The sequence below is a fragment of the Sciurus vulgaris genome (assembly GCF_902686455.1).
Source record: "Sciurus vulgaris genome assembly, chromosome: 11".
NCBI lineage: Eukaryota > Metazoa > Chordata > Mammalia > Rodentia > Sciuridae > Sciurus > Sciurus vulgaris.
Genome location: NC_136472.1, coordinates 126,339,510 through 126,411,598, shown reverse-complemented (window position 1 = coordinate 126,411,598; position 72,089 = coordinate 126,339,510). Strand labels below are relative to the sequence as shown.

Here is a 72,089-nt window from a genome sequence, read left to right as displayed (position 1 = left end):
AAACCAAAGGAATGAACAATCGATTCAGCGAAATAATATCAGAAAATTTCCCAAATCTGAAGAATGAAATGGAAAATCAAGTTCAAGAGGCTTATAGGACTCCAAATACACAAAATTACAACAGACCCACACCAAGGCACATTACAATGAAAATACCTAACATACAAAATAAAGACAGAATTTTAAAGGCTGTGAGAGAAAAGAACCAAATTACATTCAGGGGGAAACCAATACGCATATCAGCAGATTTTTCAATCCAGACCCTAAAAGCTAGAAGGTCCTGGAACAACATTTTTCAAGCCCTGAAAGAAAATGGATGCCAACCAAGAATCTTATACCCAGCAAAACTTACCTTCAAATTTGACGATGAAATAAAATCCTTCCATGATAAACAAAAGCTAAAAGAATTTACAAAAAGAAAGCCAGCATTACAGAACATTCTCAGCAAAATATTTCATGAGGAAGAGATGAAAAACAAAGAAACAAATCAGCAAAGGGAGGAATTATCCTAAAGGAATTGTCAAATAAAGGAGGAACCAAGTAGTGTCAAATAAAAAAATATATAAAATTTTAAAAATGAACCATATGACCGGGAAACCAAATCATACCTCAATAATAACCCTGAATGTTAATGGCCTGAATTCATCAATCAAAAGACATAGACTGGCAGATTGGATTAAAAAGAAGGATTCAACAATATGTTAACTACAAGAGACTCACCTCATAGAAAAAGATACCCATAGACTAAAGGTGAAAGGATGGGGAAAAACATACCATGCACATGGACTCAGCAAAAAAGCTGGAGTATCCATCCTCATTTCAGATAATGTGGACTTCAAGCCAAAGTTAGTCAGAAGGGATAAAGAAGGACATTTCATACTGCTTAAGGGAAGCACAAATCAGCAAGATGTAACAATCATAAACATCTATGCCCCAAACAGTGGCTCATCCATGTATGTCAAACAAATCCTTCTCAATTTCAGAAACCAAATAGACCATAACACAATAATACTAGGTGATTTTAACACGCCTCTCTCACCACTGGACAGATCTTCCAGACAAAAATTAAACAAAGAAACAATAGATCTCAATAACACATTAAATAATTTAGACTTAATGGACATTTATAGAATATACCATCCAACCAAGAGCGAATACACTTTCTTCTCAGCAGCACATGGATCCTTCTCTAAAATAGACCATATATTATGCCACAAAGCTAATGTTAGCAAATACAAGAAGATAGAGACACTACCTTGTGTTCTATCAGATCATAATGGATTGAAGTTAGAAATAAATGAAAGAGTAAAACACAGAAACTATTCCAACATCTGGAGATTAAACAATATGCTATTATATGATGAATGGATAACAGAAGATATTAGGAAGGAAATTAAAAAATTCTTAGAGGTAAATGAGAACAAAGAAACATCATATCAAAATCTCTGGGACACTATGAAAGCAGTACTTAGAGGGAAATTTATTTCATGGAGCACACTGAATAAAAGAAGTAAAACTCAACAAATAAACGACCTAACACTACAGCTCAAAGCCCTAGAAAAAGAAGAACAGACCAGCACCAAAAGTAGTAGAAGACAGGAAATAGTTAAACTCAGAGCTGAAATCAATGAAATTGAAACAAAAGAAACAATACAAAAAATTGACAAAATAGTTGGTTCTTCGAAAAAATAAACAAAATTGATAAACCTTTAGCCACACTAACAAAGAGAAGACGAGAGAAAACTCAAATCACTAAAATTCGGAATGAACAAGGAAATATCACAACAGACAGGATTGAAATACAAAACATAATTAGAAGCTATTTTGAAAATCTATACTCCAACAAAATAGAAAATTTCAAAGACATCAACAGGTTTCTAGAGACATATGAATTGCCTAAACTGAACGAGGAGGACATACACAATTTAAATAGACCAATTTCAAGTACTGAAATAGAAGAAGTCATCAAAAGTCTACCAACAACGAAAAGTCCAGGACCAGATGGGTTCTCAGCCGAGTTCTACAAAACCTTTAAAGAAGAGCTCATTCCAATACTTCTCAAAGTATTCCATAAATTCGAAGAGGAGGGAACCCTCCCAAACTCATTCTATGAAGCCAGTATCACACTGATACCTAAACCAGACAGAGACACATCAAGGAAAGAAAATTTCAGACCAATATCCTTAATGAACATCGACACAAAAATTCACAACAAAATTTTAGCAAATCGCATACAAAAACATGTTAAAAAGATAGTGCACCATGATTAAGTGGGTTTCATCCCAGGGATGCAAGGTTGGTTCAGCATCCGGAAATCAGTAAATGTCATTCACCATATCAATAGACTTAAAGTCAAGAATCACATGATTATTTCAATAGATGCAGAAAAAGCATTTGATAAAATACAGTACCCTTTCATGCTCAAAACACTAGAAAAAATAGGGATAGTGGGGACATTCCTTAACATTGTAAAGGCCATTTATGCTAAGCCCATGGCTAATATCATTCTAAATGGTGAAAAACTGAAAGCATTCCCCCTAAAAACTGGAACAAGGCAGGGATGCCCTCTTTCACCACTTCTATTCAACATCGTTCTTGACACTCTAGCCAGAGCAATTAGACAAACCAAAGAAATTAAAGGGATATGAATTGGAAAAGAAGAACTCAAACTATCCCTGTTCGCTGATGACATGATTAAATATTTAGAGGAACCTGGGAATTCCACCAGAAAACTCTTAGAACTCATAAGTGAATTCAGTAAAGTAGCAGGTTACAAGATCAATGCTCATAAATCCAATGCATTTTTATACATACGTGATGAATCTTCAGAAAGAGAAATTAGGAAAACTACCCCATTCACAATAGCCTCCAAAAAAATAAAATACTTGGGAATCAATCTCACAAAAGAGGTGAAAGACCTCTACAATGAGAACTACAGAACACTAAAGAAAGAAATTAAAGAACACCTTAGAAGATGGAAAGATCTCTCATGTTCTTGGATAGGAAGAATTAATATTGTCAAAATGGCCATACTACCTAAAGTGGATACAAATTCAATGCAATTCCAATTAAAATCCCAATGACGTACCTTACAGAAATAGAGCAAGCAATTATGAAATTCATCTGGAAGAATAAGAAACCCAGAATAGCTAAAGCAATCCTTAGCAGGAAGAGTGAAACAGGGGGTATTGCAATATCAGATCTTCAACTCTACTACAAAGCAATAGTAACAAAAACAGCATGGTATTGGTACCAAAATAGAAAGGTAGATCAATGGTACAGAATAGAGGACACAGACACAAACCCAAATAAATACAATTTTCTCATACTAGACAAAGGTGCCAAAAATATGCAATGGAGAAAAGATAGCCTCTTCAACAAATGGTGCTGGGAGAATTGGAAATCCGTATGCAACAGAATGAAACTAAACCCATATCTCTCACCATGCACGAAACTAAACTCAAAATGGATTAAGGACCTCGGAATCAGACCAGAGACCCTGCAGATTATAGAAGAAAAACTAGGTCCAGATCTTCAACATGTCAGCTTAGGATCAGACTTCCTTAACAGGACTCCCATAGCACAAGAAATAAAAGCAAGAGTCAATAACTGGGATAGATTCAAACTAAAAAGCTTTCTCTCAGCAAAGGAAACTATCAGCAATGTGAAGAAAGAGCCTACAGAGTGGGAGAATATCTTTGCCAATCATACTTCAGATAGATCACTAATCTCCAGAATCTATAAAGAACTCAAAAAACTCTACACCAAGAATACAAATAATCCAATCGACAAATGGGCTAAGGAAATGAATAGACACTTCACAGAAGAAGATCTACAAGCAATCAACAAACATATGGAAAAATGTTCAACATCTCTAGTAATAAGAGAAATGCAAATCAAAACCACCCTAAGATTCCATTTCACCCCAATTAGAATGGCGATTATCAAGAATACAAGCAACAACAGGTGTTGGCGAGGATGTGGGGAGAAAGGTACACTCATACATTGCTGGTGGGACTGCAAATTAGTGCAGCCACTCTGGAAAGCAGTGTGGAGATTCCTTAGAAAACTTGGAATGGAACCACCATTTGACCCAGCTATCCCACTCCTAGGCCTATACCCAAAGGACTTAAAATCAGCATACTACAGAGATACAGCCACATCAATGTTCATAGCTGCTCAATTCACAATAGCCAGACTGTGGAACCAACCTAGATGTCCTTCAATTGATGAATGGATAAAGAAACTGTGGCATATATATACAATGGAATATTACTCAGCCATAAAGAATGATAAAATTATGGCATTTGCAGGCAAATGGATGAAATTGGAGAATATCATGCTAAGTGAGATAAGCCAATCTCAAAAAGCCAAAGGAGGAATCATATCGCTAATAAGTGGATGATGACACATAATGTGGGGAGGGAAGGGTTAGTGTTAGGGTTAGAGTTAGGGTTAGGGAGGGGGGCAAGTATGGAGGAAGGAAGGACTGTATAGAGGGAAAAGAGGGGTGGAAGGGATGGGGGTAAGGGAAAAAATAACAGAATGAATCAAACAACATTACTCTATGTAAATTTATGATTACACAAATGGTATGCCTTTAAGCCATGTACAAACAGAGAAGCAACATGTATCCCATTTGTTTACAATAAAAAGAAATACATTATAAAAAAAAATGTTCGACATCTTTAGCAATGAGAGAAATGCAAATTGAAACTACACTAAGATTTCATCTCACCCCAGTCAGAATGGCAATTACCAAGCACACAAGCAACAATAAATGTTGGCAAGGATATGGGAAAAAAGGAACCCTCATATACTGCTGGTGGGGATACAAATTGATACAACCATTATGGAAAGCAATATGAATATCCCTCAGAAAACTTGGAATGGAACCACCATTTGACCCAATTCTCAGTTTGTAACTGAAGGACTTAAAATCAGCATATTACTGTGATGCAGCCAAATTAATGTTTACAGCAGCTAAATTCAAATAGTTAAACTATGGAACCAACCTAGGTGCCCTTCAATAGTTGAATGGATTTTTTAAAAATGTGGACAAATACTCAGTCATAAATTAGAATTAAATTATGGAATTTGCAGGTAAATGGATGGAACTGGAGAATATCATGCTAAGTGAAATAAGTCACTCCCCAAAATCCAAAAGCTGGATGTTTTCTCTGATATGCAGATACTAATTCACAATAGGGGGTGCTAAAGAAGAATAGAGTTACTTTAGATCAGGTAGAGAGGAGTGAAGGAAGGGGAGGGGACATGGGGGTAGGAAGGATAGTAGAATGATTCAGACATCAGTACCCCATATACATATATAACTATACAACTGGTGGGATTCCACATCATAAGAATGAGAAATTATACTCCATTGTATATGATGTATCAAAATGCATTCTACTGTCATATATAACTAATTAAAACAAATTTTAAAAATTTTCAAAAATATGTTTATACACACACACACACACACACACACACACACACACACACATACACACAAAGAGTTAGGAGCTACATCTATGAAAATAGCCAAATCCAATAAAGAAAAGGGACAAAGATACTCCAATATTTAAGGGTGTGAATTTAAATTATATCTTATTTACAAATATTCTGAATATATTTAGAAAATATTCTGAATATATTTAGAAAAAATACATTGAATCCACTGGTATATTTAATGACCTTTTTTTTCAAGGCAGAAAAACCTTGGATGATCTATGGGTTATTATGAAAAGTTTTAATAGGTACACAAGCCAAGTGGTATACTTCTGCTTCTTTCAGTTAAAGAGCCCCTCCTGGGCATACCACTGGGACACACCAGCCTACTGTCTCTATACTTTGCCAATGTTCTGCCCCAAAATAGGCTTCAGGGATTCTGAAGAGGCCACAATAAACATCCATTTTAGGTTAGCTTCTGGAAATTTGGGGTAAGAGACAGAAGGCTCCCTGACTTCCTTTTCTAAATCATCACCTATTGGATAAACCTTTCCCACTTTCTTCCCAGTCCTTCCAAAAGTCCTACCCAAACAACTCCCTAACCAATAGAAGGGCTGAAGTCTCTGGTGGAAACAAATGCTTCCGTGTGGCTCCTTCAGTGAACTCTATTTTTTAGTGGCTAAATGTAGCAAAAAATCTTCAAGAACATCTCAACTTCCTCAGCATTTTCTAGAGTTTTGGGGGTTGAGTTAAACCGTGTTGACTTAATCTCAATGGGTTTGAGAAGCATGTAAATTGGGCCTGGAACTAAAGGTCAGTCACTTTGGGTCTGTTCTTGACAGCTTTCCAACAAGTCAATCTCTTTGGGCCTCAGGTTCTTTGTTATAAAATGATCAAACTGCAAATGATGAAATAATAAAGTTACATACAACATTCTGGATAAGTGTCTCATTCATTATAACATTCATACCCACCACAATGCTAAGAGATATGTACATTTTCTGCATTTTACAGATGAGTTCTAAAACTCTCATCTCATCCTAATACTTTTGGACTCTAATTAAGTTTCATACTCATTTAGATTCTTATTTTTCTGCAAAGTTACTTGAATTTATTTTTAAAGGAATTTATTCATAGGCAACTCTCAAGTGAAGAGACATAATCACCCAAGGAATTCAGGGAGCAAGTTTGCTAATTTAGATGTTACACCTGTTTCTGATTACACTGACGATCTCTCCATTCCTCTTAAACGCACTGGTTGTTCATTTCTCTACCACCACAAACTCAATTCATTTGCTCCCTTCAAGGAGACTTGATTTCAGATGCTCTGCATGCCCATCTCATGATTTTATCAGACAGAAATGGATAGTGATGACATCCAAGCAAGAGAGTTATTCTCTCTGTTTGTGAAGTCCCATTTGTACAGATTTTTTAAAAATACATTGAATTAGCTGGTATACTTAATGGGTTTTTTTCAAGACAAAGACACCTTAGAGGGTTTATGTGTTGTTATGCAAAGTTTTAATAGGTGCACAAGTTACGTGGCATACATTCAGTGGGTCTTCTAAACCCACAGAGATCTGTGAAGTCCACTCAACATACTCAACTCAGGTACTGTATGTTGAATGACTGTGTTCCCTCCAAAATTCACATTAGAACTTAAACCCCAGTGTGATAGCATTAAAAGGGGGGAGGTATATAGGAAGTGATTTAACCAGGGTTCTTTGTCCTTCTGCTTTTTGCCATGTGAGGATGCCATATCAGAAGCAGAGACAAGTCCTTCACCAGACAATGAACCCACTAGCACCTTGATATTAAGCCTCCCAGTCTCCAAAACTGTAAGCACTGAAATTATGCTATTTGTAAATTAGCCAGTCTAAGGTATTTTGCTATAGTAGCCTGAATGGACTGAGACTACAGATATTTATGTTGGCCTATCTCAGAATCATGGAAAGCTGTCTCACATCTGAGTCAAGTGAAATTGACTGGAGCCTTTAATTGGGAGTTGGTTATGGATGGCCTGCTTTGACACTCTGGAATTTCCAGCAGGTGCAAAATGGGGAATGAGCAAAGTCTAAATTAAATGAGAAAAGCCCCAGAGATAAAGTTGAGTTGACTCAACATTTTTATTTTAAAACACCTGCAATTTGAAATAATTAGAAGCCATGTCCAACCCAAGTTCTGTAGGAGTCTTGGGAACCTAAGGCTGCTGAAGGGGTGATCACAGTTCTGAAAAACTTATTATCGGGAAAGTCACAATACAAAAGGCTTCCAGTCATCTCCAACTGTGGTTTCTCCAAAAATCCCTGCGAGGTATAAGACCATCTGGCTTTGCAGAAGTAAAAACCATCATGATGTCTGAAAGACACTGGGGTAGTTAGGTGAAAAGTGAAAATATGGTCAATCAATTCATTTCTTCTCTCAGTGTAATATAAAACAAAGCTTCATTTATGCAGGTATAGCCCTGCTTTGGGGAATCAGGAGCCTTGACTCTCAGCTAGTTCTGTCACTTACTAGCTGTGATTTTTGGGGACTATCAATCACCCATCTCTCTGGTTTCAGTTTCTATACCTATAAAATAAGTGTTGCAACAGGTTGAAATTCTTTCAGCTGTAGCAAAACTATGATTCTATAAAATACACCATTTGTTATGTTGTCAAGGAGACAGCCTGAAGCTCAATTATCTTACTCACTCCCCCAAAGGACTGACCCTGAGGCCAAGTTCTCCTTGTTTGGAAGTCTTTGCAGTTCAGGTGAGGGAAGCTGTAAAAGAAGTTGTGAAGAAAGTAGACATGCGGGCCTGGGCTTTGGCATCTTGGCCCCAGGATACTCTGGGCAAAATGTATATGCTCTTCTAAAAGGAGAGAAGTGAGGTCCCTGAGCTTGGAGGATAAATGAATTCTGCAATCTGTATACAGAATGAATGAAGTGCTCTGTGGCTAAATTTCCAACAAGAATTGTTTTTAAATCTTTTAAACAGATTACATGAAATTTTTTTCCAGGAGTTATTCAGGCATTAACAGTTGTAAGGGAATTAATTTCCGGATTCCCAACTTAGATGTATATTCTTTCTCCTTAAGAATATACCTATCTCTGTAATTCACATGCCTCAACTCTTCCTCAATCCCTCACCCCACCAGCCAACTATCTTCTGTTGTTTTTTTTTTTTTTTGTTGTTGTTGTTGTTTTTGTTTCTTTTTTCTTTTTTTACAAGAGGTCTGTCACATACTCTGAATGTTTCCAGAGTTCTCTCACTGTGAACACACCTCTCTTGAAGGGGAGACTCCTGACAAGGATATAAGGAAAATATCCTTAGAAGATACTGAAGGTGGAGGCACCAGACTTCATCCAGGTGACAAGTTCATATGAAGGCTGCCGATGCCTTGTATAGAATCTGGATGATTGTCACAAGGATGCAAGAGCATGTGGATAGGTGCAAAAATGAAGCCAGATTTTTTCTAACAGAAATTGTGTGATTTGCCTGATTCACCTGAAGAGGCTCTGCTATTTGGTTATGTGGTGAATACTGTCCATAAAGAGTTACATCTGACGAAATATTTTGACAAATATATATTAAAGCACATGACAAAATAATAGCCACTATTTAAAAATATCATGCTTGTAAAAGTGTGTTGAAATTAATATTTCCTCTTTCCCAATCTTTTCCAGAATATATCTGGGTAAACAAGAAGTCTAAGTAAAAGAGGACATGAATAATTATCATCCTCACCAGCCTTCATGAAAACTTTTCTGGCATTGTTTCCCAGAATTGAGAAGGCAACTCTATGACCAGAAAACAAATTCTTTGGAAATTCAATTGGTTTTCAATATGTCACCTTTATCAAAATCACAGAAAGATCTTTTGATTGTAGATTACTAATCCTTTTGCCAAATAACTCAGACGGAGTTCTAAGAATTGAATGACTTTGACATTCCAATTTCCCTCCATTCCTATTTATTTATATAAACAAAATTTCTCAAAACTTACAACTATAAAAATGAAAAATAGCAATGAATTTGATGCCAAATCCTACTTTATTCTACCAGTAAATAATCATCCATGTATAATGAAAGTTTTTTTTTAAAATACAGGAAGAGTAACATCTAATCGAATAATCTTTTTTCATTAAAATGTTCCTTTAATATATTAGGCTGTTTTGATCAATTAAGTACTGCTACTAAACTGTAAAAATAACTCTTCATGAGAAATTTTTGAAACAATGAGTCTTACAGTCAGAGCAAACTTCAGAGACAATTTTCAACCTATACACATATTTATGTTGCAGAGATGTTATGAAAGAGTGGGCAATAACAGACTTAAGCCAAAACTTTATGAATGTTTGTATGTATGTATGCATACATACACACACATATGTTTGAATAAAATTATGCCTGGGAAATAGCATGGAAATGCAAATTCAAGATCATTATAAAGGTATATCAAATATTTAAGAATTATCTTGAAGTATGAGCAAAAACATTTGAAGACCATCTCTCTAGTTGTACATCTGTTACTGAATATTTACTGGTCTGAGGATATAGATACTTTATTCAAACTTTTAAGCTCCAGATGGGGTAGCTGAGTCCCAGAGAGATTACATGGCTGGCCTAAGGTCACACAGTGATACAACCATATAGGAAGTTCATGCCAGGCTAGTTTTCAGACCTCAAGTCCTTTGCACATGCTATCTATACTTCACTTCTTTGTCAGAGTAATTCTTATCTTTTAATCACTTACTCTTACCATCCCCATTCCCATCAACCCCCAAGCTTATGTCAAATATCATTCCAGTAAGTCCCTAACATCTGTTCTTTAACAAATTCCTTAAAGCACATTGTCATTGTCTTGTCTCTAGCCCTTAGTTGGTAGGACTCATGAGGCAGAAACTGCTAGCATGCTGCTCACTGCTGTTCCTGTGCCTAGTGTAAAAAAGGGGCCATGACAGAGGCATAGAGGTATTCGGGTGGCACCAACCCTCCAGGCTGTCAGTGTCCTCATTACTCCCTTGGAGTCTCCCAGCCACCAGGTCTATCTCAACTTGGACCTGGTGCAATCCTGAGCACACTCACTCATCTGGAGTCCTTAGGAGAATCAGCAAGACTCTGAAAAAAGACTAAAAATTCTAAAAAAAATTTGGGAAAATTAATGCCCTTAATTACTTGTTTTGCTTTCATTTTTATTCACTTTTCATTTTGTTTATTTTTCTTCTATACAGATCAGTGGGTAACCTTTAGCTGAGTGGTTAACCTTTGAGAATGGAAACGACATACTTTCTCTCACCTGTGCTAAACAATTCTGGGACCAATTACACTTTCCTGCTTTATTGATAACCACTACTATGTCTAGGAAAAAAAATATCTTAGCAATTTTCTCTGGGGTATATTTGTTGAAGATTGTATCCCAATAAAAGAGCTTGCTTGTTAAGGTTAATTGCTTATTTATTAAGACTCATTTCAAGACTTCTCTTCATGTCAAGCATATTACACCACCCTGCACATAATAGATGCTTCACAAACATTTATGAAATAAATTCAATTCCTTTCTTTTTTGCCTCTTCTTTTAAAATATTTTCAAAAATCATAATCTCCTTTTTAGGCCAAAGTTAAATGTCATTTTCTTAGTAAAGCCTGTTGGTCAACTACCCAACGTTGGTATTGATCACTCCCGTCCCTATGTCCTCACAGCATGTTACACTTAAGACATAATAGCCCCCAGTTAAACCATATGAAATTGGTTTTTGATAGGCCAAAGTGGTTGAATGTCTGCAGTGCCACATGATTTAGTCTAACAGTTTAGACTTTTATCTCGTTAGCTAATATGTGAATTTCTAAGAACCACAGCTGTTCATCTCCAGTATCTGAAACATCCAGTACAGAGCCTGGTACACAGCAAATGCTTAATAAATGTTGGTTATAAGAACGCCTGACTGACTCACCACTCTTCTGGCTTATGCTGCTGTCCAAAGTGACCTTTATCCATGGGACTCTCCCAAAATATGGCCACTCCCAGATGACAAAATGCCTTTATGGGCTAAATTATTTTTTTCCTGCTTCCAATTGGACACCTTCACCCGGAGTGAGAGAATTCATTCCCAGCTTACAGAAACCACAAGCCATGGAAAGCTGAGGTTATGGTTTGCTGAGAAAAATAGCATCAAGATGGATGAGATCAGTCTAATGGCTGCAGTAGTGTCTGCCAAGAGTACTGTGAAATTCCACGAAACACCCCCACCTTCCTCCACCCACCCAGACAGCCAGACCCCTCTAGTGTCCATCTATTCCTTCCGTGGCCAGATGTTCAAAGGGGAACCTAAATAATCACACACACTAACGATCTTGCACTACATAATTGGTTTGCCCACCTACCTGTGATGACAGTTGAGGCCTTGACAAGTGTTGCTGGCACAAGCTCCCCACAAACAGTTCTCAATCACAGGAGGGACAACAGGTGTCACTGAACTAGCCCTGGCATTTTAGTTCTTCAAAACCTGAAACTAGTTGTCTGGCAATGAAACTTGCCCTATAGTACTTAACGTATTAATCACTCATTATTGCTGCAAGGCCCAACGAACCTCTTCCAGTTGGTCCCAGCTGAGGAAAATTTGTTCTAGAAGCCCTCGCATAAAACTCAGACAGATGAGAATTCTCCAGAAATAGAGCATGAGAATTGTTCAATCTCTTATTAGTTAGACTGTGTAGCAGTGTAGTTCATTTCAACTCAACCAATAATAAAAAGAATGGAAGTTTTATCACCTAACAGAAAGAAGGGGCTCAAGGAATTTCAGTTCAACACCTCATTTTACAACTGAGGACAATAAAAGCCAGAAAATGAAGTCTCGCCTACAGTCACATATTATGTTAGTTGGAGAGTCAAAACTGGAATGCTGATTTCCTTGCCACTTTGTGTCCTCTGCATTTTGGCTGGGCTGTGATATTTGGATAAAATCTATTTGTGTTCTTCCCAGAATGAATTGCAGTAGTTCTGTAGCTTGTCTGCTTGCACAGCCAAAACAAAATACCACAGACGGGTAGTTTAAACATCAGACATTTATTCTCACAGTTCTGGAGGCTAGAAGTTCAAGATCATGGTGGTGGCAGATTCAGTTTCTGGTAAGGACCTACTTATTGGCTTGCCAATGGTCATCTTCTCACTGTGTCCTCATATGATGGAGAGTCAGCAAGTTGTCTGGTGTCTCTTCTTATAAGAGCACTAATCCCATCTTGAGGACCCCTTCCTCATGATCTAATTATCTCACAACAGCCCATATCCAAATGCCATCACATTCGAGGTTAAGACTTCAACATGCAAACTTCAGGGGGACACAAACATTCAGGTCATATACCTAATGTTCTGTCCTAAGTCAGTCACTCGGATTTCATTTCTTGGTCTTTATAGGAAATGTATATATTCATTCTTCTGAAAGTAAAGAAGTCTTTACTCATTGCAAAAGAGCCATAGTATCGCACTTTCCATAAGTTAAATGCATTAATAATTTACAATAGTCATAAAATGCTTTATTTGAGGTAGTCTCTCTGTTTTGCCCACAACATGACTAATTCCAGAGACTAGGTCTTTGGAATTACCCATTGTGGGTAAGCATCCCAAATTATGTTAGAACCACAGTGTCCATAAATTTTTCTTCCCAAGGTACTGTTCAGCATTTCCAGGGGAATTCCGAGAAAATGAACTGATGTTCCCTTCTATCCTCCTACTCTTCTCATCATCTGACAGTATCAGAGGCCATTCCTGACTCAATGTACCATTAGAATGAATTTCCCCAAATGTACTTCACACATGGTTAATCAGAGTTCTCCAGAAAACAAGAACCAATAGGATGTGTACGTGTGGAGAGAGAGAGTAGAAAGGAATTGACTTGTGCAATCATGGAGGTTGGCAAGTCTAACATCCACTGGGTGGGCAAGTCAGCTAGAGATTCAGGCCAAGCTGATGTTGTGGTTCAAGCTCAAAAGTTGTCTGCTGGCAGAATATCTTCTTACTTGTGGGAAGTCAATCTTTTATTCTAACCAGGTATCTTAGTTCAGGCTGCTGTAACAAAATACCAGAAATGGGGTGATTTAAACAGCCAACATATACTTCTCACAGTTCTAGAAGATGGAAAGTAAGAGAGCAGGGTGTCAGCATGATCAGATTCTGGTGGGGACCTCTTTCTGACTCACAAATGGCTACCTTCTTGCTGTATCCTTAAATGGCAAAAAGAAAAAGTTCTGGATCTTCCATTTCTTATGGGGCAAAACACCATCATGCAAGATCCACCTCATGACTTTATCTAAACCTAATTAATTCCCATAGGACCCACCTTCCAATATTATCACACTGGGGATGGAGATCCAACATATGAATTTTGGGAAAATAAAAAACATTCAGTTTATAATGCCAGGCCTTCAGTGGATTGGATGAAACAGACACTCACATTTTGTAGAGTAATTTAAATGTCAATCTTTCCTAAAAACACTCTCACAGAAACATTCAAACTAATGTTTGACCAAATATATGAACACATTGGCCCAACCAAATTGACACAAAATTAACCACCACAGTCCACCCCTTGTCAACCTGGTACCCATATGTATCTATTTAAGCCTTATTTACTCTCCAAATGCAAAAAATAACTAGATCACACTTCCACTTAACATGATACAGCTCTCCTATATACAAATGAAAATGCATTAATCTTTTCCACAAAATAAAGATATAGGACTGGAGTTCCTCTTTTCTTGCTGGCCATTGGGAATTGTCTTGGCCCATTCAGACTGCTATAACAGAATACCATAGACTGTTATAAACAACAGAAACTTATTTCTCACAATTCTGGAGACAAGGAAGTCCAAGATCAAGGTGCCTTCAAGTCTTGGTTTCTGTTGGAGGTTAGTTTGCTGTTTTATAGATGGTCATCTTCTTATTGTGTCATTGCAAGAAAGAAGGAATGAGGGAGCTCTCTGGATTTTTATCCTTTAAAAGATTATTGCTATCATAAAATTAATTACAAGAAGCTCTACCTTCTAATACCATCACATTTGGGGTTAGAGGATCAACATAGAAATTTAAAGGTGGTGGGGCACAAGCATTCTACAGCAGGGGTTGACCTCAGGTACCAAGGGCCACCTTTATGTCCTTAGTCATGGCTGTCTGCAAAGTCAGCAACTGTCAACTGAATCCTTACACTTTGAGTCTCTTTGCCCTTCCATTACTGTCTTCTTCCATTATAGCTCCGAAATCCAGCAAGAGAAATTTCTCTGCTTTTAAGAACTCAGTTGATTAAATTGAGCCCATGTGAATGATTCTAGATCATTTTTTCTCTTATGTTTATAATTTTCATTACATCTGGAATGTCTATTTTGCAATAGTTCCTATATTACTGTGTCATTGAACAACCAGAATACAGAACCTGGGGAAGACATCTTTAGAATTATGCCTACCACAGATGATGATTTTTTCCAACACTATTTGGTAAAAAGATTAAACTTTCACCTTTAAGTTACTTTTGCCCCTTTGTCCAATATCAATTGAATATATATATATATATATATATATATATATATATATATATATACACACACACACACATATATATGCCTATATATGAATATATATGCCAATTTTTGAACCCTCATGTCTTTTCCATTAATCTAATTTTTTTCTTTTATTTTGCCAATACTGTCTTGATTGCTATAGCTTTACAAGGTCTTTATATTAGGCAATATAAGTCTAAAGTTTGTTTTTTCTTTCTAAAAGATGTGGCCATTCCAAATCATTGTACTGTTTATTTTTTACATAATTCACATTAGATTATCCTTTTAGATTTAGGAGACAGATTTAATCTTCATGATTTTGTTTTAGTTCCAAAATCAAAATTTCTGCTTATAGTGATCATGGACTCCGTAATTCAGACTAAATCCTTAGATAATACCAACTAGAGCACTGAAAAAAAGCATATTATGCAAAAGCATGTTTGGAGAGCTTAATATTATACTGAATAAATACCAGTTACTACACAAAGGGGTGTAGAAATCAATGAAATGATATATATCTGGTGTTATTTTATGATAATTTGCTTTATGAGAAAGTAGGCAAGAGTCCAGGAAGTCATATTCTACTCAAAGTGTCATTAGGCTATGAGAAAAAGGATTGAAGTTTGGACATTGACAAGGGGTAAGGCACTAGTAAGATTCACCCTAGAAATAATTAAGTAGAAGTATATGGGCTTCAAAAGAACTAAATATCAGCTTTAAACTTTCTCAACTGAGATATTAGATTGAGGTAATATGATACTGCTAATGACCTTAGACAGGTAGTTGAAGAGGAAGTAAGTTCATTCTTAAGGAAAATCAACATTACTCTCTCAGTAAAACATAAAATGAGAAGATAAGAACTGACGGACAAAATCTGTTAGGGGCTATGCCATACAGACTACGCCAAGATGGCGCCTGGCAGCCAGCCAGAAGTTGTTTTGATCACATCGGCAGTGAGGAAGTCAGTTAACATAAGCACACCCAGGTGTTTTATCATTGACCGTATTCAATTAAGTCCACACACATAGTGCGTGCACATGTGTTCCCGAGTGCTCCTGCTCGTGTCTGCTCGTTTTGACCTTTACTGTGATTGGACAGCTAGCTCCTCACCTGATCTTCGCTTAACTAGCGTTGGCCCTACCCTTTGCCTCCTGGAGGGGATATAAGCCGGCTCTCCTCCAGCGCCAGGGTTCCTGGTTTCTGAATCATCAATAAACCATTTTGTGAATTCAAGAGTCTTGCTACTTGTTTGTCTCCCATGCCAAATTGACTCCGCTGGATGGCATCAAATGGTGGCCCATATGGGGAACTCTGTATTCATCTCCCCTCCCAAGAACCCAAATGGTAAGTAGCGAGATAAGCTGCAGCCCCTCTCTCCAAGGCAGTTAGGTGCTCAGGATAGCTGACCAGGTAGTGAAGTGCAAAAATGCGTGTGCTTTGTGTTGCTTGTGTGTTTGTCAAATTCAAGAGTATTGCTACCCATTTGTCTACCCAAACAGTAAGTAGCGAGGTAAGCTGTAGTCCCTGTCTTTAAGGCAGTTAGGTGATCAGGTAAGCTGTAGCCCCTGTCTCTAAGGCAGTTAGGTGCTCAGGATAGCTGGCCAGATAGTGAAATACAAAAATAAATAGGATAGTAAATGAGCTCCGGAGTGCATGTATTTTGTGTTGCTTGTGTGTTTGTACTACTGTTAGTGTGGTCTTTGTCCTGTATCAAACTTATTTAGTAGTAAAAGATGGGTTCAGAAATATCACAAAATAAGTCTGAAAGGATAATTCAAAAAGGAGGCATAAAAAATATATTACAAGAAGGAGAAGAAGTGCTAGAAGAGATTGAGGAGGAGGTTAGCTGGAGTAGCCAAGAACAGGAAGGAGGTTCTGAGGAGGAAGGAGATACTGGGGAGGAACTAGAAAATGAGTGAGTTAACATTAAAAAGTTGCTAAAGGGCAGAATGACCATGAGATAATTACCCCCTCAAGTCCCCCTTGTCGGCCATGTTGTAGTGGAGTCCCAAGTGATAAACAGACCAGGGATCGCTGGGACCCTGTGGAAGGCCCATTAAGACTGTCCTGCCCAGTCTTGGTGGACAATCAGGGACAGCAATTTCATCAGGCCCTAGAGTTTAAAACAGCAAAAAATCTTAAAGAGGCAGTCGCTACTTATGGGCCCCAAGCTCCGTTTACCGTGAGTATGGTGGAATCCATCGCAACACTTAATCCGACTCCTAGTGACTGGGCGAGTATGTGTCGAGCAGTTTTGCATGGTGGACAATATCTAATGTGGAAAGTAACCAATCAAGAGCTCTGTGCAGAGACGGCTCGTAGAAATGCAGCCGCAGGTTTCCATCAACGAAACCTAGATATGTTACTGGGACAAGGACTATACGCTGAACAACAGCAACAAATTACGTATGATCCAGCGGTCAAACTTCAGATAGCTACCACCGCGGTTAGAGCTTGGAAAACATTACAAGGTCATGGGACTTCAAGGGCAATTATCCAAAGTTATACAGGGCTCAAACGAACCATATGCAGAGTTTGTAGATCCTCTGTTACAAACAGCCGGCAGTGTTTGGGGATTCAGAATAAGCAATGCCTTTAATAAAACAGCATATGAACAAGCTAATAAATGGTGTAGGGAAGCAATTAGGCCATGGAAAAATAAGGATCTCAATACCTATTTAAAAATATGCAGAGATAGTAATGAGTCAGCTATACAGGGTCAAGTACTAGCAGCTGCTGTCACCCAAGGAGTAGCTCAAGCTATGGGGGCCAAACCCCAAAGTTGTTTTTCATGTGGACAGCCAGGACATTTTAAAAGGGACTGTCCAAACCCAAGTTATAGTACATATAAAAAAATGCCCGGAGTATGTCCAAAATGTGAAAAAGGAAAACATTGGGCAAGTGAATGTAAATTTGTAACTGACATTGAAGGAAAACCACTCCCAAAAAACAAGATGAGGGGCCCTCAGGCTCGGGCCCCACAGATATTTGGAGCCCTGAAGGAAGGACAGCCAGTGGCGGATTCCATCAGAGTGATTCCTTGAACCCATAATCCATTAATTCCCTCATCAGACATACAACAGGAAGCACAGGATTGGACCTCTGCTGCTGCCAGAGTAGTACTAACTCCAGAAATGGGGGATCAATTACTACCTACGGGTATCTATGGATCTCTTAAATCGGGAACAGTAGGTTTACTATTAGGGCGCAGTTCTGAGTAATTGATCCAGGTTATGAGGGAGAGATAAAAATAATGGTCAGTTTCCCAAAAGGTATTTCTGTTATAAATCAGGGGGATAAAATAGCACAAATACTGGTGATACCCAATGAACATGACAAATATTTAGTAAAAAGGAATAAAAGAAATAAATCAGGGTTTGGATCCGCAGGGGAACCTATGACCATGCTTGCCTTGGATCTAAACACTCACCCCGTGTATACTATAAGAATAAATGACAAGGAATTTAATGGGTGATTAGACACTGGAGCTGATCTTAGTATCATAATATTGACCCTGTGGCCAAAAGATTGGCCTCTTCAAAAGGCTGACCAGACCTTACGAGGTTTGGGGGTTGCCTCAAACCCACCCTGGAGTGCACAGTTATTGAAATGGACAGATACAGAAGAAAATTACAGTACTTTCCAACCTTATGTCTTAAGAGATTTACCCATTAATTTATGGGGGAGAGACATATTAAGACAATTACAGATCAAGTTGACCAATGAACATGAACATACACATATTAACCCGATAGCTTGTAATATCATGGTGAACCAGGGATTCATACCTGGAAAAGGACTGGGAGCACATTCACAGGGAATAACTGAACCCATCCAAACTATGAGGAGAAGTAATAAAGAGGGACTGGGTTTTCAGAGGGGGCCACTGAGCCAATAAAAATTACATGGAAATCACAAAAGGCTGTTTGGATACCTCAGTGGCCCCTCAATATTCAAAAGTTACAGGCAGCCAGAGTTAGTAAGACAACAACTGGCCTTAGGCCATCTACAACCTTCTACGTCTCCTTTCAACACACCTATCTTTATAATTAAAAAGAAATCAGGAAAGTGGTGACTCCTCCAAGATCTTAGAGCAATTAATAATCAAATGGTAATAATGGGAGCAGCTCAATCCAGACTCCCTCAATTGTCTGCTATTCCGAAGGATTGGAGAATTATAGTTTTAGACATAAAGGATCACTTCTTTTCTCTACCACTGCATAAGAAAGATACCTGTAGATTTGCTTTTACTGTACCAGCTACTAACCATGAAGGACCCGATCAAAGATATGAATGGATAGTATAACTTGCTTTTCTGATGGGTCCAGTAATGGAACAGCTGCTATAGTCACGCCAACACAGACATTTACTTTTCTTTATCCTCCACAATCTGCCCAAAAGATAGAGCTTCTAGCCATTTGTCAAATTTTCCAAATGTTCCCAAATCAGCCATTTAATCTGTTCTCTGACAGCAAATATATAGTCAATGCTCTAAATATCATAGAAATTGTACCAAAAATATCCTCAGCATCTACCATTCATTCCTCATTATCTACAATTCAAAAGTTAATTTGGGACTGTAAGGAACCATTTTTTGTTGGACATATTAGGGCTCATACCGGGTTACCAGGACCTCTCAGTATGGGTAATGCTTTAGCAGACTTAGCTACTAGAGATGTACATATTTTTTCCACGTTCTTAGAAGCAGAAAATATTCATAAAAACTTCCATGTTAACACTAACACTCTTCAAAAATGTTTTAAGTTGACTAAAGAACAAGCTAGAACTACTGTCGAAAATTGTCAACATTGTGTCACTTATCTCCCAGTACCTCAAAATGGTGTTAACCCTAGAGGATTACAAGCCAACCATATATGGCAAATGGATGTTACTCATATCCCAGAGTTTGGAAAGATTAGATACATGCATGTGTCCATAGATACTTATTCAGGATTTATTATGGCCTCCTTACAGTCAGGTGAAAAAACAAAAGGTGTTATAAATCACTGCCTATATACCTTTTCTATTTTGGGCATTCCAAAAACAATAAAAACAGACAATGGTCCAGGCTATATATCCTTAATCTTTAAGCAGTTTTGTTCTACATTTAGTATATATCATGTCACAGGTATTCCTTATAACCCCCAGGGACAAGGACTCATAGAAAGAGCTCATCTAACCATTAAGACCTTATTAATAAAACAAAAAGGGGGAATAGGGGAGTCATATCCACCTAAGAACAGAATATCCATAGCCCTTTTTACCTTAAATTTTTTAAATTTGGATAAATCAGGAAAATCAGCAATGGATTGACATGCTGCAGTTGACAGTGACATAAAGCCACAAGCTTTATGGAAAGATGTTGTAACAGGAGAATGGAAAGGACCTTCCCCCATCTTGATTTGGGGAAGAGGGCATGTGTGTGTATTTCCACAGGAAGAAAAAACGCCAATTTGGATTCCAGAAAGGCTAGTCCGAGCAGTTAAGACGGTTCGTCAAGATGCAGCCGAGCCCTCTGGGTATCCTGCTGCTACTGATGACGGCGGTGAGTTTCGTCTAGGGTGAACAGTTCTGGACAATAGTCAGGGTATTGCCTTGACTGGTTCCAGTCTTTCAAGGTGGTGCAGTCTTTCTTTAGTTCTTTTCCACTAATGAATCTACTGGGCAAGCTACCCTTAGGTATACACCACCATTGGACTCCAAGTTTACCCTGAATTTATCACTAGAGAATGCATTATGCCTTGCCTTTGGCAGTGGCACACCTTGTGTGCAGTTGATTGATTGTACTTTGGCAGATATTACCTTAAATAAAGAAAACAACTCCAATACAAATGTCACTGGTTACATGCCCTAAGTTATTAGTAATAAGACTGATTTTTATATCCATTAGTATGGCCATTGCCAGTCCTTCAAAAAGCCTATTACTTGGCCTCCTTTATGGGAAGCTTGTCAGCACCTAGACCTGATAAAAAGGTCTCCAGTAATCTGACTTTTGGACCTTGGTATTTACCTAATCAGATATATATCACATCTCAAAGCACAGAAGATTTTATAGAAAATTTGGAATATAAAGGTAATTTCAACCCCTTATCCATTTGGTCCTTATGCAGGCCTAAGGTATGTACGGATATAAACCCCCTGGCTTTTGTAAAAGGAGGGTCTATAAGTGAAGGAAAGTGCACTGATCAAAAGGTTAATGGAATTAATACTGAAATACGTAGAGAGAGTGAAACAATTGTTTTTTTATGTACTCCTGTGTGTCTAGCTCTCCCTTTCCTTTTTGTGACTTCTAATGAGAACTTCTCTAGACAGTTATTTTCACAGATCGCACAACAATGGACAGATTCGACGAGCTGGTAACAAGGCTTTGACAGCAAATCCTCACCATAAACGCCACTAAGGTGGAAGTCAAACCAGAAGAACTTATCACAGGAGCATTAGATAAACTGACACAACTTGGCACCAAATTTGGGGGTCTCAAATCCCACACTAATAAGCTTGGGTGTCCTTGTGTTAATTCTATTCTACATTTACAAACACCTCAAAGCCAGTCAACAGACTCATAATGTGATCATAAAATAGGCCATGGCTGCCCTGGAAGTGGGACAATCTCCCAGTATATGGCTTAGTATGCTGGATCGGTAGTCAAAGACGGGTAACCACGGAAAAACACTGTACCAACCTAAGACAGAAGGGCCAACCCTGCTTTGGTATCCTTTGATGATGGGTAAGGACAGGATGTTGATTCCCGGGACCTAAGACAGACACGACCCCTGCCAGCTTCATTTTCATTTCATATAAGGAAGGGGGAGGTGTTGGGTGCTATGCCATACGGACTACGCCAAGATGGCGCCTGACAGCCAGCCAGAAGTTGTTTTGATCACATCGGTGGCGAGGAAGTCGGTTAACATAAGCACACCCAGGTGTTTTATCATTGGCTGTGTTTAATTAAGTCCACACACATAATGGGTGCACATGTGTTCCCAAGTGCTTCTGCTCGTGCCTGCTCGTTTTGACCTTTACTGTGATTGGACAGCTAGCTCCTCACCTGATCTTCGCTTAACTAGCGTTGGCCCTACCCTTTGCCTCCTGGAGGGGATGTAAGCCGGCTCTCCTCCAGCGCCAGGGTTCCCGGGTTTCTGAATCATCAATAAACCATTTCAAATTCAAGAGTCTCGCTACTCATTTGTCTCCCATGCCAAATTGACTCCACAGGATGGTGTCAAGAATCAACTAACTGAATCTAACTGATACTTATGGAATACTTCACCCAATAGCAGGAGAATATTATTTTCAAGTACACATGAAAATTTACTAGGATAGACCATATTTCAAATAATAAATAAAAATACTAAATTTTAAATAATTGAATCATACAAAGAATTACTCAGGCAATAATGGAATTAACTTAAAATCAACAATAGAAGGACAAAAAGAAATTTGCAAATATTTGAAAATAAAGCAATATGTTTCCAAATAATCCATGGATCTAAAGAGGACATTTCTGAGTGATGTTAGTAATACAGAAGATTAGGTGATTTCACATCTCCTTGCCCCACCAAAATGAATGATTAACCAAAAATCTACTGAGTAAAATATTTCTGGGAACACCCTGGAGTACAATTAAAATAAACTGTAGCAAATCAATGGAATACACAAAGTGAGGATGGCCATGTAGAAAAGCATAGAAAGTATTTTACCATCCCCAAATCCAGTACAGTTTACAACCCAAGATGGTCAGCTTTGACAGCCACACCTGAGAATAATGAACAGGAGAAAGACCTGAGAAGTCTTACCACCAAAGACCTCATAAGCCCTAGGTACCACTAAAGATGTCACAACTTTCATCGCCAAGAATTCTCACAGTCTTGGCAATGTTCACCCCCACTAATAGAACTCCCTGGAGTACACAACAGCGTGACCCTCCAGAGGAGTTGCTGGTGCATCCATATTTCTCCCAGGGCTAGTTCCATCCCAGCACCACTGCACATTCACCGCTGATCCTAACATAAAAAGGGATTATCTTAGCAATGCATTCCTTTCATGGGAAAAATGATTATAGAATGACCCGAGATGCCCTCAACAGCACTGTGGACACCAGCAGTCTTGGCCACCAAGGACACCTACGGTTCTTGCTGGCACTAACCTCAGCTGATGAAGCTGATAGAGTCTACACCAAAGCAGAATCCCCCGAGGGAAGAAGCTGTCTATGCACCATCCACAGAACCAAAGCTGTCATATACCAACCAGCTAGTGTTCTCCAACCCACTCACAAAAGAAAGTCCTTTTGCCAAAAGCCACTTTATAAAAGTCAGGAAGAAATGACTGCTCCTTCAAATGTGTAGACATCTATGCAATTCTACAAAGGAAAACAAATAAACAGCAGCAACAACAATAAAAACAAAAAATCAAAGAAACATGATACAATCTAAGGAATGCAATAATTTTCCAGTAACCAACCCTGAAGAAATGGAAATTAAAAATTACCTTAAAAAGAATTAAAAATAATTGTTTTAAAGAAATTCAGCAATCTCTAAAAGCACACAAATTGACAATTCAACAAACTCATGAAAAAATAAACAAAATAAAAAACTGAACAGTGAACCAAAAGTCCTGAGACTGAAGACTATGTGTGAAGTGAAAATGCAATAAAGATCCTCATCAGCAGACTCAATCAAATAGATGAAAGATGTGAACTAAAAGACAAGTCATTTGAAATTATTCAATCAGAACATTAAAAAAGTAAAAATGAGTGAAGAAAGACTTGTGGGATATTTGGAACTCCACTGAACAAACCAATATACACATTATGAGAGCTCAAGAAGAGAAAGAAGAAGGAGCAGTCAGTTAGCTTTTTTAAAAGAAATAATGGGGACTATTTAGGGCCTGAAATGGACATCTGGATTTATGAAGCTTAACAGTCTTCAAAGAAGATCAAATAAAAGAAGATTACACCAAGAGATATTATAATCAAATTATCAAAGTCAAGAACAAAGAAAGAATTTTGAAAGCAGCAAGAGAAAAGAGACTCATCACATTCAAGGCAACTTCCATAAAACTATTATTGGATTTCACAGTAGAAACCTCACAGACCAGTCAAAAGTGAAATCATATAGTCAAAATACTAAAAGAAAAAAATGTCAATCAAGAATACTGTAGCTCAGAAGTAGAACACATATTTAGCATCTGCAGAGCCCTGGATTTGATCCACAATACCAGAGAGAGACAGAGAAAGAAGAAGAAAGAGAAGGGAAAGGAAGAGGAGGAGGAGGAGGAAGAGGAGGAGGAGGAGGAAGAGGAGGAGGAGGAAGAGGAGGAGGAGGAGGAGGAAGAGGAGGAGGAGGAGGAGGAAGAGGAGGAGGAGGAGGAGAAACATATACCAGAAAACTTTCCTTTTCAAAATGAAGAATAAATAAAGTACTTCCCAGACCAACAAAACTGAAAATGTTATGCTAACCTGCCTTTTAAGAAACACCTAAAAGTGTTTATTCAAAGTGTAACAACAACAACAATAACAAAAACTAAACAGCAGCATGAAAGTATATAAGAACATAAATCTTCCTGGGGAAAATATTTACACAGGCAAATAAAGATTAATATAGCATTGTAATGGTGGCAAACAAATTACTTCAAACCTAATGTAAATGTTAAAAGATACATATCGATATGTATTATCAATAAATACATGATATAAAAGAAAATGTTGAGTGAAAGAACAAAAATTGCTGAGGGGAGTAAAAGTATTGATTTTTATTTTTTGGTATGTGATTGAAGTTGTTAACTTTAAAAAGATGGATATAATAATAAGATATTTTATGCAAACCTCATAAAACACCTATAATAGACACATAAAAGATAAACAGAAAAGAATAAGAAAAGCCAATACAAAAAAATCAAATAACAAAGGAAGAAAACATGAGAACAAAGAGTAGCAAAATAACTCTTCAAAAGACAGAAAACAATAAACAAAATGCCAATGATAAATTCTCACATAACAATTTAAGTATAAATGGATTAAACCTACTTATCAATCAAAAGTTAAACAGTGCTGAATGGATTAAAGAAATTAAAGAAGGGCTCTAGGCGGATACTGTGAACCGTGGGCAGGCAGCTCCCCCTCCTTCTACTGCTTCCTTCGTAACAAACTCCTTGAACCCGCCTTTCCTTCCCGCTGTCTCCTGCCCGTCGCTGAGCAACACTGGCTGCCTGCACCGCACCACCCACTTTCACAAACCATGGAGAGACTGGCTGTCGCCCAGGTCCATCAGCCTAGCGTGAATTGACAAGGACCAATAAACACGCGAGACTTGGGTTCCCAGAAGCGGGCCAATCGAGGAACCGCCTGCAGGGCCCGAAGGCGGGGCTAAAGAGGGCGGGGCTTGGAGGGGCCGCCGCGTCACCTGACCGCGGGAGGCGCCGCTTGGGCCTACAACACAGCAGTCACCTCAAGGTGAGCAGGAAAAGCTCTTGGATGAAGCCATACAGGCTGTGAAGGTTCAGTCATTCCAGATGAAGAGATGCCTGGACAAAAACAAGCTTATGGATGCTCTAAACATGCTTCTAATATGCTTGGTGAACTCCGGACTTCTATGTTATCACCGAAGAGCTACTATGAACTTTATATGGCTATTTCTGATGAACTGCATTACTTGGAGGTCTACCTGACACATGAATTTGCTAAAGGAAGAAAAGTGGCAGATCTTTACGAGCTTATACAGTATGCTGGGAACATTATTCCAAGGCTTTATCTATTGATCACAGTTGGCGTTGTGTATGTCAAATCATTTCCTCAGTCTAGGAAAGATATTTTGAAAGATTTGGTAGAAATGTGTCGTGGTGTACAGCATCCATTGAGGGGTTTATTTCTTCGAAATTATCTTCTTCAATGTACCAGAAACATTTTACCTGATGAAGGAGAGCCAACAGATGAAGAAACAACAGGTGATATCAGTGATTCTATGGATTTCGTACTACTCAACTTTGCAGAAATGAACAAGCTCTGGGTGCGAATGCAGCATCAGGGACATAGTCCAGATAGAGAAAAAAGAGAATGAGAAAGACAAGAACTGAGAATTTTAGTGGGAACAAATTTGGTGCGCCTCAGTCAGTTGGAAGGTCTAAATGTGGAACGTTACAAACAGATTGTATTGACTGGTATATTGGAACAAGTTGTGAATTGTAGGGATGCTTTGGCTCAAGAATATCTCATGGAGTGTATTATTCAGGTTTTTCCTGATGAATTCCACCTCCAGACTTTGAATCCTTTTCTTCAGGCTTGTGCTGAGTTACACCAAAATGTAAACGTGAAAAACATTATCATTGCTTTGATTGATAGATTAGCTTTATTTGCTCATCGGGAAGATGGACCTGGAATCCCAGCAGATATTAAACTTTTTGACATATTTTCACAGCAGGTGGCTACAGTGATACAGTCTAGACAAGACATGCCATCAGAGGATGTTGTATCTTTACAAGTCTCTCTCATTAATCTTGCCATGAAATGTTACCCTGATCGGGTGGACTACGTTGATAAAGTTCTAGAAACAACAGTGGAGATATTCAATAAACTCAATCTTGAACATATTGCTACCAGTAGTGCAGTTTCAAAGGAACTCACCAGACTTTTGAAGATACCTGTTGATACTTACAACAATATTTTAACAGTCTTGAAATTAAAACATTTCCATCCACTCTTTGAGTACTTTGACTACGAGTCCAGAAAGAGCATGAGTTGTTATGTGCTTAATAATGTTCTGGATTATAACACAGAAATTGTCTCTCAAGACCAGGTGGATTCCATAATGAATTTGGTATCCACATTGATTCAAGATCAGCCAGACCAACCTGTAGAAGACCCTGATCCAGAAGACTTTGCTGATGAGCAGAGCCTTGTGGGCTGATTCATTCATCTTCTGAGGTCAGAAGACCCTGATCAGCAGTACTTGATTTTAAACACAGCACGAAAACATTTTGGAGCTGGGGGAAATCAGCAGATTCGCTTCACATTACCACCTTTGGTATTTGCAGCTTATCAGCTGGCTTTTCGATACAAAGAGAATTCTAAAGTGGATGACAAATGGGAAAAGAAATGCCAGAAGATTTTTTCATTTGCTCACCAGACTATTAGTGCTTTGATCAAAGCAGAACTGGCAGAGTTACCCTTAAGACTTTTCCTTCAAGGAGCGCTAGCTGCTGGAGAAATTGGTTTTGAAAATCATGAAACAGTAGCATATGAATTTATGTCCCAGGCATTTTCTCTATATGAAGATGAAATTAGTGATTCCAAAGCACAGCTGGCTGCCATCACCTTGATCATTGGTACTTTTGAGAGGATGAAGTGCTTCAGTGAAGAGAATCATGAACCCTTGAGGACTCAGTGTGCACTTGCTGCATCCAAACTTCTGAAAAAACCAGATCAGGGCCGAGCTGTGAGCACCTGTGCACATCTCTTCTGGTCTGGTAGAAACACAGACAAAAATGGGGAGGAGCTTCATGGAGGCAAGAGGGTAATGGAGTGCCTAAAAAAAGCTCTAAAAATAGCAAATCAGTGCATGGACCCCTCTCTACAAGTGCAGCTTTTTATAGAAATTCTGAACAGATATATCTATTTTTATGAAAAGGAAAATGATGCGGTAACAATTCAGGTTTTGAACCAACTTATCCAGAAGATTCGAGAAGACCTCCCAAATCTTGAGTCCAGTGAAGAAACAGAGCAGATTAACAAACATTTTCATAATACGCTTGAGCATTTGCGTTTGAGGCGAGAATCACCAGAGTCTGAGGGGCCAATTTATGAAGGTCTCATCCTTTAAAAAGAAAACAGCTCACCATACTCCTTTCCATGTACATCCAGTAAGAGTTTTATTAAACTAGGTATCCCTTCCATAGATTGTGCCTTTCAGAAATGCTGAGGTAGGTTTCCCGTTTCTTACCTGTGATGTTTTTACCCAGCACCTCCGGACACTCACCTTCAGGACCTTAATAAAGTTATTCACTTCATAAGTGTTCAAGTCTGTCTGATCACCCCAAGTAGCATGACTGATCTGCTATTTAAAATTCCCGTGATCTGTAAAGAAAAAAAAAAAAAAAGACATACACACTTACCTTGGCTACTAATGAAGCTCTGTCGTTTTGTTTTGTTTCATTGTTGATTGTGTATTTTCTTCATTACTGGGGAGTACTAACCCAAAAGTCTGTCTCTTTGTTCTCTAGTCCAATTTGAGATTAATTTAGAAGGAATACTGTATGTGAATTCAGCTTGGGCTTTCCCCTAAATGCAAGGCCATGTGTAATATTTTCCCTAAAACTAGAATATATTAATGCATGTTTTGAGAATTTTAAAGCACCATGATCAAAACCAGAAGCTATATTTTGCATATTTGGACTCAGCCATCCATTAAGAACCTATGTTGTCCTGGATATAGTTATCAAAATAATTTGGTTTTGAATAGTATAAAATAGAAAATTTGCGATCTGTATAATTTATGTATAACCTTCATTATTTGTAAATTTAACGGGAAGTGCATCACAATTATGATTTTTTTGCACCAGTGAAACAATAAAGTTGCTATTAACAAAAAAAAAAAAGAAAGAAATTAAAGAAGACAGATAAATGGAAAAGTATGCAATGTCCATGAACATTTCCCACTTGCAGAAAATTCTACTAACTATGCATCATCACTTTCTGCTCACTGTGGACCATCTCAAGCAGAGTAACAGTCAGACTGGTGAAACAACATACCAAATTGAGAAGGAAGAGCTCCAGAATTGTTCTTGACACTGACTAGATGGCTGTTGTCTACTTCCAGAGCAGAATGCGGTCAATTAATAAAGGCATGAATTGTCAAGAGGGAAAAAGTTAAACCCTTTAACCTGGACAACAGTTTCCTGAATTAAGAGCCAAATATGGGCTCAAGAGGTCCCAGAGGAAAAGAAAAATCCCAAGTGCCTGAACCATAATATCTGGTTTATCAAGTTTTGTCCCACTGGACTCCAGTACACCTCCTTTTGAGACTGTGAACTCAAATGATTCAGGGATTCCAATACCCCTTGTTGAAGTCCCAGAGTTCATGAATACAGCTTCTTTAAAGTCAGAGGGTCTGGATACAAAGTAAAGTAAATGGAGACTACTGGAGGTCCAAGAAAACTAACTGATAAAGGCAGGGGAGAAGAAAACTATGACATGGTCAGATGGAGGTAAACTGAGAAAATAGTTATACTACGGAATCAGATGAAATGGAATACATAGATGTAAATAAAATCAAGAACTTTGACTGGATAGCTAAGTGATAGTGTCCTACTGGCATGAATCTAAAATGGACCTGAACCCTGACAACTTGGAAAGAAGATACCTGAATGGCTCAAGTCCCTGGTTCTGCCTTCACCTTTGTTGCTCCTGAAAGAAGTAGTCAGAAGTGATACATTCAGGCTGACCTGGAGAAAGGGATGCTTCAGAACCTCTTCCTGAATAAGGAGAGTCCTCATGAGCCTGATCCTTAGCCCAGTGAGCTCAGACCCCTTGAGTTAATACCTCCAAAAGAAGAGTATTCTGTGGTTAAAACCCTACATGTTAAGACCCTGGAAACTGAGGTGTCAGGTGTCATGTGATAAAGCAAGTAATTCTAACTTGTCTTTTGTTCTGGCCAATCTTGAGGGGAGCATGGGTGTTGGGAGAGCTTAAAAGGCCCTAGAGAACCTCCTTCTTCAAGCAGATGCTGTTGGTTCATAGACTTCTAAGCCTTGGTCTAAAAACTGAACTTTTCCCACCAAGAGACCCTGGAAAAGCCAAGGGCATATGGTACTTCCCATTGGTCCTGAAGGATCAATTACTCCAAGGAATCCATGGAGGGCCCGGGACTCTAGTAGGCAATTGATTCACACATTCTTGTCCTTTCCCTCCTCTTTGGGGTGGGTGATCCCTTCTGGGGGTGGTGGCACCATACAGAATTGTCTGATATGGGGCGGGGTGTCTAGGTCAAAGACCATGATAGCCAAGGAATAAATGAACTTCTTCCTCTTCTTTCATCCTGAGGCCCAGAGAAATTCAGTCTGGAATACTATCAAATGTTGCATAGGATGTGAAACAACTGAGAGCTTGCTTCATTGCTGATGGGAATGCAAAATGATAGACACTCTTGAAAAGGATAGTAATTTCTTAAAAAATTAAACATATACTTATCATATGACTCAAAAAACTCACTCCTGGGTATCTATCATAAAAAAGTGGATCTCAGCTAGAAGTGATTTTGTCCATCAGGGATATATCTGGAAATGTTTTTCCTTTGTCGCAAACGTGAAATGGAATGTACTAGCATCTAATGGGTAGAGGCCAGAGATGTTGTTAAACATCCAGTAATGCACATGAAAATCCCCCCAACAAATAATTATTCAGCACAAAATATCACTGCTAAGATTGAGAAAACTTTTCTTAGATAAAGAAAACCTCTGCCAATATAAAACCCATAAAATAATGTATACCTCTGTTCAGCACTGTCAAAAACTCCAATTAATCCTAATGTCTTTCAACATGTGAATGGAAAAACGAACTGATTCATCTATCTATTAAATGGAATATTGCCCAAAAATAAGAAAGAACAAATTATATTAATACACAACAATTCAAATGAATCCCAAGACATCATAGTGAATGAGAAAAGTCCGTCTCTAAAGGTGACACACTAAACAATCCCATTTCTATAATATTCTAAATGCTTTTAATGGCCTCTAGTAGAATTTCTGCTCTGACATCACTCACAGTACAAAATTTTGTGAGGAAATTTGTCCCCCAATTCTGGTGACAGCTGTGGGTAATTTTTTGTCTAACTTTGGGGGGGATTGTTGTTTTTATTTTTTATTTTTTATATTTTCCCGCCTCTTTATATATTAGGTAGCTGAATCTATCACATTTTAAAAATGGCCCCACAGCAGGAGCTTCAGGAAAAGTATGAAAGTGTCACTCCTCCAATGTCCTGGATATTGCACCAGTTCTTTCTTGGTGATAGTGGGATCCCATTCCACACATTCCCAGCAGCTGTGAGAAGAGCATCAATGGGAGGAAACTTGGCATCAGGGGACAGAAGACTCAGCACTGCCTCTCCATGCCACCTTGAAATCTTTGCTCATAGGTAAGGAATGTGGCAGCCTGCCATCTGAGGAAATGTACTGCTCAAACATCTTCAAGCAGATCATTCAATATATTGCATGGGATTTGCTAGTATGTCTAAGAAAAACATTACATTTTCCTGGAAGGCATTAAAATTCTCTCATTTGAAATGTAATCATTTGAGAGTCTTGAGGGACTGTGATGATGTGTTATAAGATAGGCTGCAGCATTCAGGGCACAAATAATAATAAAAGGCCTAGCCTGGACTCTGGGAAAAGTTTTATGTGAGGAAACAGTCACTGCTTACTGGTACTGCCAAAACAACATGCAGAGACGCACTGGATTCCATTCAGACTTGGGCAGTGGCATTGAAAGCATCAGTATACTTCCTTTAGTGAGAGACTTTAGTGAATATTAATTGGAGTCTATCAGCAACAATTGCTGATAGTTTAAAAAATTAAAAGCTTGGTTTTAATCTTTAAAGATTAAAGAAACAAAAATCCCTTACTGAGTTTTGTGAACAACCAGCATTCATATAGTCCCAATTTCTCCTCTTCATCCTGATACATGTATGAGATTGACTGTGAGTAAAATGAGGGACTCTGAGAATGGGAAATTCAGAGCTCTGGTATCACCCAGGGGTCTAGAAAGAGCTCATACTGTGTTTCCCTATCCAAGAGTCACTGGGGCCACCTGTAATGAAAAAGCTGAGGATGGGAATGCTGGAGAGTGACCTGCACTTCTACCAGCTGAGAGGCATAGGTTAAATGAAAGAAGCTATATGAGATGTACTGCCAGCCCAGGAGATAAGAACTGGAATTGGAATGTCTGCTACACAGAAGGCACCAACCCCAATACCAATAGCACTAGCCAAGTAAGCCCTCGGCACTTGCCTCCTCCCCTTAACCTCATCTCGGAAGCCAGGAGCAGTGGGAGTAGGAAGAGGCAGAGAAAGGTAGAACAAGGAGAGAAAGACAGCCCAGTTTCCTGCCCTGATTGCTTCTGGGCCAAGCCAGGAGAAGTTTTGAAATGGGTGGGAGTTTGCATTTTGATTTCAATTTTTTGAAAAATGAGGGCATGCCTGAAAGTACTTGGAGAAGCAAACAATTTTGCTGAGCTTTTTACAGACTTGAGGACAGGAGATTGGCTAGAAAAAGCTTGAAGTACAGTAATATAGATATAAAATTAAGTTACTTCCTCTGGGAAACTCAGGCGTGCTTCCCTAGCCTTGAATCTGAGTAGGACCTATTAAGGATGTGCTGAGATAGTAATTCCCTTAGCTTGCAGGGTGACCATGTGTGGTCTGTAGAAGGCAGAGAGCCTGAGAGGTTAATATACCTGCATGTTTGCCAGGGTTCAATTATGACTTTCTACATACACCATTACCTGAACAATATTGGAGTCTTGACTGTTGCTCTTTAAGCAAACTGGTTACAACTAGAAGCAAAAATTGATTGGGATTGCCTAAAACAATGACATATCGAATCCATTGCCTCAAAAACCATAGAAGAAGTAAATAAATCACCTCTCTTGTTTAATCAAGCGTTTCACCAACCCACAAGGAATGTGAGTCTTTAGTTGGAAATGATATCTTTTTCTATATTATATGTGGAAAATATTATATACATAATAGGTTTGATTCTGTAAAATTGATGTCAGAATTCCGGAAGATCCTTATGGCCTCCAGAGGAATGAGTCAACAAAGGGAATTTGAGGAAGGGGGGAGTGCTGAAAAACTGAAGCAGAAGAGACCTGATCAGTGATTGAGCAAAATAGTCGTCGATCATTTCTGTTCAGCAAATCAGCTCCCAGTAAATCAGCTCACAACAAATTAGGTCACAGGAAACAAGAATCCAAAGGGTGGTCCTAAAGGAAGCTTAAGGTTTGAAAGGAGGTGATGTAAGGCAGGCGGACCCCAGAGAAAGATGTGGCTGTCAAAGAGGCTAGACCCAACTGCCATGTTAGGATGATAGATGAAGACTAGGAGCTGTAGAGAAGGGTAAGCCAGCGTTAACTTTTGGCTGGTGAACATAGCTTCAGCCAAACAAAAACTTCACAGAAATAAAACAGGCAGGAGAAGAGCAGATCAAGAGCAAAGGTAGAATTAGGAACCATGGAAAACTGCAAAAGAAAGGTAAAGGAAGAGGCTCAAAGCCCAGACATCGGCAGAATGTGTCCCTGTCACCTAAGGGACCAGAAGAGGGTTGGTCTGGCAGACCAGAACAAGCAGTGATGGAAGAAACCCCTTGAAAAGAAAGTGCTCAGAGGGATCCATGTTCACCCAACTTGTGGCTGGGCCATCCCAAATCTGCTGTGGGGTTGTTAGTCTTTGACTGTCATTTACCGAAGTCATATCAAGAACAAAAGGTAAGGGAGCTTTCTGCACTGTAGCCACCAATATTTGTTGACTATAATTTAAGACACTTGGACTACTTTTGCCCAATTATTTCTATATTTGTGGGGGATGTGTGTATGTGTATGCATGTGTTTTCCTTTTGAAAATGTTACTGGAAGTCTTGACTAAGCATAGACTTAAGGGTTAATGGATTTCTCTACAAATTGATCAGGGGAGAAATCTAGGAGTTTATAAAACTTTAGTAAGGGAGAGAAGTAGTCTCAGAATACTTGCCCAATCCCTTTCCATGAACACGAGACTGAAACTTGAGTTGAGGGAAAACTACTCATGGAAAGCTTAAAAAATGGTCTCTAGCAATTTGAAATCTGGAGCTAAGCCAACATTCTTAAAGATAATAACAGACCAGGAGGCAGTTGGCAGAAATTTAGTATCCCCCATTCATGTATACACGTGTGTGTGTGTATGTGCATACACACACACACATTTAAGTTTAATAGGTTTAAAGTTTAAAGGAATGTAGTTAATATTTACTTTGTGCCAGTCTTCTAAAATTCTTTAAATGGACTATCTCATTATAACTTCATTATCCCTGAGATAGGTAGTTTGACTCCTGTTTTAAACATGGGGAAACTGAGCCCCAAAGAGGCTACCTAATTTGCTTATGGTTGAGAGTTGACCCGAGCCTACGTTTGTCCTCAGATTTAGGAAAGACCTGGTACTGACCTCACATGGTATCAAAGCAGATCAGTTCAGACTCCATTTGGAGAGTGGGAGGGTAAAGTCAAGTTGTTTGGGGGAAGTCATTTAGGATCTACCAGCTGAGCAACAATTGATATTACTTTGTACCTTTATTTCAGTCTATGGTTTTGTCATCATGTGGACAGTTCCTCTCTGAGAGGGAGGAGAAGAGGGGTAGTGGGAGCAACCCCCATGGGAACAGGAGCTGTGGAGTTGGCATTTGTGCAGCCGGTACACATTTCACTTTCGTCTAGAATTACAGTGGCTTTTTTTTTTTTAAATTAAAATTAACACAAATTTTTAAACTTGCAAAAATGAATTAAAGAAACTTAGATAACTTTTCTATGAGCCAAGGAGGCTATCAAATTGGAACCATTTGCCAAGATAGGGAATGTATTTGGTTTTCTTCCTAAAAGAATCCTAAAATGAAAACAGTCTGGTTTATGTATTTCCCAGGTCAAGGTGGGGTCTAGGTAAGATAATATAATAAGTGAAGGTATACTGACCCAGAAGACAGGAGTCAAACTCTCAGCCTTGGTTTCCCTCTGTAAAATAAACCTGTTGTGTTATCACTAAAGCTCTTTCAGGAGTAAAAATCCGTGACTTGCTAACAAGTTTGTTGCAAAGAACACATATAACAAGTATTTTTGAAGTAGCAAAAGGGTAGAGAAAACTTTTTCATGTACAGCTCTCCAGTGTTTCTGGCTACACCTCTCACTAGCTGCTGTCTGCAAAAGCCCAGAGAAGGAGCTCGCCTTCTTTGTAAATGGTGTATGGAACTGCTGATTTTGGATGGAGGCAATCAGCGGCTATGAGGTTTTGTTAGGAGTGTGACCTCCTAGAAAGTGTTCCCTCCTAGCTGAACGAAGAACTTGTGAAACTGGAGTTTTCAGATGAGACTAGATTCCCTGCTTCTCCGATTTCACCTGGGTTCATGTCTTGCAAATTTTGAAGAATAAAATCCATGGACAAGCACAGAAGGGAAGAATAAACTGAGCAGGATTTATATAAGTGAGAAATGATAGAATTCCCACCATAGGGGAGGGGCCCTGGTAGCAGAAAACCCTATTTCAATGTGCCAGCTTAGGAGTTTATATATAGTTTTGGGGCAGAGCATGGAGCAAAATTTATGTAAAATAGGTATTTAAAAAAGCATCTTGACTACCACCTGGGTTCACTTCCATCTTCCTAAATGTAACTTCCATCAGGGTTCACCCCTATCTTCTGATTTCCACCTCTGGGACAAAGGAGTTACCTGGAGGTGTTCCCACAGGTCTTTCTTGAAATAGGCCTCATTAAATGTCTACCAGTTAGCTTCCAGGTGTGGTTGAATGTCCGTTATCCTGATTGCCTGTCATTTTACTATTTATTCTATTTCATCCTCATTCACTTGGAGAAACACTGAGAGAGTGAGCACTGTGATAAGAAAGGGAGTACTCTGGAGGAATATTCATGGAAAAACAAACCTCTCTTTGTAGAAGTCTATCCAAGCACCTTTTCATGAATCTCTGTGTTACAAAAGGGGAGCGGCAGCAATTTTCTTCTGTGTCCTGTGTATATTTCATCAATAAGCCAGAAACAGGATCAGAAAGCCTCAGAATGCTGCCCAGTTTGGACCTGCCTGTCATTTTCACAACCTAGAACTCCAGATCATGAATCCAGGTTCAGCCTGACCAGCACTGTACACTAAGTCCTAGTTTACAATACTGTGCTGAGCTCTTGGGTAAAAAACGAGGTCCTTTCTTTTTCTCACACATGGGTTGCTTGGGGGGCGCTCTCAGGATTGAATATTTCTATCTGCCATTTCTCTGCAGCTTGGCTATTCCCTGCTGTTATCTTTGGCTCTGTTGCTATGGGCGGGAATATTTTTTGTCCTGGCTTAATAACTGCTTGGCTGCCAGAGGCGTCATTTCTCATTGTATTGGTGGAGGATTAGCGGAGATGTTTGGGAGATATTTCCTGTATTAAGCAGCAGGGGAGAGCTTGCTGGGCCGGTGCCTTCTTTTGAAATAGCGTCACACTTTTTTCCCCCACTTTCACCCTTGGAATGTGCTGAGACCAGTTATTTGCATCCAGGGTAGCTGCTCCTCCCTGACACTTTGCAGATCTGCATCCCTTTTCCAGGTGCCCTTGTATAAACACTTCTTGGGGAGGCTGCAGTGAGGCCCAGACAATCATCTCACTGGGATTTTTCTTTTTCTTTTATTATTATATATATTTTTTAACATTTGGGACCTAACAGTGTACTGCATCACCAACTTACTTTCTATTCTTAACTGCCTTTAAACCTATTTCATACTTCAAAATCTGTCAAAATTGACTCTGGCCCTTCTCTGGAAGACAACACTTCCTCCACAATTAACTAACCGGGTGATCTGTGCTGCCCGATTCCTAGGATACATGTTTAAATCTATAAATTAACAGCTTAATAGATTGTTGATGTCCTTCTGTCTGCTTAGGTTAATTCTCAAAAGATCGAGAAAAGCTATTCAGAAAAGTTACCAAGGAAGGACAAAAATCTGAGGAGTTTGGGTTCTTGAGTGGATTGAGCTGAGGAAAATAAATGCTGAAAATGACTGAAAGTCATCATGAAGAGTTTGGTGTTATCATAGCGGAAGTGACACAGACTGACCTCAGAGCAGGAGTCTCTGGATTTGAATTTGAGCCATGGATTAAAAGCTCTGGGAACTTGGGAAAGTCGCTTTACCTCTCTTTTATGTCATCTTCTCATCTGTGGTATGGAGATGACTGTGACCCATAAAGATGTTGGAAGGGATAAAGGTGAGAACACCTCATATACTGTAAATAAAGAACTAGTGAGATTAGACGAGAATGTATTTGAAAACATTTGCAAATTGCAAAGAACTGCACAAGTGGAAATAACTATAAATAACAGTGAAAACCTAATAAAAATTGTAATATACTTCAAATGCTGAAAGAACCATTTTCTCCTTCAGTAGACATTTAGTCGTCTTTTAAAATATAATCTGAATCCCCTCCTAAGTCAAAGGAATTCCTCACAGAATGAGGCAGAGCCCACTTTCCACCTTTGGGCATTATGTTCCCAGATCAGGGCATGGACTGAGAGCGTGGCAATCCAGGTTTGCCCCAAGAAAGACTGCACCAAATCCATCCTGGCTGCAGGCTGACAGAGAGCCTACACTGTCTGGTGTCTGGACACCACAATGGTAGCAGATGTAGAAGTCATTCTCTCTGTTCTCCTCTGTTCTCTCTGTCTGGTGGCTTTGGGTACCCTCAATGCCTTCCATCTGTGGACAGTTTCGGGTATTATTCCTGACTTCCTTCTCATCTCGCCTGGCTTTGTAGACAACTCAGAGATTCCCCGAGCTACCCAATATCCCTTTCTAAAGAACTTTATTATGATAAATTTCAAACATATGAAATATACAAAACATTGAGGGGGATCTTGATGAGCCCCGTGGTACTGATCATCACCCAGTTATCAACATTTGGCACATTATGTCACCTGTTTTCAGTCCCTCCCCTCACAACTTATTTTGTTTTAATTCGCTTTGGTTGACGTATTTAAAAGTAAGTCCAAGATACACTATTTCACCCATAAATATCTCAGTATGCATTTCTAACTGATAGGGACTATTTCTTACCATAACCATCATTCCATTTCCCCCCCAATGGGATTAAAAGTAATGCTCATATCTGGTTTTGCTCAGATCAGCAAGAAATACTTTCTGTGCTCATGAGAACCTAACATACTCACTCCCTGCCCATTTCCACCATGTTGACCCATAAAGTAGAAGCTATACCCTCTGAAGTATTGAAAAAAGTCCCTTCCATTGCTCTCTACATTCACTTTGTGAAGGAGTGACTGATCTGATGACTGAGTTGACTAATCTGATGACTGAGTTGGGAATAAAAGCCACACTACGTGACACCGTGTCTCTTAGGAAACCTGCCTACCGAACAGCTTTGCCCAGTTCCAACTTCTGTTGGCTGAGCACATGTTCCAGGCTCAGGCCCTCCTTGCAGTCAAAGTTTGAAGGCATATCCCTTTCTTGAGGAGGGTAAGAAAGTGATTACAGGCAAATATATCTGCTCTGCAAACCCAAATCGCCCCCACCTGCCACATCCCAACATGTGGTCCAAGTAGCTGAAAACTTGGTTTGGTCATTCATTTATACTGTACTTTCTAACTTTATCAGCAAAACTGATACTTTGATATCTTCCGTTGTTTGATTTCAGGTTTGGCCTCTCCATTGTTCTAAGGATAGTAGACAAGAAGGAAAAGGTAATATTATTTATAAACTGCCAATTCAACATATTTGAATTAATTCCACAACATTGATATAAACCAAACATACTGCTGAGGACCCGTGACACAAAGTATATAGCAACATTCCTGCCCCAAGGAGCCGCACTAATGACAGGGTGACAGGCCTGGGAATCATCATAAAGCAGAGTCAACTCCTTGCGATTTAGGAGTACAGAGTCCAAGCAGTGTCCTCAGAGTAGGCAGTTGGACAAGCAAGATCCTCAGAAGGAGCAAGGTGGAGAAGAACTGTATATAAAAAAAACAAAGAGAGAGGGCTTGGTGGAGTTCATGGAGGAGAGGGACGAGGGTCAGGTACTAAAGAGGCTCATGTGTTCACCAAAGAAACCTGAATTCCATTTTAAATGTGCGGGGTGACATTAAGGTTTATAAACAATGGTAATTTTTAAAAGATTTTTTTTAAAGCATAAGCGTGGATAATGAATTATAGAGACTAAGAGAATATGCAGAAGCCTGCTAACAACTAGCCAAGCTTCCCCTAAGCAAGAGGGGTGAGGGTGGACTTGAGATGTTCTGATGATTTAGTTTAAAGAAAGAAAAGAGAGAAAGAAGTTGTATGTGGATATACATAGAATACAGCAAGGTTTTCTATAAAAAATTAGAAGTGGAAGACAAAGTGAAAACAAGGGACAAAATGGAACCAGGAATGACAATGAGCACATTAGGGGTGTGTGTGTGTGTGTGTGCTGACAAGGGACTGACAAGGGAGGAAATCACAGATTTCTTAGTGTTACAGTAAACGCCAACAGAAAGGAATCCTTTACTTACATCACAATGCCTAGAAGATAAAAGTAAACCCGTGTTTCTGGAGAATAAGTGTTGCTGTAAAGAAAGCCAAAACAAATTTCTGCTGAGAGTCCTCATAAGGAGGACACATGTAATACAAATAATAATATCCTCCTTCATACTGTTACTATAAACACAGTCATCTTGACTGTCCTACCAAAGGCAGTACACTGAAGAGAAAGTCAGGGTTATGCAATGGTGGCAGCATCAGAAATGAAACCTGGCACCTCAGCATGTGAGGCAGGCCCAGCTTCTGCAGTGTATTCTTGATCTTGTCTTCCTCACAAATTCTCTCCTGTCTGAGCAGTGGAAATTGGGGAAACTCTTAAACTGCCAATTAAGTTTGCTTTATTTTTAAACAGCTGCTTTATTAAGATACAATTCACATACCATATAATTCCCCTAATATTTAAACTCAATATCTATTAAATATATTCAGAGCTGTGCAACGTCACCGACTCAAGTTTAGAACAGTTTCATCACCTGAACAAGAAGCCCTCTACGTATTATCAGTCAAGCACACTGCTTTTCTTCCTTCTTCCAACCCTGTTTGTATAAATGTGCCTATTCTGGTCATTTTATATAAATTGGCTCTTACAATATGTATGGTTTTTAATGACTGGTTTCTTCAATTTAGTCTTTCAGGTAAAGGTGCAGCTTTTCATGTTTCCTTTCCATCGCTTTGCCTCTCTCCTAGGAAGGTGTCTAAGAAGACCAGTGCCTGTGGATCAGTGCTAGAAGGTCTGAGGGTAGGCTCTGGGCTCTCTGGGTACATAGTAGTGTTCCTTTCCTGCCTGGTCCCTGGGCACTCAGCTGCCTTTCACTGCCACAATCCGTTCTGCTCACTTGACATAGATGGGTCTTGGAGAGACACTCGTCTGGCCAGGTCACTTTGAATCTGTGGTCTTGTTGACCCTTCTGACTCTTACTCACATTGTTCATCTTTCCACCATTCTGACCCTGAGTCTTAGACTGTTTCATATTGCTTTAACAGAATACCCAAGACTGGCTAATATATAAAGGAAATAAGTTTTTATGGCTTAGATGTGGAATGTATGTCCCCCAAAAGCTCATGTATTGAAGACTTGGACCCCAGTGCAGCAACGTCCAGAAGTGGGGCTTTGGGGAAGTGATTGTATCTCAAGAGTTCCGACCTGCTTAGTGGATTAGCCCATTGATTGCCGAGTGGATGAGAGGGAGGTGATGGAAACTGGAGGCAGCTGGGGCATGGTTAAACGCAAGTCACAGGGGCCATACCCTTTGGGACTGTATCTTTGCCCTGCCCCATTTTTCTCTTCCTGTGCTTCCAGATTCCATGAGCTGAGCAATTTCCTCTGCTACACTGGTCTGCCCTGATGTTTCTGCTTCACTTCAGTCTCAGAACAATGGAGACGAGGGACCATGGATTGAAACCTCTGGTACCGTGAACCAAAATAAACTTTCCCACCTCCAAGCTGTTTGTGTCAGGGTTTTGGTCACAGCAACAAAACTCTGACTAACACAGAGGTTTATTTATCTCACAGTTCTGGAGGCAGGGAAGTTCAAGATCTGGTGGTTTCATCTGGAAAGGGCCTCCTGCTGTTTTGTAACATGGCACCACTGGAATGAGTGTATGTGAGTTAGAACAAAAGGGCTAACACTGTGATAGATAACCCATCTTCACAAAGAAAAATTAGTCCATTCATGAGGGTGGATCCCCCATGACCTCAAGTGCCTATTGAAGGCCCCATAACCTCTCAATACTGACACTGGGAACCAAGCCCCAACATGAGTTTTGGTAGAGAAAAACCTTTTTCCAATCATAAAACTCCCCCATCCTCCATGACATGCAGGGATTTCTGGACTACTCCATGTCCCACAGGAGTAACAGAAGCTCAGGAGTCATAGTGCTATGGCTCCCTATACTGGCACAAAGCTATGAGGTATAGACACCTCCTTCTAAGGCTCTGAAGGAGGCATGGGCTCAGCCTTGTATGCTTCATATCTTTCCTTCAGCTTCTCTAATGTGCTGCCTTTGGGGAGCCAGGGGAGGAACCAGCAGGACACATGAGTCTTAGGCTCACTTCCCCACCTCATTCCTTTCTGGGCTTTCTGTCCCCTCATGGGGTCTGGGTCTTCCCATAGGATATGAATCCTGAGAACTCTCTAGACTGGACTGTGGAGAGCCATGATCTAAATCATGGCCTGTCTGACTCTTGTGGTTGCATTTGTGCTGGGAGCTGCCTGTGCAAAGGGGCAGGTCAAGATGCCCCAGTTGCTATGGTAATGCCAGGAAGGGGTGGCTATGTGGGAAGGCACCTGGCTTTATCAGTCAGGCCTTGAATTCAGCACCTTCTCCCAAGGATAGTGAATTCTGAACGAAACAAGATGACCCTAATGTCTTGTAAGTCCTGCATATTTCAGATTGCCTGCTTTGCTGAAGCTTTCCCACAATTAACCTTTTGATAATGAACCTTGATAAACTTGCTGAGCTAGCTCTGAGTCATTCGAGCCTCACCAGGGCTTGGCTACCCACCTGTCCCCAGCTTCTTCTCCCTATGCCTGTCTGTCTTTTCTTTATCCCCCATTGCTCTCTCCCCGTGTCTGTTATCTCTTTAATTAATAGCCATGGTTCTGGGACTAGACTTACAGTAAATTCAATATTTTTAGATATTCCACATTTTCTTTATCCAGTCATCCATTCTATATCTTGACTATCATGAACAGTGCTGCAATGAATGTGGGACAGGAGGTATCTCTTCAAGATTCTCATCTCATTTCCTTTAGGTGTATACCCTGAAGTGGGATTTTACTCAGCTTTGAAAAGGAAGAACCCCTGCCATTTGCAGCAGTATGAATGAAGCTGGAACATTAGGCTAAGTAAAATAAGCCAGACAAAGAAAATTGCATTATCTCACTTACATGTAGAATCTAAAATAATCAAACTCAAAAGCAGAGAATAGAAGCAGGAAGATGGAAATGTAGAGATGTTGGTCAAGGGGTACAAAGTTTCAGTTATGAAAAATGAAGACGTTCTAGAAACTCTATGTGCAGCATGGTGACTCTAGTTGATAATACTAATCCATGAACTTGAAATGAAATTTGCTAAGGGGTAGCTTTTTTTTTTTTTAATTTTATTTATTTATTTATTTATTTATTTTGGTGTTACTGGGGTTTGAACACTGAGCCTTGTACAATCTAGATAAGTACTCTACCATTGACTACATCCCCAAGCCTAAAGGAATGTCTCGTAGGTGCTCTACACACACAAATACACACACATACACACACACACCACAAAGTAAAAAAGAAAAATGATAACTATTATGTAATTGATATATTAATTGACTTGAATACTGTGATGATTTCATAATATACACATATCAAAACATCAAGTTGTATGCCTTAAATATAGATAGTTTGATCATTTTAATCATTTCTACCACAAAAAAGCTGAAGAAAAATCAGTTTAGCCCCTAGACCTGGCTCTTGATATGTTACTAGTATTTTAAGGAGTTCATTAAAAAAAATGCTATCAATGATATTATTAAGATAAATCCTATTTTAGTAATCAAATCATTCCTCCATTTTCCTATTGAATAAATATTCCCTTCCCACCACCACCTTGAACATAGATGCTCATTGCTGGCTGAATCAGGAGAAATCATGTACATGGAAATCATGTACATGTACGTGAAAAAGAAAAACAAAAAGTATTATCTCTGTGGCAAACCTCCCAAAGGTGGGAAAGGGAGGAAAATCTGAGAAATGTAGTGCCCAGGGCTTTGTTTAGATGCAAGAGGGTGAAAGATGAGTCAAAAATGACTTCTAGACTCAGACTTAGTTGAGTAGGCAAGTTCTGTAAGTCATAATTAGAAATGCAAAAAGAAGATTGGGGGAAAAGGTGGTCCATTAAAGCTTGTTAGAGTTGAGGTACTTACTATACATCTCAGGGGAGGGCTCAGTCAGCACCTGGAATCATGAACTCCCAAGCAGATGGGATGGAGATAAAAGATGTAGGGCCCAATACACCTCAGGTGGTCACTGAAGAGGGCTTAGAGATTTTCATAGGAGATGGTTGCAGATTACAACCTATTAAATATCAAGACTTTACAAGTTGTTTTGAGTTTGCACAAAAGTCTCCCAATTGCTCCTGGTGTTAAGAACGTGGTTAAGTAGTGTGGAAACAAATCATATGTGACATTGCATTTGTCCATCTTGTACTCCCAGTGTACATAGATCCATGTGTTCAGCATTTCTCCACTGCTTCTGAACTGTGCAAATCCCTATGTTCAAGGTCCTCCATAATGTGATCTTAATTTTTTTAATCTAAGTATTTTTTATTTATTTATTTATTTTTAGTTACACATGACAGTAGAATGAATGTATTTTGACATATCATACATACATGGAGTATAACTTCACATTTTGTGGTTGTACATGATATGGAGCTACACTGGTCATATATTCATATATGAATATAGGAAAGTTATGTCCGATTCATTCTACTGTGTTTCCCCTTCCCAACCCTCTCTCTTCCCCCACTCTACCCTGTCCAATTCCGAGGTTCACCAGGTTAATTTATTTTGTAATCTTATCTCCCATTACTTCCCAATACATAGTCTATGGCTCAATCAAATAATAAAACTTCTCTTCAGTCCTGTAAAGCCCCATGTCCGTGTCTTTGCTTTCAATTGTTTTTCCTTCTGGAATACCTTCCACCTCACACATTGTCTCCTTGTAAAGAGACCCGCTCAGATGTCACTTCTATGAATATTTCCCTGACCATTAAACATTTGCTATCATTTGTCAAGAACATAATATGTGCAAAGCACTATGCTAGCCAGCACAGAGGACACCAATATGAATGGAACACAGTTTCCACTCTCAAACATTATAATCCAGCCATTTGTATAACTTACCAACTCTGTCATGAAGGAATTGGCATTTCCCAAAGGTTGGGACACTCATTCCTACATAATTTTAAAAATTCAGATTCAAGGCCACACCCCAAATCTACTACTAAAGAAGCTCTAATGTAAAGCTCAGAAACGTGCATTTTAAATAAAGCCCTCAGCAACCTTTGTGCCATAGGTCAAACATTTGTCTTTCCTCCCAATAGGCTAGTTGTTAAGATAAAGACGTGTGTGACAGTGTTTGAAAGCGGGAGGGAACCATTTCAAAAGACTGTGATAGGTATTATTTCAGCAAAGTACATTTTTCAGTTTTTAAAAAATTTTTAAAATGTGTTTTAATTAGTTAGACATGATGGTAGAATGCATTTATGCATTTTGATAAAGCATACATAAATGAAGTATAATTTCTCATTTTTCTGATTGTACATATTGTAGGATCACTTTTATTGAAAAATTCGACACCTTTTGTCCTTGATCTTAAGCTCATCCTTGCCTCTCCTGAGAAGAAATATAAGGTTTTTAAGGGATTCATCCTCTGTGGGATGGAGAGGCACATGCAAGCTTCAGGTATTACTCATATCTTTACTGTAAACTCCACCCTGGATCTGAAAGCCTGGTTTTACTCCAGTTCCTTACATCACCACCAACTTTGATTAGGAGCCATAAAAAATAGGAAGCATCTGGAGGTCAAGTTGACAGTTGGCCTTGGGCATGATGGTGAAAGGAGTAGGTTTTGTCTGTGGTGCCTCCTGCCTCTCCTCTGCTTTTCACTGTTCCTCATTCCAATCTCAGGGGTATTCTTTAGTCAAGACATCTCCCAGTCTGGGGAAGAGCTGATGGATGTTGGTCACTTGATAGCTTGCCTTCTCAGATTTTATTTAGAAAGGGGTAGAAGATAAGATGGTGCTTAACCCAAAAAATGAATAACTAATGAAGGAATTGTGAGCAACAATGACAAGCAAGTAATGGATATTTTCAGTTGTGGAATCATTTTAGTTGTGGAATTTTCTGTAGACCCTACATGATTCTTCACAGGTGGCCTCCTACTACTACAGGTCTTCCTAGACCAACCTTGGTAGCAAGGAGCATGGTTATTCCCCTGGTACCAAGAGAATATCACCTGATGGGCAAATTACCAGAACTCATTAAGATCCAGAAAAGAGAAAGACTATAATACAGTTACCATGTGCATCTCAGACTGTGGCTAATCTGAGCTTGGGAAACTTTCTGGGCTGGCCTTACTCCAAGGCCACAGAGCACTGAAGTCAATCCACCAGGACTCGGATGGTATCCAGGATTCTCTCCGGTATGGGCCGAATGCCTGTTTCTAGGCACAGTCAGCCTCCACCCATATCCTGATGGGACACAGTAGGGGAAAGGCCATGTGAAAAGGGAGATACTTCAGTACAATGGGAAGAATCCTGGGCTGATATTCAGGAAAACCTGAGGTCCAGAACCAATATTGCCTCTAGTAAATTGGGGCATTTTAGATCCAATCCAGTTCTGAGAATTAATCATTAATCATCCTATGCACAAAAATAAGCAACAGAACTTTACAGATGCACCATCATGAAGGGACATGGACGTTATGGGACCAGAAAGTCAACATTTATGCAACATTTTGTGCCTTTGATGTTCACAGTGCAGACCCGAGAACTGCAGTCATTTTGGCCCCCTTGGAACTGGTACAGAATTCCAGGGTCCACCAACTAAATCAGAATCTGCCGGTTTTACAAGATGCCCAAGTGATCCCACTGAATGTCAGAGTTTGAGAAGGACCATTTAATGTGCACAGCACCTCTCTGAGCGTTACAGGCCTCTCAGCTTTCATTGGCTACTCACATCTCCCTTGCAAAAGTCAACTAGTCTCTGCTCCCTCTCCAGCTTCACTTCCTAGGGGTTCTCCCTTTACTCTCTCAAATGCAGCCATGGGGACTTCTTGTGCTACACCCAGCAGACCAACACACCATCAGACGTTGGCCTGGAATATTCTCCACAGAACCATACCCCTTTGTCAACTCCTATGTAATTCCTTCAACAGATATTCAGGGAGCAGCTCTGTGCCAAGCTTTTGAAGCTTTTGGGGATGATCCTCAAGGAGCTTGTCTTTCAAACCCTCCGAATTTCAGTTTATACTCATCTTACCAAGGATGGTTTCCCTGACCCTAGAGAAAGTAGAATCCCTGTGTTCTATACTCAAAGTCAGCCACATATCTCCTTTTATAACAGGTCATCAGGTTATTAACTTGACGTCTTCTCTTCCTGTTGGACTGAAACCTGACGAGGCAAGTCCAGGTGTCTCATCTTCCAATGCCAAACTCACTGGTTGGTACAGAGATGCATTCCATGCATGCTCATTCCATAGGGCAAAGGGTTCTCAAGGCAGGAGAGACATGGCTGAGATACAAAGAATCAGAGAATTAACAATGGAATTCCATTGTCCCTAATAACAAGCATGAGAGAACTTTTATCTCTGACTTCTATTTCTTTGATCTAAACTTCCAAAGAGATTATCTGTGCCCACAGTGTATACCCTTTGGAGAAAGGAAATCTAAATTGGCATCCACCACAGAATTTCTGTCTACCCAGATCTGACCGGGATCCAGGCCTCACATTCCCTTCCAAGGAAAAACTCCTGTGACTTTGGGTGGAGGCAGGAGGAATGCCAGCAGGGGTTGAAACCGTGCTATTGTCCTCAGCCCCTGTGGGAGGCACTGCAGTATGCTTCCTGGGCAAGGGGGTGAAAGAGGACCAAGTGGAAGCTTGAGTGGGACAAACTGGCCCTTGCAGATGAACTGAAAGAAGAGGTAGGAGCCAATGTGCAAACAGAGAAGTTCAGGGATTTGTAAAATCAGAGTCTACTTAAGGACGGTGGAACATAGAGATTAATTGTAAATGGATGAATAGGGGCAATCAATAAAAGATAGATTTCTTTTTCTCCCTCTTTGTAGATGGCTACAGAAAGCTATGGAAATCTAAGGAAATTCAGGCTGGACATCAGAGTTCCCAGTAGCTGACTTTCAGAACCCCTTGACTTCATTGCTTAGGATCAAAAGGTAAGAACCAAATAATAGAGCTAGTATTTTTTTCAATGTCCTCTTCCCCTCCTTTCATCTTTCTTCATCAATCTCTGAGGCAGGAAGTCTGATGATGTTAATCACAGGTTGACCAAGAAGCAGATTGAGGCTTTGACAGCTTCATTGACCTCCCCAAGAACACACGAACACTCCTGACGTCCAGCCCGGTGTGGTTTCCATTAGATGCTCATGCCATGGCATGAAATCCAAAATGAGGTCAGGCAGATCACTCCGTAACATGAAACTCTGAGCAAAATTGGTTACGACTGCAGCTGACAAACACAGCCTGATACAGGCCCTAGAGGAAGGGAAGCAAAAGGTCACACCAAGTCAGGACAGACGCTATGCCTCTACCATGTTCAGAAAACCTTTGGATAAATTCCTTCTCCAATAACAACAGCCCTCATGTAAACTAACCAAAAGAAAGCAAACCAAATCTCTGCATATTTAAATTGTTTTATATTATTTGTGTTAGAGTGCTTGTGAGTCAGAAGCAATTTCAGGAAACGCTGCTCATGCCACCAGCTGGAATCCAGGTTCCTATTGTACAAGAGCCCTCAGACATATGTACATGTGTTTGCATGCACAAACACACAGTTCTCACACATGCCTATACTCCCACATAAAGTGTGCACGCTAACATTCCCCACATACTGTCACACATGCTGTCATACACACTACTTTCTTATTTACACACTCACATACATTCCTACACTTTCACATATAGTAATACAAACACACAAACTCCTACACCCACATAAATACACACACCACTTTCAATGTAAGTTCACATCCACACATTCATTCACATTTCCTCATGTACACACATACAGCCACATGCGTACTGACATACTACCCAAATATACATTCTCATGCGTGTATGCACATGTATATACACACACACAGCTCTAGCCAAGTCTTCCTGACATAAATACAAACAGAATGTGGTCTGTACAAAAGGTATTTGTTACATGAGAATTAAAACTGGATCAAGTCCACTGATTATTTAGATATTTCCAAATATCTGCATGTTTTGCTTTGTGGACATCTGAATATTTGGCTGAGGCAAGCATTTCTCTGTACCTCCTTCTCTCCGGGGATGTGTGAATCAGTTATTCCTAATCATCTCTTTCCACCAAGGCAGAATAGTGGGGAAATTGAGGGCGATTAAGTCTGTCTCTATTGAAAAAGGTAGATGTTGAAATGTTGATTCAGAGAACCTGCAGCCTGAGATATTTTGCAAAGTGACAACTCCAGTTCCCTGCCTAATAAGGAGGCACATTTCCAGGTAGAAGAGAAACCAACAGCCCTCCCAGCTGCCTCCCCACTTATCTGCCCTCTTTCTCACAACTTCCCAACAAAGGCCTGGAAGCTGGTCTTCCTGCTAACAGGTCACATCACTCTTCCCCAGGGGCTTCCAGTTTTTAAAGAATCCAGGAGACTGGAACTATTGATGCCTTTCTGTCTTTGGAAACAAAGTTCTATTCTATAAAATGGGATGGAGCACACTACTCCAGGCTTTCATACAAAGTCGCTGCTTACTCTTATCCGTTTGTGTTTGTTCAGTGCTTGCTGTTTCGTTGTGTCTATTTCCTGCTGACATCTATCTACCTCAGTTTTTCCTCCTTCAGCTTATAATACAGAGAGAAGAGGGAAAATCCTCTGGTCAATAGTGAATATAAGATTCCCAGAAAGTAAGCCCTCAAGTAGTGCTTTCTTTGGTGATGAGGAAGGAAGATTTCTACATGAAACATTGTAACAAGGGACTCTTATGATCCACATGAATGTAAAGGTGATTGTGTTTCAGAAGATGAGAGCATTGGTTTGTTTTTGTGCACTTTGTCCCTATACTGTTCAAACACAAGTGACAAGACAACATGATAATGCTATTCCCATTCTGTGAGGACAGTTTTTCTTTATTCTGAATTTAGCACTAAGAAGTTTCACTACATGACTGAGAAGAAAAATGAGATACAAGTCTGTTAGAAGGTTTCTGTCTTCCAAACAGGTGCTAAGGACTAGAAGCAGATGGAAAAAGCTCTCCAATGCATAATGACAAAGGGCGTCTTCACTGCAGGGTGAGGGGTGTGAGAGTGCATTACTGAAGCACGGTTTATCTGAAGCTCATCCACCACTAAGGTACACTGCCTGGTACATAGTCCATCATCAATGAATGAATGAATTCAGTTCTGTATCCCCTGTGACATGTGGATATATTCTTTAGACATTTCCATGTACTTCATCTGCATAGAATAGCCATAACTTCCCAAGAACAAGTCTATGAGAATTGTACCCTCACGTCTGCTATGATCTCTTTGTGATGGCTGTCTTTGGGGAGCAAGTGATGGAAATCCCTAACACCATTCCTTTGGATATAGCTTTCTAATACTAAGGGTTCTGTAGTTGTGTCTCATTTCCACCACAATGGTAACTGGTATCTTTCTGTGCACCTGACAGTCTGGACTGTGAGCCGCTTAAAATGGAAACCACCTTCTCTTTGCCTCTAACCTCCAGAGTTTAGCATGATGAGACAATTCAGTACCCAACCATTAATGATAAGGGAAATCAAGTAGGTGGGAAAGAATCAGACTGATGTATAGTCAATTTAATGGCATTAAATTGAAAACCTCAGAATTCCTCTGGAATAGGCTGCATTTCCTAGAAATAGACATGACAGATTTCCACAAGCTTTCATGAATTCAGTAGTTATGTGGTAGACAGTTATCTGTTGTTCAATAAAACAATGTAAGGTAGCAGTTAGGAATATGGGCTTTAGTGTCAAATTCCCTGAGTTTGCGTTCTGGCACTACCCTCATTAGTTCTGATCTTTAAGAGCCCATGTAATCGCAATGCTTCTCAGTTTTCTTCTCTATAAAATAGGGTTATAATCATTGAGAAGAATAAATGAGGTAATACAGGCAAAGGGCTTAGAACATTGCTTGGCACATACCAAGTCTGTAAGAAATACTGACCAGTATTCTTTGGGAATGAAAGAAGTGGGCATCGACTACCACAGAAGGGAACTGAGTCAGACCCAAAGGACATTTCAGTTAAACCTATTGAATCTCGTCCCTTTCCTGCATCCCATCATTCTCTGACAGTGTCCCTGTCCCCAACCTTGCTCTCATCAATACATGCCCAAGCAGTGTGTACATGGTCATCTTCTAAAATGCAGATCTGACCACGTCACTGTCTTCCTCAAGGCCTCTCATGTCTGTCTCTCCACTGGATGTGCTCTTGACTCATGGCATGATGCTTGGTGCCCTGCCTGGTTTCATCCCTTCCCTGGCTCCAGATTTACCTCCTCCAACTTCCACCTCCCTTCTAACAGGCTCCAGGAACACACCTTTGAGCTTCCTCCCCACATGTGGTACTGTCTATGCTTTGTGCTTGTGCTGCTCCTGCTGTCTAGAATGGCTTCCTGTCCAACCCACTCCATGCCCATCCTGCTGGGTGACTAGCAGGCTCCTAGCATTCCTTCAGGGCCCAGGTGAAATGACACCTCACTGGTGGGGCTGTCTTCAATGCTTTTAGGAGTTGAATTGCTCTCCAAAAGTCATAGGTTGAATCCCTAATCCCTGGGACTCCAGAGTGCAACTGCACTTAGAAATAGATCCTTTAAAGAGGTGATCAAGTTAAAATGAGGCCAGTACAGTAAGCCCAAATCCAATCTGATTGGTGTCCTTATAAGAAGAGGAAACTTGGACATACAGAGAGATATGGGGCATTTGTGCCTAGAGGGCCAGGTAAGGCAGGTAAGAAGGCAACCCTCTGCAGGCAAAGGAGAAGCCTTAGAAGAAAGCAAACCTGCCAACACCTTGATCTTGGATGTCCAGCTTCCAGAATTGTGAGAAGATAAATTTCTGTTCTTTAGGATATTGTCTGTGGTATTTTGTTACCAAAACTCTACCAAATTAATGCAGAAGCCCATAAAATTATCTTGGCTTGATTTTCCATATAACATATAAACCATCTAGGACTCTAGCAGCTCCTACCAGGCAGGACTCAGAGACGCTCTTTATTCTTTCCCCTAAACTCCATGCAGCCACTGCAAACATTTATGTTCATAAACATCATAGTTGAGAAATTCTGTTTTCCACTGACGTCCCCACTAGAGGAACAAAAGCACTTGTGCATCCTTGGTGTTTGGGAATACATTCTATTCCAAGATTGTACTATTTAAAATATGTGTAAATATTATTTTCTGCTTGATAAAATATCTCACTATAAAAAATTAAATGTTTTGAATGGACAATTAAAATTATTTTACTTTTGTTAGCCAAACCTTGAAGCAAAACTTGCTCTCTAAAATACGTGCCATGGTATCCTGTGACTTTTCAAGGCTCCTGTTTAGGGACATACTTTTGAGTGTTCATGTTCATGGACAGGCAGTTCCAGTGGACAGGAAGTGTGGAGGAAGGGTTATTCTGGAAGAACAGAGAGTAGAGGAAGTCTGATGACACCCAGATTTATCACCACATGATGATAACTGAGAAGTTAGAAGGCCTCCCATGGCCAGCAGATATTGTGCTTGGGAATGGTTGCCAGAAAAATTACTGCTCCTTACAAAAGACGCGGGGAAGGTGTCATGATACCCGAAGATTGTGGGTATGCCTTTGACTAAGAAAAAATAGATGTTTACTCCTTGGAGAAAGTGAGTGACATTGCTAATCTTTAAAGTGAGTAAAAATAATATTTATGGAATTATTTGAGTTAATTAAAAATACATGTAAAACAATTTAGCAATTACCAAAGACTACATAAGTGGAAATTATTATTTTAATCATAATCATAATTGTCCCATGGATACTCAGTATTACCCCACGAACACTCAGAGGGACTTGTCCTATTAGAAATTATTCTGTTCATATATAAAGAACATTATTCTTGTTAGATTAAAAAAAAAATCCTCAGTGAACTGAGTCCTAAACAACAGGAAAGACTAATTTCCATATTAAGCAGAAAAGACGTGGAGAAGAGTGAAATGGAAGAAAATGATAAGAGAGTGCCATTGTGAACTGGCTTGAAAGTTTCCAGTATCTACAGTTTCATAGGTTAAAAATAATAATAATCCATGTTGGAGTCATTATTTTATAAGCACTTGGCATTTGTAAACATTGTTCATTCAACCATAATGTCCCTGTGAATCGGCCTTACTACTTGAGAACTGTTCAGAAACCATCAAAACCATCACGGCCATTATCAACCAAGGTAATTTATCAGGCTTCACCTTAGCAAAGAGAACCCACGCCCAGTAATGGAGTGCCTGACCTTACGACTTTTTCTCTGCCCAATTAAGAGCAAAGAACCTCTACCCTATCACCTGTAATATTCTAGGAAGTGGTTTAGCAGTGGGCTTAAGTGATAGAGCTTTGGATCAGGTCTGGTCTAGTATCTAGTGGCAGATCTGCAACTTCATAGCAGCATGACCTGGGTTCAGGTACCTCATCTCTCTAAGCCTCAATTTCTTTGCAGCTAAATGAAGATGACAAGAACACATGCTTGGCATATAATAAGCATTAATTTTTTAAAAGAAGCAGTTGTTATTTAATCCATATGTATCCAGAATCACTTCATTAGCATTAAACCCCACAATGAGCACTAAAGATTCAATAAAGCAGCCTTGCAAAAATACTTCTGGGCTCCAATGACTGACACAAAAAGTGAGTCAGAATTCATTTCCAGGTGGCTCAATCTAACACCTTATTTTAATTGCCTTCCAAGTAGATACCTCCCAGGTTAAAAAAGTTGCCTAAGGTCTTACACAAAGTCCAGGGCCAGAGATTGTTATGAAAGCCAGGTGGTCAATGACACAATAATTGTAAAAATCTTGCTCATACTCCCTCAACCACAGTGATGTTGAAGTTGGAAATATCAGGGTGAAAAGAAGATTTTCACAAGAAGGTGTGAACCTCAGGGCTACATTTCCTGTTTGTTTCTAAATTAGGAATTTCAGCAAAACATCCATTGCAGGCTTGCAGAAATTGAGAAATTCCCCTGGGTCCCCCTGGCACTGCTCTGCATTACCATGTTATTTCTGGGTGGGTGTCTGTTTGTTTCTCCAGGTGCCATCCAGAGGGTTCATGCACATGTATGATCTACAGAGGAAAGCAGGACAGACAGAGGAAGAGAGAATGGTTCTCAGGAACAAAGTGCCCTATGCAAAAAAGAAAGGCAAACAGAGACATATGGATTTCATCACAGAAGAAGCAAAACTCTCCAAGCCGTGTAAATGTGAGTGAGTGCCGAGGGCACATCTGAAGCAACTGTTTTTCTATGAGCCTTGCAAATTATTTTGTGGTTTCCACAGAGTTCCTTTTGGGTGATTGCTTTTAAGCACCACCTCAGCCCATCCCAATTCAGCCCGTTGAAACTAATGTTTACAGACGTTTCTGCACACTGGAAGAATGTCATTTTATAAAAATTTTATCCAAGAAATGAATTCAGGGACAATTCTCGTACACAGACTGGTTACATTCAGATTGGATCTTCAGTGCACTTATCTGTTGGGAATTTCAAGAAAAAATAGTCAAATAATTGACATTCTGTAGACAAAAGAGCTAATGGAGTCAACGTTTCTCTTTTTAATGTTATGTAAACACAGGTTCTTTCAAGTGGCTTTTATTGAGGGACTTCAAGTCACATGATACTGTAGCATACAGTGGTACCTTACCTGCCTTCAGGGAAGGACTATAAAGAAGGAGTTGCAATGAAGCACACATTTGCCATACAGATAGCAAGCAATCACACTGTAATTACAAGAATGTGTCAAGGGTGACATGGGGGGCTGTATAAAAATCAATCAAATGTAACGAGAGAGGGAACGCCAGTCAGTGAATGCACCAACACTGAACATTTTCCCTTTGAAGCCAGAAGTCCTTTGACCTCGGGCAGCATTGATTTGCCATCAAATCCCAGCAGCATCACAGAAGCATCCACAGAGATGATTCTAAGAAAATATTTTCTTACGTGGTAAATGCATCCAGACTGAGAAACTGAAACGCCCGTAGAGCTCAGTGTGGTCCCCTGGTTCCTTTCACCTGAATTCCCTTTGAGGAAGCGTATCTATACCAGGTATTAAACAGGTTATGGGTTGGGAGAGGAAAAAAGTAAAGGTTAGTCACATTTCATACCTTGGAACAGGTGACAACAGGAAGGCTTAACTGGGGACCATTCTCAAGCATAGCCAGAAGGATACAGGATGTTGAATCTGTCTCGAAGCTGGGTTGGTGCCATACGTGGGCTACAGGTGAATAAGATGCAACAACTTAGTCAAGATTAAAAAAAAAAAAAAAAAAAAAAAAAACAATAGAGTTAAAAGTGGTGACATGGTAGGTGATCAAAATAATAGCAGGTAAAGCAAGCAAGCATCCTGAGACTTATGCTAGCAGGAACTAGGTCTGCAAGACCATGTGTGAAGAGCAAAGTAGGAAATCTCTGTGATTCCAGGACTGATATGGCTGGAGGGACTCCAGTCAGAAGATTTGGGACTCTGACTGAGCATTTCCAAACTCCAGGTCATAAATTTTTGTACAGAACAAACCCAGGACATGAAAAATAAGTCAAGAGTAACCCAGACTAAAGACTACCCACTATGTTCCAAGACTGTATATAAAACTAAGCTTTATGAATCCCATTCAGTAAATAAAGAAGCAACTGTCTGCTATATGCACAAGTCTGTGTTACTGTGGGGAACAATAGAAGGAAGGTCTTTGACTCTCAGATGTTTAAAGTTCTCTCTCCACCCAGACTTCTTAAGTTAACCATTCCAGAGTACCAGATCCTGGTGGAAAATTATTGAGAGGGATTAACCTTCTAGTCTCAGAGCATAATTTAAATATTTTTGCAGTCCCAAAGTTTTGTGCTACAATAGGAGAAAGTTAAATTGTATTGACAATAATTCTGCCCCTCCCCTGGGGCCTGTCCTTCTCAAGTCTGTGACACTAAATTTCTAGTATGCAAGAGAAGCCTGCAAACCCAACCCCGAGTTCATGAACTACTCACCCATTTAAATGAACCAAGGTAATGATCCCCAAGAAGCAGTAACTTCCAGACTGAGGAGAAGATATGACAAGTTGTAGGCATGGTGCAGTGTCTTCCATAAAAGCAGCTTTCCCCAATTTGTACTTCACAGGTATATTACAAAATTCTCATTCTGTCATCAGATAAGTTTGGGAAACTGCAGTGGTTTGAAGATGATTTGTGTCCACCAAGGGTCCATAGTGATTTTAAAGCTCAGTCCCCAGGGTGGTGCTTTTGGGGGGTGGTAGAGGAGTGGCTCAGAAGGAGTGTGAGGTCATTACAGATATAAGGTTATTTCCAAGTGGAACCCCTTTGGTATTTCTCCCAAGTCAGTTGCTATAAAAGGAGCAAGCATGGTCCACCCATCCTCTTTTTCCCTCCACTCCTAATTTGAGATGCTATCATGGCTTGCTGCTGCCATTGCTATCGACTATGATGTGACCCAGCTGAGAACTAAACCAATACAGGTACGATACCCACGAGCCAGCAAACCATGAGCTAAATAAACCAAATTTTCTCCTTTGTAAGGTACTTCATTGTAGTAACACAAGCTGATTAACACAGAAACTCAGGGTTAGCCTGAGTTAAAAGTGTTCTTCAAAATATATTCTGAGTCTTTAATGTACATTGTAAATCTACAAGCAGAGAATGTAGTGTTTTTCCATCTCATTTAACCATGGAACCCTTTCCTCATAAAATGATTTCCAAGACTGGTACTCAGGGAACACACTTTGGGGAATACGATGCCAAGGGCCCATATCTCAGAACGTGCTCTCGTGCAGAACTTATACATACACAAAGAGAGTGATTCCAGATGAGCTGGGCCCTGGGCAACACTGTGCTACTATGAAAAGTTTTCCTTATGATGAAAACGTCCATGACTAATATTCATTATGTTTTCTCCAAATATTTTTTCTTGAGGTCACAAGACTTACTTCCTACCCAGATCTTTTATTTGGATGTGATGAGGAAGCATAGTTTGGTCTCTTGGGTTCTGTCCCCAGTTCTATATCCACATGTTACTCTGTCACGTTTAGCTGACCAGTCCACTGGGAACACTTCATTCTTATTCCCTGAGGGAGGTGATGGGGTTTGGGATACAGATCCGGTCCTTGGAAGGGCTGTCTCACACAAAGAAAGGCACGCTTCTACATTCAGACAGTTGAACCCCTAAATCTGAAGAAGGGACTGGGCTCCAAGGAAGCTGGAAGAGAGACCACTGCTGATCCAGCACCTCCTGTCACCACCCCTGGAAAAACAACCCTAAGGACATATTCCAGACAGCAGGTCAGCATCTTCTATGCAGCAGACAGCACATGAGGCTTAGTCAGCATCCAGCCCAAGTCTTCCTGCTGGAGCGACAATCGCTGCAGAAGGGAGCACGCTTCTAACAGGAAGCAGTGACTCTTCCCCAGTTGGCAGCTTCAGCACTTCCATCTTTAGTGAGAGCCTTGCCAATTTAAGAAATGTCAAGTCTTGTCCCAAAGAGTCAGATGGATTGAATCCTGGTTTCCATCATGTTCTTGGAGATGTGGCATCTAGAAACCACAATTCATCTGTTTTTAAGTTGTCTTGTTTAAAATAGCACCTTTTGCAAACACGAAGAAGAAAAGACAGGGCCTGGGGATCTAGCTCAGTGGTAGAACATGCCCAAGACCATGGCTTTGATCCCCTGCACCATGAACAGAAAAATGAAAAGAAAAGAGAAGAGAAGAGAAAGAAGAAAGAGAGAGAGAGAGAGAGAGAGAGAGAGAGAGAGAGAGAGAGAGAGAGAGAAAGAAAGAAAGAAATAGATAAGACAGCATGAATCTTTTGTGAGCCAGATATCAAAGTGTGGCCTAGGCTCAACTATAGATGTCCACCTGGAGGCCAGAGGGGTGATCCACAGATAAGAGGTCCTTCCCACAGGGGCTGGGACAGCTGCATAAACATCCCGAGCTTGTCCCCAGAGCTCAAAGAGCCTGGAGAAAGGAAATGAATGAAGTCATGCTGGTGAAGCTTGTGTCACCCTCGAGTAATTAGGACCCTTGCCCAGCCACCTCCCAGACCCAGCCTAGCACACCCACAGGTGTGTTGTCCTTCTCCAGCTGGCATAACAAGTCCATGCCAGCTCTGAGGCTGAAATAGCTTGGAGTCATCCAAGACTAATATGGCCAGGCCATTAGAGCCAAGTCAGGAAGAAGAGGGAAGGGTCTCCTTGGCTAAATGAAAATAAATTGCAAAACAGCATTGTGTATGTGGTTGCCCTGGAGAAGAAGGATCTGGAAGCAGTAAAAATAGAAATCTTGTCAAGACTCTTCAGTGAGAAATGTTCCTGCAAAGCCAGGTGGTCCCCGGGTATAGAGCAGGTGTTTAGTACCACTCTACTGGAACTAACAAGAAGAAAGAACCAGCTGAGACTCTCGCCCAACCCCAGACCCTCTGGAAGTCAAGGGCCATCAAGGAGACATGCCCTCCAGTACTCTGCACCTTTTTTTTTTTTTTTTTAACTTTTGCTGTATAGGAGATTGAAACCAGGGGCATTCGACCACTAGCTACATCCCCAACATTTTTTAATTTTTATTTTGATACAGAGTCTCACTAAATTGCCCACCAACTTGCAATCCTCCTGCCTCTGCATCCTAGGCTTACAGCATGCACCACCATGCCCGGCACTTCTGTACCTTTACATACAACTTTTCCATTCATGATTTGGTTCATGAGTTATATAGGTTACTTATTAACTCCATTTTGTATATGAAGAAACTTGAATCTGAAAACATATGATTCTTCACATTCCCTCTACCTGAAAGCACTGGGACTCAGGCCCAGGCTTCTGACACTCTTGCATTTGTCTTTTGATTTTTCTCCTGATGGTTCAGGTCCCAAAAGCTTTCACCAAGCAAACTGACCTTGATGGAGGAGAATATGTCCCCTGAAACCTACTCAGAAGGTAGCATTTTTAAACTCACTCCGTTTTCATCCCAGCTCTTATCACAAGGCTGCAGAGAGAACAAGTAATATTTATCATGCAGGAGAACTTTGGGGCAGCAGGGCAAACACAGTCATTTCATCCTTGCCTCACTCTGTCCAGCATCCTTTTCACATCCCATCTGGCTGATTCCATGAGTCCAAGTTCCTCCAGTGTCCCCTGATAGGCTTGTGGGCACACACCAATAAGGCCAGTTAGAACCTAATCAAACACACACAGTCAAACTTCTGCATTCAGAATCACTCATGTGCCTGGAATATTTCTAGTGGCTTTTTTTTTTTTTTTTTTTTTTGGCAAAAAAAAAAAAAAATCATTTTGCCAAAGGACAAAATTACGACAATTTAGTTTTGCCACCTAAATTGGTTTTATTTTCTATTCTAGAATTAGGCAACACTTCATTCCATAAAATAGAATAAGCATTCTGATGAATAGAACAGAGGAGATTGGATTTACAGACATAAAAGGAAGAAAGCAGAAACAGAAACCAAAAAGCAGATTGTTATTTCAAAGTTGATTTTCTTGTAAGGCAGGGACAGGGAGACAGAACAATAGAAAAATAACTGATAGGTTCACTTAAGTTATTATAGGTTACTTTAGTGTAAGGATGAAGGCAGGAGGAGCTTCATATCATGCAAATTGAAACTGACTTGTTTGAGAAATTTGGCTGTGTTTTCTGTAATCCTGATTTTTTGGAAGATCAGCTTAGTTTTAGTTTGGTGACAAAGAACCTCCGCATGAGGGACCCCATTTGGATTTTTAGTCTGGTCTATTAGGTCCCAGTGCAGGAGCTTAGTCCAAAAAAAGCCTCCTGTGATTTTTATTTAACATTGTATTTGCGTTTGTGTCCTCTGTCTCCTGCCATTGAAGATAGTTAGCCAATATGCTACAAAGTTTGCTAACGCTGCAAACAGCATGCAGAGAACATCCAGGAAGTGTTTTCCATGCATTTGAGAACTGTTGGTGTTCAACATAGTGACAACTTTCGTGTCCCCCTGGATCAGAGCTCTGTTTATGTTCTCTGTTGCTGACGTGCCTCATCTCAAGAACTAAAGTCAGATGTTCTTTGCTCCAACTGCCACTTTTAATGAACTCTTCTTTTTTCCTCCCAAACTGTTCTTTTTAGCCCTTTTTCTCTTGTTTTGCTCTTTCTATTCCTCACCACTTCTGCCATGTTGTTCTCATTTGGATAAAAGTGTTGTTACATAATCATTATTGACAACCAATCATAGTTGTTTTCATATTGCTTAAGAAAACTGGCCAATCAGGGTTCACTAAGAAAGTGTCAGGGTCTTGCTTTTTCAGCTAATGTTTACTGAGCACCCACTAGTTGCTGGGTGTCAGGGGACAGGGGGACAGAATAAATAGGACAGGAATCTCAGTCACCAGTCACAAAGCCGTTGAGCATCTAATGGCAGAGCAGAATTTGCAGCATTCCATGGTCACTTCTCCAAGCCTGTTAGGCTTACTGTTTGCACAGCATACACAAAAAGGGTGCTTGACACATGATTGAATGAAATAAGTATTTTGCCCCCACCAATTTTGATTTTATAGTTATTTGAAGACTGAAAGTTTCCTACAAGATATAAAAAGAGACATAGATGACTGAAAATAAAGAACAAGACAAAAGCATTTAAATGAAAAAGTAGTTATAAACTTCAGGCAAGAATAATACACACAATCAGACATCTCAATCTTTCCCTCCAGTACCTTAAGTTCAGCCTGCCAGCCTGAGGTCAAACGTGGGGAAATCCTGCCCATGAAGGGCCAAGCTCAGCCCATGAACTGCACCCTGATCAAGTTCTCCCACTACTTGGACAGGATGAGCCCATGTGTTGGGGCTTAGGGAGAAAATAAGTTCATTCAGTTCCTTAAATTGCACTCTCCATCCCTGTTATATACACCAGGCATGAGGAGAAGAGGCATTCAAGCCAAGAACTTGATTCTGGGTCTATTTCACCTCAACCCAGGGCTCATATCTCAATCTGTTCCATCTCTGACACCTGACTAATGGGCCTTACTGTTGTTCACTGCTTCCCGTCCCGGTCTCCCACATGCTTTTGACACTTGTAGCCATTACCTCCACCCCACCCCACAATGACCTTGCCTCGTTTACATCAGCAATTCTGAGTCTCATGCTCTCTTTCATTCATACTCTGAATTGTGAAAGTCACCTCTGTTTCCTAGAGACCACCTACTCTGGAGCTCTCTCCAGGTAATAATCTTTCTTCTGCCTTAAGGGCCTAATGGCTTTTCAAGAGTGTCCAAGACAAAATCAACCAGGGAAACTCACAAAGGCAATGGGCAGAACATTATGATTATAGACACCCCACATACACACTTCAGTGTAGAGGTGGTGATGGATGGCCCAGGCAATTGCCCAGCACTCTCAAGCTGTGCTTGATAGGTAAGTCACCTGCCAGGAAACAGCTTCCTCCTATGCTGCTTCTGCCCTCTTTCCTTTCAGCCCATACAGTCTAGGATTTCACACAAACAACCATGCAACACCCTTTACGTTTTGGCTCAGCCCTTAAATAACCCGAGAGACCTTTGGGGGTCAATCATGTCAAAGAAAGATTCAGAGAAAGATACTCAAAGGTGAGAAAGGGGAAGAACTGAATACACTCAGGTGCAGATAAGCCATAGAAATGCAAAGTAGCCCAGCCTACAGTGAAGCCAAGAATAGCAAGCTGAGACAGGTAAGAAAGCAACAGTGGAGCAACAAGAGAACTAGAGAGAGAGCAATTGAGGATGTGATAGCACCCCTTCCACTACCTCCTCTTAGATTTTCTATTTCAGGAACAATCACCCTTAGAAAGTGACTATTTTCAAAGGAAATTTTTTAAAAAATAGGGACTCAGGTCACTGGAAAGAGAAGCTGTTCACAGGTGACTGGAGAAAAGAGCTGTTCAGAGACCTTTGTTTTAGGTCATCCAACACAGGAGAAAGGAGACCCTGTGTGTCTCAATTAGGTGTTGGTTGCTACTTCTGTGTATCTTCTTTCTGAGGAATTTAAAACCCCTAATGAAGACTCTAGTGGGAAAAACCCCAGAGTCTCTATTTTGTATAGTCAGTTCTTCACTAACAGTGGTTAAAGGCCTTGATCGGCCCTAGAAAGAATTTAATTTCGAAATAAATATATGTTACAGGAAAGTCTCAAACCAACCTGAGAAATCTGAGATGTGTTTCTTTATTCTAGGTCTCAAATGGATGTTCTTCTGGAAACTCACCCTCCACCTGCTTCTAAAGGCAACTTTCAGGGGCCAGATAACTTACTAAGTACAGAAAATTCAAGGGTGAATATCTTGAGTGTGCTATGTCATTATCATGGACCAAACACATTTGTGTCTTTCCACAATGTCAAAATTTATTGAATAACAATAAATTCACAGGCTACACCATTTGAACAATGGCAATTCACTGAATACTCGTGGGTCACCTGACAGTCATGTCAGGCAATCATAGGTTCTTTTATTCCACTCTTAATTTTGAATATATATAACACTCAAGTTACATATCACCCTTCACAATTGTTCATATATATAAAATATGATATTTATATCTGATATATTTTTATCTGATAATAATATCTGATATATTTATATATATTCAGATATATCAGATATATATATATTAGAAAGGCTAAGAAAGGATTAAGGCGGCATTAGGGATTTAGAAGGCTGAACTGAGAACAAAGAGAGCAGACATGGATGCAAAGAGTTACAGTAGGTGGTCAAATAAAATTAAAAACCAGCCAAAGAACTTGTTCAGGGTATAGAGTTGTCAAAGCACAGGGACTTATTCTATACCAAGGTCTGAATGAATGGTAGTTTCACAATGTCAGCTTGGAGTGTCAGCTTGGATTGGAACCTGTGTGGTTGTCATGAGCAGAAGAAACTGCACTCTGCTAAAGCCAGAAAACAGAGACTCTCTGAAAGTTCATTGCTATGGCAATTTTCTTGGTCAAGGGTCTTGATGAGTGACCAGGTGGCATGGTCAGGGTGCTACCATGTCCAGTCTTGGGGTTCTCCTCCTTTTATGGGTTTCATGCGAGGGAGTCACTTCATTTGGTGTTTGATAAAACTCATAGGTCTGATCTTTCCAATATGAGTTTGACAGGCTTATTCATCCAGTGCTTCTGATTAATTCAGTAAGTTCACAAGTGGTCATTCTTATTAGCATGATTAATTTATTTACCAGTTTATGCTTTATGGTGGTGCCAGGCACATAGTGGTTGTTCACTTGCACAAACGTGGTGTAGAGTCATTCCACCTCAGAACTTAAACTCAAAATGGAGTAGCTGTATGACAAACTATGGTTTTAAAAGTGGAGTAGCACAGGTTAAGGTACAGCCTAAAAACTGCTGTTCTATATGTCGTGGAGTAACTCAAAGCAGAGCACAGTAAATAAAATACTCTCTAATTTTGAGGACTTAACACTTTTGGGCCTCTGTTCTATCTGTAAGATAAGAAAACTGGAGGGCAGTCATTCAAAATCTTTCCAATTTCCATTTTCTAGTCAAAAAGGAATAGACTAGTGCTGGTCATGGTTGTGCCTACCTGTGTTATGGGGCGCAACTTAAGATCAGACCGATCACCACTGAGAAGCCCAAATTTGAGAGTTTTTTTTAAGCCAGCCGGCTGACTGTCACACACAATGCCCCAAAAAATGGCTATTGGGAGAACAGCCCCGACCACAGGGTTGTAGGGATTCTTATACCAAAAATCACATTAATCATAAGTGTCTGTTGCTATGATTCGAAATTAACATCATGAGATCATCGATAGAGGGGGATGTGGGTCAAAATGACCCTTACCTAGGTACAAACTAAAGAATGGTTGCTAACATCCATACAATCACTATTCACATGGTACATTGTTTAGGAGCAATAGGAATCAAAAGAGAGCAATTCTTTACTACATAGGAGTTGCCATTGTATATTATTAAACATGTCACACCAAGTAACTGATGATGGGCACAGAGGTGGGGTGTTCCCATGGGAGAAGCTTATTTCCTCCATAACATGGAGTCTCAGATCAAAATGGAGTCTGTTTAGTCACTTAGAGTCTGGCCTATAACATTCTCATGGAGTCAGATCTGTCAGCCCATCACACCTGTAATTCCAGTGCCTTGGGAGGCTGAGGCAGGATTATAGTAAGTTCAAAGCCAGCTTCAGTAAAAGTGAAGTGCTAAGCAGTTCAGTGAAACCCTGTCTCTAAATAAAATACAAAATAGGGCTGGAGATGTGGTTCAGTGGTTGAATGCCCCTGAGTTCAAATCCCAGCACCCGCTGCCCCCGACCCCCCGGAAACAAAGAAAGAATAGACTAGGGAAGCAACATAAAGTAAGTTATGCCTAAGTCTCTATTTTCACTTATTATAAAGAAAATCAAGTACATGGTTTTGGTCACTGGACACATAATTTTTCTTTCCAAATGGCAATTTTTATCTTAAAAAAAATAATATAGACTAGCCACTTGGAAGTTGTCCCAAATATGACTTTATAACTTCCAGGCAGCCCATAAATCTAAAAATGCTCTGATTTCATGTACAAATAACATTATCAGGATATTCCTTGATACTACATTTGTGCCTGATCAGTATTTCTAGTTACTACTATTCACACTCAATCTTCATCATCAAATCAGAATAGCACAACTCTACTGTTTACTGAAATAAAATGTGAATCTCTATTACAGATTGTATCAGACCACTACAAGCTTCTAAAGCAGGCACACCAACTTAGACACCTAACACAGGATATGCAAAAATCTGAATAGAAGGCAAAAGGCCAGAGATCCATGATTTCGTACATGCTTTGTAGAGCAAGCAAGCAAACAATCTGTTGTATACTAACCCAAAGTAATGCAAAGCTGTGCATTTTAAGGAATGAAAAATTGGCACAGCAAGAACCCACAGGAATTTCTAAAACTATATCAGAGGTTGCAAAGATGAGGAATAATGATTTCTCATCTTAGTCTTCATGGCTGTAGAAGAACATGTAAACTGTAGAGGCTTGAGAATTAAGGCAAAATCACAGGGATTGGAATGGGAGGGGTGTGGGTTAAAACTTCAGGGTACTGGCCATGCCATCCAAGAGACCTGGATTTGAAGCCAGCTCTGCCGTGTGTTTGTTTAAAGTAGGAAAATTATAAACAATTTTTCTTGATAATTCTGCATAAGATTGTTGTGAATATTCACTTAGACTGTGTGTATAAAATACTTAGCCCAGGGCTTCACAAGAGGACAGAACCTGAATATATGTTGACAATTATCTACAAGACTTTTTCTGTATAAAGCATTTTGCAATTTAGTAGATACATTTATATACATGCATATATTTTAAATGCTTTTACATGTATTTAAAGTCCTAAAAATCCTTTGACCAAGGCACACAAACACTAAACTGACAAGGTCTAGAAATTGTTTACCCTATAAAACTTTTTCTAATTTATAACTTTGACTTTCCTAAGCAGTGACAATACCTTTTTAAATATGTGATTAAAGCTGTAATGTTCCCTGTAAGCACTGCATAAACTACATCCCATACATTTTTATACATTGTCTTTTCACTTTCATTCAGAGCAAAATAATTTCTAACTTTCCTTGCTATTTTCTTCTTTGATCTTGAATTATTTAGTAAGGTGTCATCTACTTCCCAGATATTGTTGTAGGTTTTTAAAATTTTCTGTTATTAATTTCTAATTTAATTCCAATTTGTGATTGAAAAGCACACTTTGAATGATTTCTATCCTTTGATGTTTATGAAAACATGTTTTAAGACTTATTAAGGTCTGTCCTGGAGAATGTTCCACGTGCACTTGAATATGTTGCTCTAGGGAAAGTATTCTGTGTTTTATTTCAGTAAAGTATAACATCTATGTTCTTATACATTTTAATTTTCTCTCCTTTGTGCTTCAACTGTTACGAAACCTATATGATAAACCCAACAATACAGTGTTATAATCATTGGTTTACACAACCTGATTTTTAAAAGTAACAAAAAATAAAATATATATTTATACAGTCTTCTATATTTTTATATGAAGTTAGTGTTTCTGGTGCTTCTATTTCTTCCTATGGATTCACATTGTGGCGTCACTTCCTTTCATTCCTCATTGTCTCTTGGAAGGCAGGTCTGCTAGCAGTAAATCCTCTCAGTCTTTATATATCTTGGAATGTCTTTAGTTCACCTGAATTTTTGGAGAGTTGTTTTGCTGGATATGAATTTGTGTCATCATTTTGAATGTGACATTCCACTGCCTTCTTGCCTCCATTGTTTTAGATAAAAATTCAGCCACTAGTTGAATTACTTTTTTGTTCCCCAGTTTGGGCTTAGTTATTTTTTTTCTTGCTATTCTTTTATATTTGTGTTGTTTTTTAGTAATCTTACTATAATGTCTGTAGGGGGGGATTTTTGTATTTACCTACTTTGAGCTTATTGAGTTTTGTGGATGTGTATAAATTAATATTTTACATCAAATATATGAAACTTTCAGTCATGGTTTCCCCAATAATTTTTTCCTGCTTTTCTCTCTCTTCTCCTTCTGGAACTCTCCATGTAAGTTGGCATATTTGATGTTGTCCCAAGGTCTCTGAATTCTTGTTAATTTCTCCTCAATATGTTTTTCTCCCTCTTCTTCATAGTGATTAACTTCTATTGCTCTATCTCATGTTTACGGATTATATGCCATTGAAAAATCTGCCCATTTAACTTTTTCATTTTAGTTAGAGTGTTTTTAAATTCTAGAATTGCTACTGCTTCCTTTTTATCATTTTCACTTCTCTATTGAAAATCCCTATTAGAATGTCATTACCATCATATTTTTCCTTTAGCTTTTAAAATATATTATAAGAGCTGCTTTTAAGTCTTTGTATGATAAACATATTTGGATCCACTTGGAGTCAGTCTCTATGGATTTATTTTTCCCTGAGCATGGGTTATGATTTTCTGTTCCTTTGACTATCTTATATTCTATTGGAAACTAGATGTTTCAGATCATACCTTGTAACATGTCTGGATTCTGATATTTTTCAAGAGGTAGTTATTGTTTTTAGTAATTTACTTGGACTTACTTTACAAAAGTGGTCTGCCTGAGATGTGCAGCTACTGACGTCTTGACTCAGTTATTTTTTATTTTTTTATTTTTTGCTTAGCTTCCCATATGTCTCCACAGCTTACCAGCAGATCAGTGACTGAGAGAATTAGGCTAAAGCTTCGCCTGGCGCCTGTAAGCTTCAATTCTCTGCTGACAGGTCTCTGTGTGTGTTAGGGTGATGGGGTTGGGATTTGAAGTTCTGCTCAGTTCTTACTTACATTTGTCTGCTGTAAATTTAGCTTCACATCAGCCCAGAGAAATGGAGAGATTATTTAGCCCTTAGATGACTCTCATTTCCAGGAACTCCCTATTAAGTTTTGAACTGGTCATCAGTTGCTTTAACTGGTACTAAAAACCCAGGTTAGCAGAGCTGTGAGAATTCCTGTCCATAGCCTACTACAAACACTGTTTTTATTGATAATGCTTCTAGGAATGGGTTTTGGTTCTCCAGTCCAAATGGAGTCCAGCTGTAAAGCTGCTGTTTTCATGGTCAGCCCTGCCTTGGTAACACTAGTGCAATGACCAATATTTGGAGGGGTTTAAAGGGAGGGACAGTCCCAAGAAAGAAGGCTATAGATCACTGTGGGTCCAACTTTTCTTATTTAAAGTTCTAGCAGTTTTGCATGAATAGACATTTCTCAACTTTTAGTTTTTCTCCAGTTGATTTTCAGAGTTCTACAACAGTTTTTAACAGTTTGTTTCAGCTTTATGCTTGTCTTTTTAGGGAAGAAGACTTGCTAAGCTTGCACTCTGCCATAACAGAGAACATTGCCTGTAGATAAACCTTCCAAGCCAATTGCTTCAACATGTACCAGCAACATTTTTGTTTACCCTATTTACTACTCCCCAACAATTTATATATTTTTTCTACTGAAAATTTCCTTAATACCTGTTTTGTTTTTTCATGGCTTCTATGCCCTAAGGACAAAAAGGCCTCTAAAGATGACCATGAAAGCATCTTAACACTTCTTTGCTCTCTTCCTGAGACTTTTTTTTTTTTTTTTTTTTTTTTTTTGGTCATCTTCTGGTGCCAGGGATTAAATCCAGGGTCTCACACACGTTAGGCAAATGCTCTATTTCCAGTCCCTCTTCCTGAGACTTTTCCTTGCATCTCTATATTCACATAAAATACACTATGTGTTGGGGATGGTGTTCCACACCTGTAATCCCAGTTACTTGGGAGTCTAAGGCAGGAGGATTACAAGTTTGAGGCCAACTTCAACCTGAGACCCTGTCTCAAAAAAAAAAAAAAAAAAAAAAAAAAAAAAATGAGAAAGAAAGAAAGAAGAGAAAGAGAGAGAGAGTAAGAAAGGACCAGGGATATAGCTCAGCAGCAAAATATCCTTGGGTTCAATTCCCAATACTGCCAAATTTCAGTTTGCACGCTTTGACATGTGATTTCTCTAGAATTGTAAGATATTCCATTAATTAAAGTCCAATGTATCAAAAAAATTAATTCCCTGTATTTTATACATTTGACCTCTTTTTCAATCATTCTCACCCTTGGCTGCACATTAGAATCACCAGAGGATCCTCTAAAAACTGTCAGTCATTAGGATACACCAGATGCACCCTAGATCAATCTAAATCAGACTTTTTGGAGGTGGTTCTAGGCACATGTTTTATAAACCATATTTGATGATTATGATGTACACTCAGGACTGAGAACTAATACCTTCTTGTTAATAATGCCTTGGCTTATCTTTTTAGGTTGGCTCCTCTTCCCTCCCAACAATCCAATTATAAAACCTTAAAATAACAGGACACCAAAACTATAATCTACAAAGGAAACAAAACAAATTAGGCTTATTCAAATTAAAAACTGGACTCTTCCTGCCTTTCTCATTTAGTCTACAATTGAAACTTTCTTTATTTCTGTCCTATTTTCTCCAAATCTTTATAAGCAATAGGACATAATCCATTCACACTCTAAATGTTACCTAGCAAACCACCTCAAAGTAATGGCTTAAAATAACATTCATTCACTCCTGAATCTTCAGTTTGGGTACGGATCAGCAGGAGTGGCTCATCTGTTCCACTTGGAAGCAGCTAGAATAATTCAAACACTGGAGTCATCTGAAAGCTCCTTGCTCACATGCCTGAGGGGTAGACCAGGGAGTCTCAAACAGTTGGGGACTAGAACAGCTGGAGCCCTCAAGCATCTTTCCCTATGTCCATGAGTTTCCTACTGGTCTTTCCCATATGTATGACTTCAAATTAGTTGAATTTCTTACATGTTGGCTCTGTGGCTTCCAGAACGCATACTTGAAAGGGAGCTCTCTGTCTAGAAATTGTGTTGCTTTTTCTACCCTAGTTTGAAAAGTCACACAGTGTCAGTTCTGCCTAATTATGTTCAGTAAAAGCAAGACATTATGGCTGGCCTATATTTAAGGGAAGGATAATTCACTTTTTGGTAGAAAGAATGTTTAAGTGCTTAAGGACATATTTTTAAATTACAGCCTACTAGCTCAAATCAAGGTTTTTATGAATGACAAATGACTTAAGAAGGGACTTCCCATTGTCACTCATAAGATTAACCTGTCAAGGTCACTCTAGTCCTACCTCAGAGGAGTGGTACTTTAGGCACTGTGATGGCCTATGGTGGAAGGAATCCCTAAATCACACTGAAAACCCATTTATAGTGTACCCCTCAGAAGTCAATTGGAAGAAATCATTTGTGCTAATCTCAGTTCTGTCTACAGCTGGAACAGAAGGGCAGGATGCCAGCTGTGTTCTGCCTTGATGGAAGGTCAGAGAAACGGATCTTTCATCCTATCTTCATCAACCAAAATCACACTGAAGAACAGCTGGACAGTTTTGAGGGCAGCACTTCATATAGGGTAAGACTGCATTCAGTGAATAAAGCTAAATAAAGATAGTAGACTTCAGAGTAAAAAGAACATTTTCATGGTACAGATCCAATGGCAGTTGCAGACCTTACACAAAGAAGAGATTTTCAGACTCTTGTCTAGTGCTCAATGAATTTATATCACTTCCAAAACTTTTATCTCAGAATACCAGAAGAGAGAAAGACTTCATCTCACAGCATCTGGGTGAAGGGTTGCCCGAAGATTTCTCAAGAACAATGTTCCTCTACGTCCCATTTTTAATTTAATTTTTCATGTGACGTTTGCTTTCTATACCATAATGTATTCAAGTTTAATGTGAAATGAATTTATCTTCCCCCAGTTTTTTATATTTAAAATTAAAAACCTGAGAAAACGAGCCATATTTACTCTGTGATTATTTCCTGGCCCACGTTCAGGTACTTCTTTGCCTTACAAACCGTATTTAAGAAAAGAACTGTAATCTCCATCTGAAATGGAATTTTAGGGCTTGAGAAATTTCTTTTTTATATTTACTGATTTCACATTGAGTACATAAATTATAAATCTTTAATTTTTTGTATTCAGCAAAATAGAAATCAAAGAATATGAGTTGGGCGTGGTGGCACATACCTGTAATCTCAGCATCTTGGGAGACTGAGGCAGGAGGAAACTGAGTTCAAAGCCAGCCTCAACAAAAGCAAGGCACTAAGCAACTCAATGAGACCCTGTCTCTAAATAGAATACAAAATAGGGCTGGGGATGTGACTCAGTGGTCAAATGCCCCTGAGTTCAATCCCTGGTACCAAAAAAAAAAAAAAAAAAAAAAAAAAAGAAGAAGAAGAAGGAATATATTAGATTATAAGTTTATTAGAATTATAAGCCTCAAGCCTCAAAGGTCCAAAGGATTCCTAACATCATAATTTAGACAATGTCAAATAACCAATAAATTATTCTTGACCATATATAATTTTCTTTATTATGTGAATGCTTTTTTGATTTGACTTAATGTTTATATTTTACATTCATTGCTTAGGGTTACTTTTCTATTTCTTCATTTTAAATATTTTATAATACATTTTATACATTATACACATATGGGAGAGCTATTTCCCAAAACAGTGGAGTACCTTTCATCAGACCAATATTGCCAAAACAATGATAAACTATGGACAAAATATAAAAAGCAATTGTTTGAAGGCAATGGATAGCATTAGAAGCAGGCAGGAATGGGATTGGCACTACCTTGGATATAAGGGGAAAGTATTAGATAAGACCCATACTTAGCTGACTTTCTGCTAACAGGTTCAAGTTTTCTTGACAAATGGAAGGTAGAAAGTAGAGAATGAAATTTGCTTAGGTCTTAGGAGGGACTGATTTTTCATATGAGTTGAATGCAAACCATTCATTCCAACCACTTGGTTCAAACATAGAATAGAAAATGGCAGAGTAAATATGGTCCCATCCCCCATTAAAAAGTAGGTTGTATTTCCTTTCACCATGAATATGGGTAAAGTCTTCTTCTTTGACCAACAGAGTATGATTGAAGTGATGCTACTCAGTTTCCAGATCAAAACCTTAAGAGACTGCCAACATTCTAACATTCACTTCTATTCTCTTTGAACACAAATTTTTAAAATGCAGGCACTCACACTTTGAAAAAGCCCAGAAACTATATGGACAAATGTACATGAAGAGGAACCAAGGTCTCTGGTGGGCAGCCTCAGCTGAGTTTCCAACTGACAGTACCAAGTAGGCTTGTAAGTGAGTCATATTGGAGGTAAATACCTCAACTCCAGTTGTGCTACTTTAACTGAGGCCATGTGGAGCAGAGATCAGCTGTCTGAATTGATTCTTGCCCAAATGAAATATTTGTGCATAAAATTAAGAACTGTTAAGCCAGTGAGTTTCAGGGTTATTTGAATTACATTGCGATACATAACAGAACAATGGGCAAAGAATTTGAACAAATACTTCACAAGGGAAGATATACAAATGGTCAATAAGCACTTGAAAAGTATGACATCATCAGTCATCAGGGAAATATAAATCAAAACCACAAGAAATATCAATACACACCCATTAGTATGGCTAAAATTAAAAAGATTGACCCATACCAAGAGTGGTGAGAATGTGGAGAAGCTAGAACTCTCATACTTAGCTGATGGCAAAGTTAAATTAAATAAAAATAGTTGGGCAATTTTTTTTAGAGTTAAACATACCCTATGACCCAGAAAGTTTACTCCTAAGTATTTACCCAAGAGAAATAAAAACATATGTCCACCAAAAACTTGTACAAGAACATTCCTGGCAGCTTTTATCATAATAGCCCACTGGATAAAACCCAAATGTCTATCAACCAGAGAATGGATAAGCAAATTGTAGTATATTTATAGAATGGTAAATACAATTGAATATAATAAAAAAGAAAGAACTATTGATACAAGCAACAATGTTGGTGAACCTCAAAAATATGTTGAGGGAAAGAAGTCAAAAACAGAGAATTTTAAAAGTGATGTTCAAGGTTAGGCAGAACAAATCTACTAAGTGATAAAGACATGATTCTGTTCCCAAGTAATCTGGTTTCTAGAGCTGGTGATTTTAACCATGATGCTATATGGGTAAGTCTATAGATTAAAAACTTCGAAGTAATAAATTTATTTAATTGTATGCAAAGTAAGATTCTGGAATAATTAAGAAATAATGAAGAGGTAAAAATAGGAGTTTTGGTTTTTATTTAGTATATAATTATATATATAATAATATGTAAATATTTTATTGAGTAGAGTTTACCTATGATATGATGTACATATCATAGGTAAATATTGATGAGTTTTGTAAAAAGTACACACCCACATAACAAACACCCAGATCAAGATATAAAATCATTGAATTACCACAAACATCAGTTTCATCACTGTTAAGAGGCAA

The 72,089-nt window shown here is 39.3% G+C and overlaps 1 protein-coding gene and 1 long non-coding RNA gene across 3 annotated transcripts; both read left to right on the top strand.

Annotated features, from left to right (window-relative positions):
* Window positions 1–20,482: 20,482 nt before the first annotated feature.
* On the top strand, window positions 20,483–28,250 carry LOC306639921 (vacuolar protein sorting-associated protein 35-like; the record flags this gene model as incomplete). Its single annotated transcript, XM_079103600.1, is given in 5 exon segments — window positions 20,483–20,527; window positions 25,396–25,528; window positions 25,531–26,033; window positions 26,037–26,879; window positions 26,883–28,250. Coding segments are annotated over 5 exon segments (2,436 nt in total). The 3' UTR covers window positions 27,795–28,250.
* Window positions 28,251–32,982: 4,732 nt separating this feature from the next.
* On the top strand, window positions 32,983–70,927 carry LOC306639509. 2 transcript variants are annotated; one of them, XR_013757676.1, is made up of 7 exons: window positions 32,983–33,451; window positions 38,400–38,445; window positions 47,120–47,224; window positions 53,311–53,479; window positions 61,435–61,531; window positions 69,036–69,173; window positions 70,803–70,927. It is a non-coding gene; the product is annotated as an uncharacterized lncRNA (long non-coding RNA). The 2 variants fall into 2 exon arrangements; XR_013757677.1 differs by lacking the exon at window positions 70,803–70,927 and having other exon boundaries at window positions 69,036–69,546.
* Window positions 70,928–72,089: the final 1,162 nt, after the last annotated feature.